The sequence below is a fragment of the Lynx rufus genome, unplaced genomic scaffold, assembly GCF_022079265.1.
Source record: "Lynx rufus isolate CCGP_SWC_20201006 ecotype Redwood Valley unplaced genomic scaffold, mLynRuf1.p SCAF_4, whole genome shotgun sequence".
In the NCBI taxonomy this organism is placed as follows: domain Eukaryota; kingdom Metazoa; phylum Chordata; class Mammalia; order Carnivora; family Felidae; genus Lynx; species Lynx rufus.
Genome location: NW_025814856.1, coordinates 122,196,511 through 122,268,001, shown reverse-complemented (window position 1 = coordinate 122,268,001; position 71,491 = coordinate 122,196,511). Strand labels below are relative to the sequence as shown.

Below are 71,491 nucleotides of genomic sequence, written 5' to 3'. Positions count from 1 at the left end.
CAAATCTCAGTGGTTTAACACACACAAAAAAGTTTAAATTTTCACTCACTTCATAGTCTGGGAAAGAGGGGGGTGTGGTATGAGACACTGCTCCATGCCATCATTCAGCGCCCCAGGCTCCTTCCATCTTGTGGCCCTGTTATCACCTAGGGTTCTAGAATCCTCTACTGGGTCCTCTACATTCAGCCAGCAGCTCAGTGAAGAGAGAGGGGGTCGAGGATCTCACAGAAAGATTGAAGAAGCCAGTGATTTCCTCAGAGTGGCTTCCATCCCTCCACTAGTCTCTGGACAGGACTAGTTACACGGTCCCTACAGTGCAAGGTGGCGGGGAGATGCCCGGTGCCCACGGGAGGAGCAGCGCACACAGGTATGGGTGGGCACCGGCAGCTTCTAGCTCAAGGGAGCTGGCTTATTCTTTTTAACGTTTTAGTTTACTCTCCCTGGGTAGCAGAGAATGGCCCACTCATAAATCCACACCAGGTTCTCGGCCAGCCTCTGGTCGTTTATCACAGCCTTCTGTTCTCGAAGCTGCCAGGTCTCATGGGGCCAGACAGGGGCTGAATTTTCTGCAGCAGTGGGGAAAGTGGCCCTTTCCCGGTTCTGCAACAGATCATCACGTGGTACAGTGGCGACACAGCTTAGCAGCTTTGTTTGGGCACCCCGCCTTCACCCTCCACCTTACAATCTCACCCCAATATCATAGATCACTGTACAAGAACAGCTTCTCCAGCTTTTGTTGTGAACCTTTCTCTCTTAGAAGGGCCTCCAAACTGTCCACAGAACCACGGAGAGGCACAGCCACCTACACCCTGTCCCCTGGCCAGGAAACATCCAACACTAGGTACCACCTCTCCCTTGTAGCCAACTGCAAGGATTCCAAGCCGCTGAAATAAACCAAAGAGTTGGATCCCATCTGCCTCTGCAGGGCACCAAACAAACCAGGACAAGTCTGAAGTGCCTGGTTGAGGCTCAATTAGCCATCTAACCAATTATCTGTTATTTCCTCAGTTACAGATGGAGGGAAAAAAATGAACGACGGGGTGCATGTGGGAAAATCAGATAAGGTGGATTATAACTCAGAGGCAGCATACACAGCAGCCGGACTGAGCTTCACGGCCACGCAATGATGGTTACAGCGTTGGGAGAACAAGATGGGCTCTGGCACAGAGGACGAGAGGGAAAGGGCTGATCTTAGGGACATCCCTTAGGAAATGGTGGCCAGTCTGCTGATGGATGAAATGTGTCAGAGTCCTTGGCAAAAGGACTTCTATTGAATCTGAAGCTGTGCGGGCATCTTTGAAAATACTGGTGTTATGTCACGATCTCGCGGTCCGTGGGTTCGAGCCCCGCGTCGGGCTCTGGGCTGATGGCTCAGAGCCTGGAGCCTGTTTCCGATTCTGTGTCTCCCTCTCTCTCTACCCCTCCCCCGTTCATGCTCTGTCTCTCTCTGTCCCAAAAATAAAAAAATAAAAACGTTGAAAAAAAAAATTAAAAAAAAAAAAAAAAAGAAAATACTGGTGTTAATCCAAGCCTATTAGTGCCACTGCATTTTTATTTCCTTTTCTCTCTTCTGTTTATTATTTCTTATTGCCCACACTAGTCCTGAATGGGTTACCCGCCATTTTACATTCAAGCAACGCAAATATTTTTTAAAATTATTTTTCCACGTTTTTTTTTTAATTTTTTTTAACCTTTATTTATTTTTGAGACAGAGAGAGACAGAGCATGAACGGGGGAGGGGCAGAGAGAGAGGGAGACACAGAATCGGAAGCAGGCTCCGGGCTCTGAGCCGTCAGCCCAGAGCCCGACGCGGGGCTCGAACTCACGGACCGCGAGATCGTGACCTGAGCTGAAGTCGGCTGCTTAACCGACTGAGCCACCCAGGCGCCCCAATTTTTCCATGTTTATTTATTCTTGAAAGACAGAGAGAGGCAGAGCGTGAGCGGGGGAGGGGCAGAGAGAGAGGGAGACACAGAATCTGAAGCAGGCTCCAGGCTCTGAGCTGTCAGCACGGAGCCCAGTGCGGGGCTCGAACCCACGAACTGTGAGATCATGCCCTGAGCCGAAGTCAGGCGTTTAACCAACTGAGCCACCCAGGCGTCCCACAACATAAATATTTTTAACCACAGTGAGGTCACATCCTAACATTATTAATTGGCCTTTTGTTCATTTTGGGTGAGAGGAGAAATTATCCAGGTCTTCATGTAGATCTTAATTGGGCTTGAATAGAAAAATCATTTTATTTTCCCCTTTAAAATTTGTTAAGCATCATACCATGCTAACATTTCCCTGGGGGGCTCAAATGATGCTTGAGGGAGTAGTGGATGGAGGGAACATTTTCCATTTACGGTCCTCCTTCCACACCACTTCCTCCAAAAGTAAGTCATCTCGTGGGTCAGTCAGAGTTCACAATTTCTGAAACACCGCATGGGGTCTGCCCTCTTGCTCCACGGCAAATCTGTCATGCAGCAGCTGGTCCCTTTTCCTCACCTGTATAATGAAGCGTACGATCTATTACAACCTTGGTCCAAGGCCGAATTTCTGTTCACAAGACCCTGTCGTCTTTGGATGAACTGTACTGTTTAAGAGCCAAGATTATAATGAAACACTGGCTTGGCAGTCCACAACGGTGGGAATTAGGAAACATAGAAAAACTTTCTTCGACAGTGAACAAAGACATTTAGAATACCCAGCGTTACTGCTTCTGAGCTGTCAGTGGAGGTGGCCTCCTTTCGTTCACAATACTGACTTTCCAAGCCTGGATCCTCATACATTTATTGAACGACTCGTCTTGAGATCGGTCCAATGCTCTTCTTTCAGATCTGTCAAAACACCACCTCTTCCAAGAAGTTCACTAAAATTAAGTGGAAGTGAAGTAATGATCTTCCTTCCTTATTCTGCTGCCTTGGAACAGCCTCTCATCTCACAGCACCAAAACTGGAACCAGCTATTTACTTCATCTCCAGATGGGTTCCTTTATCTATAAATGCATTACTGTAACATTTTTCTAGAACATAAGAGGCTGGCACAGGAGATATTTAAGAATAGAGGCTTTACCTTAGTCAACCTTGCACGTTCTGTAGGGCCTAATACATAGGAGGTGCTAACCAGTACTTGGATGAATGAATTTCATAAGAAATAGGCCACGGACTCATCACCCGAAAAGACTCTTGAGATGCTTTGTGTGATCCTTGCTGTGTTTCAGGGTTATTCGAGACCGTGCTTGTGTCTCAGAAAAGAAAGTATAAAGAAGAGAAACAACTTGGACCTCGGACACGTAGAAACAAAGCCAGACAAGCCCGGCCCTGGAATGGGCAGTGGCAATGATCCAGCCATTGATTTCTTGGTATCTGGACATTTACAGGAATGATGAGATGCTGCTTTGATAGTAACTCCAAATTGCTGCTTCTTAGTCACTTAGCGTCTACAAAATAATATTTTCTTCTAACCCCAAGCCACGATGGTCAGGACCACAGGGCAATATCCTGTAACAAGAGACGTGTGCGCTGTCACAGCAGTTCTCAAAGTGTGTCCTGCCCAGCCACGGTCCCAGGAGCTATCTGTGCCAGAAAGTCCACAAGGGCCACGTGAGTGGGTCAACATCACACATTGCACCACCATCTTTCATCGTCAACAGACTCTTCAACTTCAACAGAAGGTGATGTGCTAAATAGATCTGATCATACAATCCCATTTTCCTATAGTGTCTGACACGTTGCACAGAACACACTTTAAGAGAGACACCTCTGGGGCCCCTGGATGGCTCCGTCCGTTGGGCGTCCGACTCCGGCTCGGGTCGTGATCTCACGGTTTGTGAGTCCGAGCCCCGCATCGGGCTCTGTGCTGACAGCTCGGAGCCTGGAGCCTGCTTCGGATTCTGTGTCTCCCTCTCTCTCTTCCCGTCTCCCACGTGCACTCTCTCTCTCTCTCAAAAATAAATGAACGTTAAAAAAAAGAAAAAAAGAAAAAAGAAAGACATCTCTGTCTGTAGTCCATTGACGGCATTTTTACGCAGGTAGAGCAGGGATTTGCAACCTGCAATATGTTTGTGCCAGAAATGGCGTGCAGGTCCTTGGCTGCCATTTTCCCTTATTTTACTGAAAGGTGACCTGACCATCTGCCACAGGAGTTACATTTAGCTTCATACCCTGCAAGTGAGGCTTGGCGGGTAGACCAGAAAGACCTGAAAGCGGGAAACTTGGTTCATAGCCTTGCAAAGGCTGGCGCCGTGGGGGTAGAGCTGGCAATCACCAGCTTGGGTCTCATTCCTAGAGACACAACAATGTGTTTTTTTTTTGTTTTTTTTTTTTGTTTTTTTTGTCAGGGATAGACTCTTGGCTGGTCACAGGGACGGGTGGCTGCCATGGAAACATATTTGACTTATACGTCAGTGGCAGATCAGAGCCTGGCATATTTCCGATGAATATTGGATTTGAGGGCACAGTCACGGTATTTGCTGTTACTTTGAAATTGGGCCACAACCTAGCAGCCTCGTTAGGGAAATATGCATGATTTTCTTCGCAAAATTAAAATATTCTCAGGGGTTATTCGGGCTTCCAGGACAAAAAAAATGTACCAGACACGAGTGTGCGAGCCAGGTTTCCAAGTCTTGGTAGCAGGAAGCTACAGTGTCCTATTCAGTCACAGCCTTGTGGTTTTCCTGGTGCTCAGGTGCTAGACTGATGTGTTCTCTGATGTGTTTCCCCTCCCTCTGTCCTTCTACACTGTCCTTTCCCCATCAGTCAGCCTGACACCCAAGTTGCCTCAGAGATGAGGAGACGGTGCTAAAAGCTGAGAAATACATTAAGAAGTCAGTTCTTTGCCTTTGATTTCAAAAGCTTAAGTCTCAGGGACAGCAAGGAAAACCCAGAGCATGAAAAAATACATTTGGAAGAAAAACCTGATGAAGGGACATAGCTATCCTGATCCCCTTTCTCTCACCCAAACTGGAGTTTTCCCAGTGGGAGAAGGAGAGCAGATTGAAGAAGCAGGAGGCCACTGACGGGTCCTGAAGGCATGCCCCGCCCTGCTCTCCACTCCACACTGAGATTTAGAGGAGGCAGGGGATGATGGAAGGACCTGGAAGGTGGGAGGGATTGGAGTGTGTCGATTTATGGAAGTGGCAAGATGGCAGCCAAGATGTCTTCCGCCTTTCCCAAGTTCTCTGCGAGAGCCACCAGGTCACCAGGTGCCTATGGGTGGCACTAAAAAGTGGTCATAGGAGGGAACAAGGGGTCACTCGGCAGTGAATCAACAAGCAAAACAACAGACACGTGGACATAGGCACAGCTGGGACCCCTTAGGACCAGGTCAGCACCCTACGAATGAGAAGAAAATATGGAAGGAGCTTGAAGCCCTGACAACTTCACCGGACCAGGCTGCTATTCCGTGAAGAAGAAATCAACTCTCTCATTTAAGATATTGTTACTCAGTCTGTCCCGTGCTGGGGCCAAGCACATTCCTCCAGGCAGACAGACACGCTCGGGTACTAAGGAGGAAGCTGATGACGGTATGGAAAGGGCCCCCGAAGCCACAGGAGATGTCCACGGTAGGCCAAGGAGATAGGCAGGGCACCAACAGCATCTGCCGCACAGCCACTCACCCACGCCTCCCTTCTTCTGTCTATTATAATGGCATTCGTCACGTCACTGTGAAGTAGATTTTCTGCCCGTCTGCTCTATGAATCAAGGCTCATGTTTGTAAGTGAAGAAAACCCCAATTTCAATGAACTTAAACAAAAAAGAGAGCCTGTTGGTTTGTGGGACTGCAAAGTGAGATATCCAGCCATTTCAGATGACATCCAGGGGCTCAAGTCCCATAATCACACCCTTGCTCTGAGTCTCTCTCACCTGTCTCAAGAGTTTGTGTGGAGTTCACTCTCCAGCAACCCGTCCTCCCACCCATGGCGGACGGGGCTGAAACCTCGAACCTTCCAAACGTTGGGTCTTTCTGAGGCGACCGCCAGACCAGCGGCTGGCACAGTGGGCAAGCAGTCAACATTTGCTCAGTGAGTGAGTGAGCTGATGCATGAACGAATACGTATTTCCTCCGGAGTGCGGGAGAAGCTCCCCCAAGTGCCGGGGTGCCAGAGTTGAGCGCTGGCCTTGGAGCCACTTGGATACTCAACAAGGGCGTGTGCCAGTTTTCCAGGAGAGCCGTGGGTGGATTTGGAAGTATGTCTCTCCCCACCACAGGAGAAGTAGGCTTTTGGTTGGCTCCCTGAGTGGCTGGCTGGTCCCGAGGCACCCCTGGAGAAGCGGCCGTCTATGGGACAAAAGGGGCTAAGGCCACCTCGTTTCTAGTTTCCAGGCCAGCCCAGCAGCCCCTTCCTGCTCCTCCTGGGCAAGACAACCGCAGATGGGCTTCAAGGAACTTGGTGCTGGCAGCTGCAGGAACCTCCGAGAAGCAGCCTCCTAGTAATTAGTCACTGGAAAAAGAGACCCGAACCCTCCAGAAAGCAGTCACATGGGATTGTGTAGCCCTAATCCTGAAGAGAACTTTTCTCCCCCCCTAAGAAATAGATTCCCAGAAATATTGAGGTAACAGGTAATGCATGTAACTGAGAATTCCTTTCAGGCGGTTGGGGGATGGGGAAAAATAACCATGTTAATGATTCCATTCAGTCGCTTTCCCATCTGTTGTCTTAAAGAAAAAAAAAAATCAAAGATAGGCATATCATTTCTGCTATTGCCAAAACCAAAGAAGAGTGACTACCATCATAAATAAGAAACCCGGGTCTTATTTCATTGACATTAATGCTCAAAGGACTATAAAAATAAGTCAAAAGAGTATTCAGAGTATATGAAATCTGCATATATTTTCATCAAATAATGCAAATTAAAATAAAGGTGAAAAAATTAACCATTTTCAATGTTCATGTTCCCAAAGATGTCTTCTAAAAATTAGAAATTTGTCCTTAAAATTGAAAGGCAAAACACAACGCACAGTATGCGAATGCCAAAAGTTTAAATCAAAATTATTTAGGGGGCGCCTGGGTGGCTCAGTCGGTTGAGAGTCTGACCTCGGCTCAGGTCACGATCTCACAGCTCGTGAGTTCGAGCCCCGCGTCGGGCTCTGTGCTGACCGCTCAGAGCCTGGAGCCTGCTTCAGCTTCTGCGTCTCCCTCTCTCTCTCCGCCCCTAACCCACTCGCATTCTGTCTCTGTCTCTCTCAAAAATAAATAAACATCAAAAATTTTTTAAAATGATTTAGATAAAATCATTTTCGAAAAATAAAACCACTCGTGGTTCTAGTGTTCAACATCTGTCAAGCTGCCAGTTGAATCTCATCTTGAGATCCCCATAAAAAAATTTTTAAATGTAATATGCGCTAATACTGCAAACCGTTCCCCAGTTACCGTGTGCATCTGTTGTAAATACCACGCCAGTCTCTGAGCACCCCTAGAACCAGAACCAGGAATCGAAACTCAAAGAGAAGCAAGGATGCCTGACTCCATTGGGAACCGATACTTGGTTATGCAACAATCCAGTCCCGTTATGCTGGCCGAGAGGAAGGGTTTGACAAATTAATCGATGTGTCCTTTCTGATCCAAGTAACACAAGTCTAAGTGCACCTCAAATCCTCCTCGTACCCCAAAGCCATCTGTACCCACCAGAGTCAGGAACAGTGGAAGCCCTAAACCCTATCGGCATCCAGAGGTGGTCTCTTTTGTGGACACGATGCGGACGTGGAGGTCTGGGTAACGACAGTGGCTGTTTGGGGGCATGGGTCACACTCTGCCAAGTGCTGATCAGATCCCCAGGGAGAGAGTGCCCGTGTGCTCTTCGATACACTTATTTGTGTGTGGTTGGCGATACTGGGGCCCTCGAACCCAGGAGTGGGTACACTTCGTGGGTCCTGGGCCAGAGAGTAAATAGTTTTGGCTTTGGTCACGACTGCCATTGCTCAACTGCACCACTATAATACAAAAGCAGCCGCAGACAATTCGTAAATGAATGAGCGCAACTGTGTTCTAATAAAACGTTACTTACCCAAACAGGCTGGATCTGGTCCAGTTTGCAGGCCCTTCTAACTAACACACGGGGCCCTCTTGCCTGGATCCGAAGGCAGTCTGGCTGTTCCAGTCCCACAACCCCATGAGTTTAAGCATTTCTTAAAGCAAAGCATTCAAAAGAAATAGGAACCTTCTGTGTCCATCGGCTAACGCCCGCCCAGTGTTTCGTAGCGCCATCACAGAGCTGGCAGCCCATGACCTTGGGCAAGTCATGGAACCCCGCCCTCTCAGCTTCGTCCCTTCATCTGTAAAACGGTCAGCTGTGCTGTTCCCCCTCTCGGAGCATTACCGAGAAAGTCAAAACAACAGTGGCAATGATCACACTTCCCGTCTGCAAAGTGCATTACAGTTTTCCAAATTGTTTTCTACTTGACCCTTGTGAGAATCTTATGAGGCAGTCAGTCCCAACCCCATTTTTACACGTGTGGAAACTGTGGGGCACAGAGCATGTAAATAACTAGCTGAAGGGCCCCAAACTGGCAACCAGCGGAAACCAGGTCTCATCCATACATGGTATCCAGGAAGGCACTGTGTCTCTTCATTCCCAAGGTAAAGCCACTTTTACCCCAACTATGCGGGATCTCTGTGTAAATATGTCTTGCTCTGTAAATAAAACCAGTGCTGTTTGAGCCTTTTTTTTCATCTTAGACCCCTGACCCTCTGGATTATAATTCTTTTAATATGGAAACTTATTGTAGACCCTAGACATTCTGTCACAATATCAGTGACACATTTGAGTTATTACTGAACAAACACCATTTATACCTGTATCTTGGGTTGTGCCGGTAGGAACAGAAAACATGCCAACTTTATTTTCTCCCCATCTGGGCTTTTCCATCAGGCTGCCAAAGAGCGAGCTCGTTGCCAATTCAGCGGTGATCACGTAAACATTGCTTCCTCTATTATCTTTCCCCCAAAATGATTCTCACCTGTCCAAGTTCAACGTGCACCGTGAGAAGGGCATTCAGGAAACTCCTCTCTGCCTGATGGGATTCACGATTAGGTCTGATGCTGCCTCATTTATTCATCAGGGCTGTTGACCAAGTGGTGCACGTTTTGCGACTCTAAATTCCAAGTCAAAGTTCAATCTCTTGCATTTCAGTGGAATTAGAATTTGTCAAACAGCTCTTGAAACTGGACTGTTTGACTTCTAATGTTTACAGATGTTTCATATTTTACTGGTGTTTGTGCTAAGGGGCTGTAATCAGAATCATGTCCATCACTCATTAAACATTTGATTCTTTCTGATGTTTTCAATCCTCTGAGCTCTACGCTTCCTTCAACTCACATTTAACTTTTCCCTCACAATGTCTGCCCTTTCTCGTGCAGATTTGACAACTTTAATCTTATGAAGTTCTGCTGACCAACGTGGTAGTCACAGATCACCTATGGCTACTTACGGTTAAGTTAATTACATTTGAAAATCGACTTTCTCTAGTCAGATTTCACGTGCTCAGTAGCTCATGTGCCAATGGCTAAACTATACTGGGCAGCCCAGATATAGGGCTTTTTAATTTTTGTAGAATGTTCTTTAGAAGGCACTGTATAATGGATTTAGAGACTAATTTGGACCAACTTCATAGCTGGTACAAATTCATCTGAGAACTGCTCTTGACCCACCTACTTTATTCTTTTAAACCACCCATACAAATACTAAGACCAAGACTCCAGTAACCACAGGGATCATTTGCTGATTATATATCATGTGCCATGCAATGCACTAAACCCTGAGTGTATACTATCTCACTGAATCTCTGTAATGAGTCAACGTTATTATCAAGACTTATCAGGAACCTGAGGCCCGGGGCCACATAGTAAGAGGCAGATTTGAGATCAAAACCTATGTTTTTCTGGCTCTAGAGCCTGAGCTCTTAAACACTCAGTGATACCCAACTCCTCACCCTCGTCTTCCCCTGTCCCCTATTCTGCTGTGGCCCTGGCTAGACAAGGATAGGACCTAGGCTGAATGTCATGCTGGAGGGGCACTCTGCCCAAATCAAGGGCAGAGTAGGCAGCATGAGGGTATCTAGGTGGGCACAAGAGCCCAGGCTAATGTTGTGTCAAAATGAAAATAGTGTCCTTCGTAACACAACTACTGAAGCTTTTTACCGACTGGATACTTTTCCACTGAAAACGCCCCAGTAAGAATAATCACGAGTGGGTCTGTTGGGATTGGTTAGTAAAATCTGACGTTAACCCAAAGTTAATGTCAATGTTAACGTACGTTCATGAACATTAATGTGTGGGCTGCTGTTTCTTTGTATTGTTTTTCATTGTTTCCTTTTTTGGAAGCACTGACTTCATTCCACAGGTCCCATGTGCCAGCTATCATTATAGTCTGGGTTTCAAACTCTTTCTCTGGGACAACTCTCGGAGATGACTGGTCACTGCCGCTTGTTCACAACAAACAGTCCCTCTGTCTGCCCTGAATGCTGACTTCTTACTTTGAAGTTTAAGTTGAGCTTTGTTTTTAATGCAAACCCATCTACAGATTAGAGAGCCAGAAATTGGGTCTCTGGGAGGCAGCCTGGAGGGTTCCTTGAGCTCATGGTAAAAACTCCATATTTCACATCAGTCACAGATCTCTCACTAGCCTTTCTTTCCTAGCCTTCCTTTCTTCCCTTTTAATTTTCTTTCTTTCACAGGATTCTTTAAAACTTGACGTGCTAGCTGTCAAGACTACTAAATTAATACTTTTTTTTTTTTATAGGTCATAACCTTGCTGGAGTGAGCAAATCCAAATCGGAACAAGTAACACAGAGCGTTCATCCAAATAAGTTTTCACACATAGCAGGCGAGGTCCAGGATGCAGGGGACCTTTCCTTGCAATCGAACAGTGCTATACGATCTCTAGAATCTGACGTGGCCGCCTCAAACCCACTCTAACAGGAAAGGTGCTAGGGGGCAGAATGAAGAACCACATGAACCTGCCTCCCAGGACCATGATATCTTGGATCTGAATATGGTGTTCCAGCTCGTCATTAGACCAGTCATTAGGCATCCACCTGGCATATCCAACACACTGGGTAATTAGCAGTAATGAGTAAGAATACAAGAACAGACCAATTAAACACCATCTACCTATTAGTCATATTTGAAAGCTACCAGTCATCAAAGACCAGCCAAATCCTGTCCGTAATCAAGAATTTGAAAAAGATCTATTGAGAAGACAGACTTTTGAGATGATGATGTCAGACGGGGTTGAACTGCATGAGTCAGAATGGAAATTCACTAGGTCAACAGACAGCGCGGATACTATAAGATAATACGATTTGGAAGAGCCAGAACCAGCCGGCTGGGGCACAAAAGAATCCTGTGGCCAAAGCTGAATTTCAAGATATCAAGACTCGGGCAAAATTGTTACCAGACTTAATAATGTTGAGTGTACTGTAGGGCCTGAGAATCACGGACCATGCCTATTTTTACTTCCCATTGTATTCCCAGCACCAAACAGCACCCAGCATATTCGGTAGGTTCGTTCAGTAAGTTTTTGCAAATGAACGAAGTAATAAATCAATGAAGTGCCATTTTGTTTTCTATCCTTTGTCACAAGGACCGCCCCTTCTTGGTCAAATGTCTCCAGGGTATCCTGAGAAGTCGTGTGGCTTCCCAGGTGTTCCAAATGGGCACACCTCGGTAAGCACAGTTCTTCAAGCATTGCTGTTGCGTCTGGTTTTCCGGCTCTCCGTTAAACCTCAACTGGGCTGGAACCCTCTCTCTCGGAGCCAGTTCATTTCATTAACTTGTTTGCCCTGGGTCAGTGAATGAAAGTAAGTATAGGGCAATAAGTGTGCCCATCCCCTCCTTCCAAAATGTTTTAATTTGAACGTTACGGTGCAGCGTGGGGACTGGACTGGAATCTTCCACTCAGTAGCTGTAAGACCTTGAGCAAGTTATCTGACTCTCTCAGCCTTCGTTTCCTCATCTGCAAATAAGGGTTATAAATAGCACAATCCCTCCCTCAAAGCGCACTTGTGCGCATGAAATAAAACAACCCAGGTGAAGAGTCCAGCACAGTGCCCGTCACACGGAAAGCACACGTGAAATCGGCAGCTGTCACAGGGTTCCCAGACGCCAGCAGCAGCAGCCCTACGAATTAGTTAGAAGTGCAAATTCTCGGGGCACCTGGGTGGCTCAGTCGGTTAAGCGGCCGACTTCGGCTCAGGTCATGATCTCGCGGTCCGTGAGTTCGAGCCCCGTGTCGGGCTCTGTGCTGACAGCTCAGAGCCTGGAGCCTGTTTCAGATTTTGTGTCTCCCTCTCTCTCTGCCCCTCCCCTGTTCATGCTCTGTCTCTCTGTCTCAAAAATAAATAAACGTTAAAAAAAATTAAAAAAAAAAAAAAGAAGTGCAAATTCTCTCTCAGTCCCTCCCCAAAACAATGGAATCAGAAACTCTGGGTGTGGAGCCCAATAACCTGTGTTTTAACAAGAGGTCCAGGTGATTCTGACGCAGGCTGAAGTCTGAGAACCAGTGCTGTAAATGTCAGCAATAAATAATAATAATGCATTATAATAACATGTTGATACGACTCTTACTCTGACAGCGGCCATGTAAAATACTTTAGTTGGGTCGTTTTCAAACCAAGTTCCGGGAAGCCCTGGGGCCCAGGGGGATACGTGGGAGGCCACCTCAGAAGGTCGAGGGGCAGGTCACAGGTCCCCGGCTCTGCTCTGATGAGTGGAGACTCCACTGGCTTCATACACTTCGGTTCCAATCCCATGTCAAGTTTTGGATGGAACTTAGACAAAACGATACAAACGAGTTCTGTTCTGAAATCAGTCTTGAAAATCACCACCGGGCCCCGCGTGCCAGAGGGAATCAGGCCAGCCACGAGGGAGATTCAGGGGACCGGGAGATTTCCTGGGCCTGTCACCACAGGGGATGATGAATGCCGGCCCTGCATTCGGATCCCATTCCACAAGCTTGCTCTAGCAACTGTGCTGGGTACCTTCTGTCACGCATCGTATCATTAAATCCTTACCAGGTGCTACTTTGCCTCCCTTTCAGAGGAGAAAATGAAAATACAGGGACATTAAGTAAACGTGTCCAAGGTCACCCAGCTAGTGCAGCTGGACTAGAAGCCAGATCACCCGACACTGAGATTTGTTCTTGATCTCCAAGAATGGCCGCTGGTCACGCTTGAGCGGATAGGCTCGCCATGCAGGAAAATGACCCACGGGGGTACCGGATGAAGTCTGCAGAGACCTTCGGATCACACCCTTGGACCGACAAGAACAAGGCAGCTGGCTTTCCCTCTGCCACTTGCTCAGCACCACGCCTGGGATAACTGAATGGTTTCTTTCAAAATGAGTCACGGTCACCACAAATCAGAAAGTCCCTATCGGAGGGGCTTTTCCCTACTTGCCACATCAGTCAGGCTGGGAAGATGATGTCAGCATACTGGGTATGCTGGACGCAGTGAGCTGAGAGTCTGAATCCTGAGTCCCAGCCTACGCCATCAGACCCTGGTCAACTGTTTAACTGGGTGGCCGAACTTGCCACTTACCACCCAAGGCGGACTTTGAATTAGATGATATTCAGAGGCCTCCGCGCTCCCTGGAAAGCGGAACTAGGTAAGTATTTTGTCTCTCACGGCAGTATTATTTATTTATTTATAAGCCCTTTCCACAAAGGTCTAGGGAGCCCTTACCGCGTGCCAGGCATTGTGCCAGGTACTGAGGCCGCAGCCGCAAAGGCGAGAGATGTGGTCCCAGCCTCCACGGAGCCTACGGTCTGGTGGGGACGGGAAATTGCTGCTAAGGGTCTGTCCTGTGCTGATCACTGTTCAGTACTGTCAAGTGCTTCGTGTGTGGTAGGCATAGTCCTAAGTGCTGCACAAGTATGATTTCACTTAATTCTCACAACAGTCCTACAAGGTAGGACTACTGATCTCCACGTTACAGAAGAGGAAACCGGGGCTCAGAAAGTTTAAGGAACTTGCCAAGTAGAGTCGACTGCCACTAAACAGCAGGATCTATCTGACTTCTTTTTTTTAAAGCTTTTATTTAAAAAAAAAAAATTTTTTTTTTTTTTTTTACATTTATTTGTTTTTGAGAGACAGAGCACGAATAGGGGAAGGGCAGAGAGAGAGGGAGACACAGAATCCGAAGCAGGCTCCAGGCTCCGAGCTGTCAGCACAGAGCCCGACGCGGGGCTTGAACCCGCGAACCGTGAGATCATGACCTGAGCCGAAGTCGGACGCTTAACCGACTGAGCCACCCAGGCGCCCCTTTAAAGCTTTTATTTAGAAAAAATTATTTTATTTTTAAGTAATCTCTATACCCAGTGTGGGGCTCGAAATCATAACTCCGAGATTAAGAGTCACATGCTTTACCGACTGAGCCAGCCAGGAGCAGCAGGATTTATCTGACTTCTAAGCTATGCCCTTAACCTTAACCTCTACGTCATAGGTATCTGTGTATGTATGTCCACATACAAGGAATCTCTCTTTTTCAGTGCCTGGAAGAACATCTACCTATAGTGAATTGTTTTTCCTCCCTCTTTCTTTTCCTTCCTTCCTTCCTTCCTTCCTTCCTTCCTTCCTTTTCTTTCTTTCTCTTTCTTTCTTCTTTCTTTCTCTTTCTTTCTTTTTCTTTCTTTCTTTCTTTCTTTCTTTCTTTCTTTCTTTCTTTCTTTCTTTCTTTCTTTCTTTCTTTCTTTCTTTCTTTCTTTCTTTCTTTCTTTCTTATCTCTACACCCAATGTGGGGCTTGAACTCACAACTCTGAGATCAAGAGTTACATGCTGTACTGACTAAGCCAGCCAGATGTCCCTATGGTGAGTTCTTAATAAATAGTTACTAATTAAATATACCCATCGGGGTCAAGCTAGCGACAGAAGGTCCCAGATGATGAGATGAATGGGAATCATGGAAACCGAGTGACCATTCTGGTGAGTGGGGGCAGGAAGGGGAGAGCCCAACCCAGCAGTGGTCTGAAAAACAGACGTGGGAGCAGAGGGATGTCAGATTGTCATACAGGTTGCCAAGAAGCCACCGTGCTGGCAACTGTCCCTGTCAGAAGTTTTCAGGGGGAGTTTTGGTGGGGGACATGGGCCGAGAGGGCAGACACTAACCATCTCTCCCAGCTGTCACCACAGAAGGACATTCTGTCAGTCAGGGGTTGGTTCATCACCCAGACTGAAATCTGTGTCCACCCGAGTGGCCTGGAGGAAGACGGCTCACAGAGAAGCCTGAGGTGATAATGTCATGCCTGGCTTTCTTTCTCCTGCTCCGCTGACCCACCTCTCTCTCCAGAGTGGCGGCATTCAATGAAAGGCCAATTTGCTGGGTTGGGCATACGGAGATTCTTTACCAGTGGTCTGCGGGTTCAAGACTGGTTTGGAAAGGGCCAACAGTTGTATCAGCTGCCTTTATAACACGGTACCATGTGCTGTCCTCTGCATCACTTAAGCTACTCAGCTTTAAATAATCCTTTGTTGGGGCGCCTGGGTGGCTCAGTCGGTTGAGCGTCCAACTTCAGCTCAGGTCGTGATCTCGCTGTTTGTGAGTTCGAGCCCCGCGTCGGGCTCTGTGCTGACGGTTCAGAGCCTGGAGCCTGCTTCCGGTTCTGTGTCTCCTTCTCTCTCTGCTCCTCCCCAGTCATACTCTGTCTCTCTTTCTCTCTCAAAAATAAAGAAACATTAAAAACATTAAAATAAATAACACTTTGTTTTGGATTTTGAAACTCCCATTTCTTGCTTATTAAAATCAGGCTACTCAATATCACTGGCTAAGAGTTTTCAACTGGTGGAGTCACATAGGGAAAGTGATGTTACTGTTATCTTTCTGTTCAGACTGTAGCAGGGAACAACCATGAGGATCCAGGCGTGCAGAGAAAGAAGATCTCAAAGACGGGAGGCTCACATAACTGAGTTAACACCTCAGCTGTTACTTTCTGTGGCAGCCTGACTCCAATGTCCCCCAGTGATCCCCCTCCTAGTATGGTCCCTCCCCTTGAGCGTGGGCTGGCCTGGCAACTTCCTTCTAGCCAACAGAATATAGCAAAGGCGACAGGACGGCACTTCCGAGATTAGGTTAGAAGAGATGATGGGCTCTGTCTTGCCAGCAGACTCCATTGCTCTCTCAGCTCACACACGGATGAAGCAAGCGGCCGTCTCTCCCAGCTGTCACCACAGAAGGACATTCTGTCAGTCAGGGGTTGGTTCATCACCCAGACTGAAATCTGGGCCCCCACAGCAAGCTGCAGAGAGTGGCCTCCGGTTCAACAGTTGGCAAGGATGTGAGGCCCTCAGACCAACAGCTCAAAGGAACTGAATTCTGTCAACAACCACTGAGAACCTTGGAAGCGGATCCTTGCCCCGTTGAGCTTTCGGATGAAACCCCAGCCCTGGCTGACACTCTGCCGGCAGCCCGTGACAGACTCAGAAGCAGAGCGCCCGGCTAAGCTACCCCCAGGCTCCTGAAGCACGGGGGCCGTGAAACAATCCATGTGTGCTGTTTTAAGGTGCTGAGTTTGTAGCAATTTATCACGCGGCAATAGAATGTTAAGACACTTCCCATCTGGGTGGGTTTGGCAGGTTATTCCCCGCCTGCCCTTGAAACCTCCATTTTCTCATCTGTCAACGTGGCCTGGATAATAATAGAAATGATGATATTAATGGCTGTCTTTGGGGATTTACGTGAGAAACTGCAAACACACACACACACACACACACACACAAAAGTGTGCGATTGTTGACATCTGAGTGAGCAAGCGGTCTGGGCTCTGCCTAGGCTGGGTCTTGAAGACAGCGGGGGAGAGCAGTGGGCAGAGGTACTCAGTGGGAAGAGCAGGAAGGGCTTCCCTGAATCAGCTACGAAGCTTGGAGTTTGGGGAGCTAAAGACGGGATGTCGAGTGAAGGCAAAGCTGGGAACTCCAGAAACCACCAAAAGAGTTCAGCCAGACAGGGCTGTAGGTTCAAAGGAAAAGTAGGAAACAGTGCTAACAATGAGATGGAGGGAGACTTTTATAAGGTGCCAATGATGCCAATAGGTGGGAAGGATTGATTAAGACACTACGAGTGTTTAAATGCATAGTGGAAGTCAATTCGTGCCAAAGGCACTGGAATCCAGGGCTTGGGTGCCCACTATGGTTGGCTCTGGGTACCCACCCTCTCTTTTTGACGGAACTTCTCTCCACACCACCCATAAACCCTAGGGGACTCCTCATCAAATGCGATTCCCAACCCCCACATCAGACTCCTCTAACATCGCCACTGGGATGTCTAAGGGGCATCTGAGATTTCAGGTGCCCAGATCCGAACTTCTGATTTCACACTCTCCCTCTAAGCTCTGCTGCGGCTGCAGCCTTCACATCTCAGTGTTGCCCTGACGGCTCGATATGGAACAGGGATGACCTTACAGGGCATACTGTTGAAGATGAGAAACGATAGTTCTTTGGAGAGGAGTTAAGATGGCGGAGGAGCATGGAGACCCTGAGTTTGTCTCATCCCTGAAACGCAGCTAGATCAGCCCCAAGCCATGTTTGAACACCTAGGGAATCGATCTGGGGATTACCACAACAATCTGCGTAACTTGAGCCACGGAACTCGGCAGGTATGCGGTGCAGAGAGGTGAACTGGGACAGAAAAGATGCAAAAGCATAGATTTAAGTAAAAAGAGTAAAGCGTGAACATCTTCCTTCCTCCCTCCTGCTGTCGTCACCCCTCTCCCGCCACATTATGTTCCAATTGCTGGTATCAGAAACTATAGGGCCACCTGCAGTCACCCGCCTGGGACTTACTACCTCTCTGCTGAGAAACAGATCATCTCCATTCCTTTTGGAAAAAAAAGAATACTCCAAGCAATACCATAATGAACACCCATATCCATATGCACAATTATTTCTTTGGGATAGGTTCCTAGCAGCGGGACTGTGAAGTCAAAGGACTTGCACAGAAAACGTATGGTAAGAGACTGACAAATGATCCTTTAAGGTGGTTGAACCAATTCACTTTCCCACCAACGGGCGTGACGTCCGTGCCAATGCTGGACGTTATCGATCTTTCTAAGAATTTCCAAGAATGAGGTCCCGTCTTAATTTACAGTTTCCCGACAACCAGGGCTTGAATACATTTTCATGTATTTATTGGCCATTTGCATTTGTTCCTCAGTGGGTCGCCTCTCTGTTTTCTTGGTTTGTTTTTCTATTGGGTTATCTATCCCAAATTACCAACGGAAAATCTGAGGACTGGGGAAATTGACTGGCTTCAAGTCCCAGCACGAGTAAGTGGCCGGGCTGGACTGGAGCGTGACTGTATTTCTCAAAAGCGCCCAGTCTCAACCACAAGGCCGGTTACTCTGCATCCCAGGTACGGTCCAGGTGAACCGATGAATGAAAACGTGAAGGCTGCATAAGGACACGGATAGCGCTCACTTGCAGAGGTGTGGTCCTTTCTGCTTTTACCTGAAACAGCCCGGCTGTCTACCGCAGTTCCCTCCAGGACGGCCACCCGGCTGACCACCGTGACTCTTGCCCTGCGCCGGCCCTGGCTGCCCGTTCGACTGCATTTAGCAATTACATTGCCCCTGAAGACACAGGCAGCCAGAACTAAATAACAACCTATGGCTTATGGCCATTTCCTTAGTTAAGCCAACTGGAGCTAGACCATCCCTGGCTTCCGGTGTGATTCATTCTCCAAAACCCAAATCCAAGACTGCTCTGGACCTGGCAGGGCTCAGCTGTCAACGCAGAGAGGGAACGCATAACCAGCTGCCATCGACTCATCTGACATCGTGCCAGGGCCACCCTACCATTGTTTGTGGCAGAACAACGCCTTTCTGCGGCAGAGGAGGTTTGCAGCCTTGCCCTTTGGGAAGGGCAGCCGACTTCTCAGCAGGCCGGAGAGCGCCTGAGCGCCAGAGGAATGCCTTCTCTAAAAATAGAAGTCCTTTGCAGGGCTTCCTGACTAGCAGTCTTAGCGGCATCCACACCACGTCTATGCGTTCTGCGCAGGACCAGCTGCAGGCGCGGTGGGGAAAGATAATCTGGGCAGAGGAGCCGCTGCTGGGCAGAGAACCCCATAGCCTGGGGCCGTCACCAACCAGCACTGGGGCGGACCCCTCCTGAAGGCGGCTGCGGTTAGTGTTACGGGGAAACCAGGCAGCTTGGAGGTTTTGTTTGACTGGCAGGTAAATGAACCCGACTCTCGAATCACTCCAGACTCACCGATCCTCTTGAACAGTGATTCGTGTCTTTTGTGAACATGTTAATTAGCACGACTTGGTGCTCCCTGAGGTCAACACAGACACGACTGGAAGATACTGCAGGGCGACCCGGTCCCAATCAGAACTCAGTTCTACCCCCTAGTGGCCCGGCTTCGAGAAGGTGTCAGAGCCCTCATGCAGCTCTCTCAAGTCAAAAATCCCAGTTCCTATCTTTGGAAATAGCGGGGAAACGCCACTCCGTCTTCTGTGGGGTCCGAAGCAGAAGGGTCAAGGCTATCGTTTGGTTACCACACCTGGGAGTCAAAGCCTGCTCGAAGGTCACCAGGGAGAAAGGCGGGCCCGTAATGGGAAATATGTGAGTGCAGTAATGAGAAGGGAGGTGGAAGAGGGGTAGGAAAGGAACAACCAGTTGGAATGAAGTGACCAGAAAAGAAAAGAGGAAGCAAGACAAAAACAGGGTTCTGAGGACACTGAGTCTCAAAGGCCAGCTGTGCCAACAGCTTTCACAGAATCGGTGGCCCAGCACTGGTGGACCGGGCCTGTGAGGCCTTCAGGGACCCACCCCACTTCCTTCCTTGGTGATCATGAAATTCTGGGGCCTGACGGGGGGTGGGGGGGGGTGGTGAGTATTTCGGAAGATTTTTTTTAAAGAGAGAATTGGGAAAAAGAAGCCCGAGAGTTCCTGTGACTGAGCACAGGTGATGAGGGGGCCCATGGACACTATTCTAGATGCAGAAACCTAGGTGACTTTATGCTATAAACTGAACGTGTTCCCCCAAGACTCATACGTAGAAACCTAATCTCCAACGTGATGGTATTTGGAGGTAAGACTTTTGGAAGGTGATGAGGTCACAGGAGCAGTGCCCTCGTGAATGGGATCCGTGCCCTTACAGAAGGAGCTCCAGAAAGCTCCCTCAACCCATCCTGCCATGTGAGGACACATGAACCAAGAGGAAGATCCTCATTAGACACTGAATCTGCTGGTGCCTTGATCTTGGACGTCCAGAACTGTTAAGAAATAAATTGCTGTTTTTTATAAGCCACTCAGTCTGTGGTGTTCTATTATAGCAGCCCAAGCTGATTAAGACATTATGTTCTTTCCAGATTTTTTTCTTCTGATTGATTTGGAGTTTCATACCATGGCGGCTGGAAAAGAGGCACCAAAAGATTCCATCTTCTTGAAGGTAACGATTAAGACAGTTTGATAGAGCAAATGTCATACTGATTTCTCACCATGCCTAGAAGGCATCTAGGGCATTTTTCTGCTCCTGGGCTGTCCTGCTGGGATGGGGCAGTTTCTGAGTCTTCTCCGAGATGGTGTAGACGCAGGCAGCCTTGGAGAGCAGCAGAAAGTGGGTGTCTTGTGTCTCGGGCAGCCTCTATCCTAGGTCAGCTATCGCGCAGAAAGCAGGAAGGGCCACGGCACATTTCTTGCTTTCCCACCAGGGAAAGGATGTGTCTTTCCCACCAGGGAAAGGATGTGTCCCAGGATGCGTCTAGAGCTGCATCTGGCTTTATGACTTTCCTATCTCCTGCTGGCACGTCCTTCACGGTCACTCAGGGATCACGAGGTCACGGGCACAGAGACCTGGGACATCCACCCGCTGCTGTTCCCATTCCCTGGTAAAACGCAAAAGTCTTGGAGACTTGCCAACAACATTACCAACTCTTGGACACAGTTTCTCTGAGATGTAGGGATAAAGGCAGGTCCCTGAAGGTTGTGTCTCGGGGTCTGTGTGCTTCCATGCATGAGTAAGCGACAGCAGGTGAATCTCAGAGCAAAGCAGTCTCCCCACGTTCCTGAGAGAAAGAGGAACATTTCTTTCTTCTCCCCATACCTCACTCATTCATTCACTCATTCATTCCACAAAGGTTTCGTGACCGCCTACCCCATGCCAGGACTGTGCTAAGCACAGGGGATACGTGGAGAGCGGAAGAGACAGCACCTCTACCCGCGTGTAGCTTATTATCTGGCGGGAAATGTCATCTTCAGTTGGCCCGCTGGATGGTACATTTATATTGTGGAGAGTGTAGTGAATTTCAGGGGGTCCTCGGTTCTTTAGCCTTCCGGTCTCTTTACGATCTTCTCATTTCTTTGCCGTGTACTGAGGGTGGTGTTAATAGTTTTTAGCCGTAAAAAAGCACCGCCGACAAATACAACTTGGCCTCTGCCCATTATTGTTCCCCAAATGCCGCAAGAGCAGCGTGACGTCTTGTGACAAGAGACTAAGGCTTTGCAATTAGACAAAACTGGCTTTTATTCCCGGTTCTGCCACCACGTGAGCTTAGAGGAGTGGCTTTTTTTTTTTTTTTTCTCCAAGTCATGAGATTTTAATGGAGACAAAACTGTGGCATCTCTATAAGGATTTTCTCTTTGTGGAAAAAGATGCGTTAGGACCATGAAGGCATTTTGCCCAGCGCCTGGCACACAGGGACTTCCTGGTGAGTCCTTGGCTCCCTCCCAACACAGTGAATGATTCCTAGCCTGGAGGCCAGCTCAACCGCAGGGTTTCTCCGAGTGTGGACCACCTGAGGCAGCACCGCCTGGAATATCTGTAAGCACACAGCTGCCCGTGTTCACCAGGCCCTGGGGGCACCAGAACCTGCCCGTTTCACAGGCTCCCCACTTAAAAGCCTGATTGGTGGCCTAGGCTTTTGTTAGTCTGAGGATCTAGAAATCACTTTTTTTTTTAAATGTGTATTTCTTATTTTGAGAGAGAGAGAGAGAGAGAGAGAGAGACAGAGCGTGAGCGGGGGAGGGGGAGAGAGAAAGGGAGACACAGAATCTGAAGCAGGCACCAGGCTCTGAGCTGTCAGCACACAGCCCAACGAGGGGGCTTGAACTCATGGACCAGGAGATCATGACCTGAGCAGAAGTCAGACACGTAACTGACTGAGCCACCCAGGCGCCCCCAAGAAATCACTTTTTAATGGTCAACTCTATGCATAATAGCTTTTACAGTGTGGAGTCACCTGACTCATGTCTTTACTAAAGTACTTCCTGTATGGCACAGGATACTTCGAATCACGGGACCTTGAGCCTTCCAGTCCTGGCTAAACCCTGCCCCCCCCCACTCAGCATGGTGGGGGTCACCCGAGGCACCTACCCACCCTAATACAGGAGGATGGCGAGTTCCAGCTTCTGCCATTTCTGGACAGATTGACCAGGTCTAGGACAGGTAGACCTTTCAAGAGCCTGTTCCAGGAGGGGCTGATGAGCCTCCGTGGGCAGAACTCACAAGAAACATGCCAGGCTCACTAACGTTGGAAGGTGACCTTGGGAAAGGCTGGATAAAAGCTTTTTCTGAGCCCGTCATGCAGAAGCACGTTGAACTTTCGGGACTCAGACTCCTCTGGTGAGTGGCTGGATTAACAGATAAATACAAACTGAGAGCAGACTGTCACCAGGGCAGCACCTGCATGGTTGCCAGCACCCTGGGCCACACGGCCAGGGCCTGAAGGCCTTGGACCTGTGGCCGCGGGGCCCACACTGGCAGGCAGTGGCACAAGGAGGGTACCTTTGGTGGACAGTGACTGAGCCTGTCCCAGCCCAGCTACGCTTTGGAGCTGTGCAGCATTAGCAGAAAAGGCCGTGAGTTAAAGCCAGAAAGGAGAACACCGGGTACCAGTGAAGGCGAGCCTGTGAAACATACAAGAGACATCTCAAGGAACAGCCCGGGCCATTTGGGAGGAACGGGAGAGAGAAGGGCTGGGAATCCCCAGAGTAAGTTTCAGAGCCACAGACATGAGAATCTGCCTTTCGTTGTGATTCTCTCCACCCCCCGAGGCCGCTGTGGTTTGGGGGAAATGGGTGACATCAGTAAATGTGCGGAGATCGGGAAACAGTGTCAGTCACCCTGCCTAGGAGGATGAATCCCCTAGTCTCTGCCTTCTTGTGACATCACTGCTCCAGAATGTAGCACGCTGTGGTGCCAGATGAAAAGTTCTATTTCTAGAGGATGCACAAAAGTGCCATTGTCTTGATGACAGACCAAGAGACCGAGGTCATTGTGTTTCCCAGCAGCCGCTGCGCCCCGCTCCACATCTGTAGCCCTCTCCCTCAGCAGCAGGCAGGGCCGTCCCTAGGCGGGGGTGGACTCCAAGCGGCAAGTAGAATACCCGATCCCGCGTCCGTTGGGTCAAAATCCCATCCAGACTCACCAACACGAGCTTCCAAATGAGATCTTCCAGAGCGCGTGGCCAATTTTGTCGGCACTCTTCCAGAGCTGAACAGTTGCGGGGTCAGAGCAAGGTTTGAAGTGCACTTTGGGGAATACTCTCTCACGCATGACGCAGAGGGCTGGCCCCAGTTCTGAAGAGAACACACCATGTGGGTGGGTTTGATGAGTTCATGAGCACGGAGTTAGATGACATTTTTGGCCTGCTTCCGGATGAGAGATCTTTTCCAAAAGCTCGCGAGCTGCATGGGGAGACGCTTCCCACCCACCTCTCTCATGAGGAGGGCACCGGATTATGTTTCCAGCCCGGCAAGAGCTTCACCCCAGGGGTGCTTGGGTGGCTCAGTTGGCTAAGTGTCTGACTCTCAGTTTCGGCTCAGGTCCTGACCTCACTTTTCGTGAGTTCGAGCCCTGTGTCAGGCTCTGTGCTGATGGTGCGGAGCCTGCTTGAGATTGACTCTCTCTGTCTCTCTCTCTCTGCCCCTCCCCTACTCATGTTGGCTCAGTCTCTCTCAAAATAAATAAATAAACTTAAAAAATTAAAAAAAAAAAAAAGAGCTTCACCCCAAATCAGTCCTATCATCCCACTTAGCCCTTCTTGTAACCAGTTACAGGAGCCATTTGGGAGCTGGCAAGAGTCAGAAATAGTCTTCGAAGGAAGGGGGAATCAAAAGAGATCAGGACAGTCCAGCTCTATCACGAAGTATGACCCAACTCCTCCGCCAAAGCACGGGTTTTAGTGACACCGCACAAGCCAGCTCACAAGTGGCCTGGGTTACCCAACAGTTGTTTTGCATCCTGGGACTTTCCTCTGAGTACACTTTGGAAGCTAAGGCCACTCGCAAATACAAAGCACCTGCTTCTGAAGACATAGCGTTGTCTAGTAAAGGACGTAATTATATCCCCGTTTTAAACGCAGATGAACTGGGGCGCCTGGGTGGCGCAGTCAGTTAAGCGTCCGACTTCAGCCAGGTCACGATCTCGCGGTCCGGGAGTTCGAGCCCCGCGTCAGGCTCTGGGCTGATGGCTCAGAGCCTGGAGCCTGTTTCTGATTCTGTGTCTCCCTCTCTCTCTGCCCCTCCCCCGTTCATGCTCTGTCTCTCTCTGTCCCAAAAATAAATAAACGTTGAAAAAAAAAAATTAAAAAAAAAGAAATAAACGCAGATGAACTGTAACGTACAGAGTGCTCGATGTCAGGCAAGGTTGGGGAGGAGAGAAAGGAGGGGTGCGGTCAGGGGAGAGGCAGACCCTGACACAGCCCTCAAGGGTGCATGCGACTTGAAATCCTATCGCAGAGTGAGATTTGGGGTGAGACTGTAGCTGAAGTCCTCTCTAGCTATGAGATTTCTATTTCTGATGACAGGGAATATTGCAGTCAGAAACTGTTAAACCCTGACACTCCCCAGACCCATGTTAAAGTTGATCCTCCACAACGGTTTGTATTTTTACTGCCCCTTGCCGCCTAAGGCTCCAAGTGGCCCTTCACACATCTAAGCAGAAGAAACTACAGATTTAAAAGACCAAGGCCCTATGGGAAGGAAGAGCCGGATCCAGAAAACCAACTTTGTCTTCGTTACCACGTAACACTGTGCCCTTCTCTTTCCAAACCTGCGCAGCCTCGTGATCCCTGGAGAACTGCCGTTTTCAAAGGAGTGTTTTTGACTCACCTTTTCTGCTTTTCTTCCCTTCAGCTGCACATCATTTGGCAAACGGGAAAGCGCTGCTCCCGGGGTGCCGCACACTCTCCCTGCAGCCACGAGCCCACGAGCCCACGCCGGCGTGCCAAGACCACAAGGTCCCAATCACGGAGGATCTGCGTGAGGCCACCTGAGACCTCAGAACCCAGGAAGGCCGGGTTGGGACGCCAACATTTCTTACGGGCTATGACCTGGCCGGCTCTTTTGTCCCCTGCATTTGCAGAGGAAACAACGGTGGAGGTCATCCAAACAAGAACACGAGCTCCAAATCAAACTTGACTCTGTCTTTGCAACGCGTCCTTCGATTTCCAGGCAGTCTGCACAAAGCCGTGCTAAGACAAGCAGCATTGCTGGGGGCATTGACGGGGTGCACGCTGCTGTCTTGGCACAGAGGCGGAAGGCAAGGGCTGGAGGGCGGGGGGGGGGGCTGGAAGCGTGTTGGGACGACCCAGGGAGATACACGGAGACAGAAGTCTCCAGTGTGTGGTGGTGACTGGTATGAGGGATAAGCGGACAAGGAGAGATTTCTCCCTGCTCTCAGGTCCTGGCCTGACCACAGAGCGAATTACGCGCCTGGCTACTTCAGGGCAAACTTGGGTAAAAGCCGCTTCATGACCAGGTGTCTGTAATAGCCTCTTCTGTTATTAGAAGAGTCTGTAACAGCCCCGGAAAGGGCCGTTCAGGGGGCGAGGCCTAGAAAGAAGGGAACAGAAAGGACAGCGTACTGGTTGTCCCCACAGCCTCACACCTGCCTAGAGATCCTCTTGTCTTACCAATTTACTAAATTATTTCAACAAACCTGTTGTTCCAATTCTTCCAATCACTTTTAAATCTTTGCCACTACATGGATATTAGAAAAAAAAAAAAAAAGAATGTCTCAGTTAGCACCCTAATCCACCAGGCATGGCCAACCTGGTCCTGGGCAAGGCAAAGACTTAAAGTAACGTTCCCTTTAGTCCATCCTGTGCACAGCAACCAAGCAGACTAATAGTGTTTAGCGTTCTCTGCGTGAAGCTTACGGGCAGGGCCTCCGCGGTGCTGAGCAAAGAGCCAGAGGTTTCATTAAACGTTAAGACCAACCCCGATGACCCTATTCAGAGCAGAGCAGTTAAAAGGGCTCTGAAGGCAAACTGCCTTGGTTCGAATCCCAGCTCCAGAACTTACTAGCTGTGTGATTTTGTGAGATTTGCTTAACTTCTGTGTGCCTCAGTTTCCTTATCTGTCAAAGGGGGCTAGCAAATGACATCTACCTTATGCTGGAAGGATACGAGGAGTTAAAAGGAGCTTTGTGCTTGCTTGCTACTTAATCTGGTACTCAGAAGGAGCTTTATAAAAGTTTGTTAAAATAGAGTTTTGTATGTAATGCCGTACACAGCTTGGATTTATTCACTCAGCACTGCCGGCTTCACGACAAGAAGAGTCAGACGCCGAAGAGTCAGTTGCACGGAATACAACCAACACTGGGGAGCAGGGAACCTTGGGCCTTGTCCGCACTCACCCGGATGATTCTGAAACCTAATGGTAGCAGTGCGACTGCCGTTAAGTCGCTGACCGGTAAGATGTTTTTCCGGGGAGTCTGGGCTTCTGTTGTGCGTGCAGCTTGTTAGTTGTCCTTTCCACCAATATCCCTTTTCCGTCAGTGGGTCCCAGGCCCAGTGAAATCACCCAGCAAAGGACAGCTGTCAACACCACTTGTGGGCTAGGTTAGGCCTAACTCAGGAGACAGGAACACGAAAAACCCTGGACAAGAGAGAGAGAAGAGAGAAAGGGCTTTTCTGGTCCTTCTTGGGCTAAAAAGAAACTCCGAGGCACCACTGGGAGCTACGGGGAGCTCCCAACGCTGCCTCCGGGTTTGGATTTGGCCTGCGGCGGGCTGTGAAGCCTGAGCCACCAGCCCGAGAATATTCCAACTGCATCTCGTGCCCTGGAGTCTCCCCTCCCCACCCCAGGAGTGTCAACCCGTTTTGGGGGACTCCCAACCACTTCCGTTCTGGTCAGATCTAAGGGTCCTAAAACCCTTCCCCACCCACTCCTGATCTGGGAGCATCAGGGAGCCTGATGGGGTTCCAAGTGGAAACCTGTGGTCCCAGCACTGCCCATGGCACCCTGAAGTTTGACTGCAAGTTGCAGGGCTGAGCAAAGCCTGCCGCCTAATAACGAGAAAGGCTCTGGGCCGCCGGGGCCCACAGGGGCCCCTCCCCTCGCTCAAAGCAAAGTGCACTGTGCCGTCCATCTCCTCTTTGGCGTCTCCCCAGCCCTTCTCCGAATGAGCTAAATGCCACGCTTCATCGATCGGTCAATAAGTCGTGTTTATTGAGCTGACAGTGTGTGCCCACCAGGGTGTGGGAGCTGTAGGGAAAGATGGATGAGAAGTGGGGGGGGGGGGGGAGAAAAACAACCCAGGACAAATGTTAGGGTTTGTATAAGGGAAAGGACCCTTTGCCTTGCTCCCACACACAGCCCGGCTCTTCACCTCTCTCCTCGTGCCGGGGGTCTGCTGGCCCTTCTCTCCCAAACGCTCCACCAAGACCCGGGCGCCGGCTTGACCCAGAACTAGAAATCCCTTTTTTATGCAGTGCTGACCTCTAGAGGCTTCCAATTAAAAAGCATCCCAAAGGACCAGCTTCGTTCTACAGCCGGTTTCTCCATCTGTGGTGTTGCCGTATTTTCCTCGAAAATAAGGAGGAGGAAATGTCTCTGCTCCTTTCAACGTTACCTAATAGGAAATGCCTACCTCATTCTTAGGCTGCCTAACTACGGCTGGCCCAGATTTTCATAAATGTCAATGTTTTCTGCTCCAAAAGGAAAAAAAGGCAGGTCAGAGATAGAGCGTTTCAGAGCTACTTTTCTACTACGGATCTAAGAGGAAAAGTACAGTGCCAGCTTATCTCAGGACGCGTTTCTGGGGTTTCCAAAGTAACAGATGGCCAGGCCTGCCAAAGGGAAAGAATGTTCGCTCACCCCGATTCAGCAGGGCACCGGGCAAAACGCTGTGCCACACCCCCCTGCATTAAGGCGTCAAGCCCGTACGTGGTCCAAACCCCGGCACAGGGTCCAGATACTGGGTGGTGGGTTTAGTTCGGTTTACCTTGTTTGACTTCAACCCATTCATGTCCACAATGAACACTGGGGGAAAAAAAAAAAAAAAGCGTCCCGCCGGACCTGACTTTCCTATGGAAGCGAGATTCGTTTCTAAAGGCAATGAGACTGCGAGTTACAGTCCAAAGCAAAATACCCCAAATCTTCCTCTTTTGTTGTGGCTCTTTATTCCACAGTATTGATCGCAAAGAGAAGTGTAGGAAGGCAGGAGAAAGTACCCTGGGACATGAGCATCTGGGCTGACGTGCACCCACTATTTTGGCCCCTAGAAGGGATTCTAGGAAGGTGGGCTCAAAATCAGAGAAACACAGTTCTGCCAATGTCACCACCCAGTCCTGGTTTCATGAGACAGCAGTTTCATTATAAACGTTGCTTCCCACCCTCCCTAGCCCCACTAGCCAAGACGAGACACATTGCCACAATGCTAGTGCCTGGAGGGAACTTGGAAATGAGTCCACAGTCTTATTTTTACAGATGAGGAGACAAAGATGGGGGACGGGGAGAGGTGACACGGCCACATCGCTGGTCAGGGGGGAGCCCGGGCTAGAACCTTTACCCCCAGCCAATGGATTTCAGAACGATTCACCACAAAGGGGGAAATGTGGGTCTTTCTAACACCGGTCTCTGCAATTACATAAAGGAGTCGAGCTACATTTTAACAAGTTTGCCTGTGGGGGCACCTGGGTGGCTCCGTCGGTTAAGCGTCCAACTTCAGCTCAGATCATGATCTCTCGGTTCATGAGTTCAAGCCCCGCATCGGGTGGGCTTTCTGCTCTCAGGGCAGAGCCTGCTTCAGACCCTCTGTCTCCCTCTCTCTCTGCCCCTCCCCCACACTCTCTCTCTTTCTCAAAAAGAATGAACATTTTTTTTTTTTAAAGTTTATCTGTGAAAAGTGATCAAATAACAGTCACAAAGAAATTCCCCCAGAAGAAAGGCTTTGGCTGGGGAAGATCATGCCAGCACCGTGCTGAGGTCAGCATCGTTGACTGGGGGAGCCTGGGTGGTTCAGTCCGTTAAGTGTCTGATTCTTGGTTTCGGCTCAGGTCGTGATCTCGCGGTTCCACGAGTTCAAGTCCTACATCGGGCGTCATGCAGATGGTGAGGAGGCTGCTTGGAATTGTCTCTCTCCCTCTCTCTCTCTCTCAAAATAAATTAAAAAGAAGAAAGAAAGAAAGAAAGAGAGAGAGAGAGAGAGAGAAAGAAAGAAAGAAATTAAGAAAGAAAGAAAGAAAGAAAGAAAGAAAGAAAGAAAGAAAGAAAGAAAGAATCGTTGACTGAGTGAGGCTGGGAATGCCTGCACACAGCCCACTACTCACGTCCAATCTCTGACAACAGCCGTGCCAAACACAAAGAACTGCAAATGAAATTATCTAAGACACACACACCAACCTCTACGCTGTTGTCTACTGAGGCAATCTCAAATCTCATTTAACAATCTATGGAGACCTATTCATTTGGGTAAAGAAACCTGCTCTTAATCAAAGAATGGGACTTCACCACGAACTTCGGACGGATCCTTTAAATGTCACTGCTTATGAAATAGTCATAACTGGGAAGAGAGTAGTGGGGAAACAGGGTCATTCATCACAGAGTGACCACAGGTTTCCAGCCGGTGCCACAAAGGATTCCTCACTATGATGGGGGAAAATAGGGTTGTCATACCCGTCGTATACACACCTAAAGTACTAGGTCTGAAGGAAGACTGGGAAAGCACTAAACACCAGCCACGACATCAGCACAGATATATTAATGTCACAAAATTCCACAGCATTTGAATCATGTCAGTGGTTCACGTAACTAACTGCCTTCTCCCTCTCTTCCCCCACCGCCGGCCACCTCCCACCCAGCCCCGACACTGGCAACCACAAGCTAGCTGACGGTCCTCATTCTTTGTCCCTTTGTTTGTGTCACATGAGGTGTCCTCTCAGACCAGACATTGTGGAGGGAGTAAAAAAGAGGCAAACACCACCATAGTTTGGAAGGCTCTTTAATAGCAAGCGTATGGTAATTACATGGGTGGATGAGATCCTCTCTGGCAGGGGAGAGAGGCAGGTGCAGATGCAGACAGGGATCGGTTTAGGATTTACACTGCCGGAGGCATCTAAAACAAAGGGCAACAATTTTTTGGCAACCCATTTCACAGTTTTGTAATGTACAAGAGATTCCGCGGAAAGGAAATATAAAGGCAAAGAAAGCATACACACCTTGCATGAAACGTTTCTGCCTAAGGAAAAAGAAACCCAAAACTGTTCCTTGATTTTGCTTCTCAAGTAGATGACTCAACCCTGCTCTCACACACCAATTAAGACTGGCCCACAGATAGTGTTGGATTTTCCCCAGGGTGGACGATTTGCTTTCTCCTCTAAAAAGCCGACAGGGGTGCACGGTACTGCTCTGTGTCTTTATCCATCTGGCTCTCAGAAGGTACTTAAAGAATGACTCTTCAGCAACAAAAACGAAACAAAAGAAAAAAACAGGGAAAGGCAGTTTTACAAAGAACAGACTATCCGCCTTCTCTGCAGTACCGAAGAATTCGAATCCAGTTCTCAGTAAATTAAATGTTTATTTTCGTGTGGCCCGGCGCACGCTCTCAACGGCTCGTGCCCATTCGGCCACACAGTGCTTTACATGAGGCTTCTAACATGTAATGCTCACGGGCCCTCTATTTTTATAATACGCATTTAAATAAAAATATCGACGACAACATATTATTTAACAATTTGTCCGGGGAACACGAGCTATAGATATTTTGCCATGGACACGACGTTGCCATGGACACCAGAGGCTCCCGGCATTCTGGCAAGTTTTAGATATGCTGTAGAGAATCTAAGCAACTTCAGCCTTTCGTGTCATACCTGGTGTCACAAAACCAAGATAACTAATTGGGTCTTTGTGGAAGAGGCTGAGTTTTTAATTAAAAACACCAAACAAAACAAAAAACTCTCAGGCTTCTCTGGTCATCTGAAGCAATAGGCAGGGGCACCTCTTCGGGGTTAACACTCATTATGGGGAAGAGGGATCTGTGAGCCCCTTGAGATTTCATTGTGCTCTTTCTACCACCCTCAAGCACCTTGGAGTCAGTGGGCGGGCTCTGCCCTCCAGCCCCTGGCCGCCTCCACACTGAGGGCAAGATCCAGTCTGGTTCACGTTCCGCCTGCCAGGTGATGAGAGCCCTCAGATCCGTTGGCACTTTGGGAAGACAGGCTTCTCTGGCTGACGGCTGGCTTATTGAGGAAAACTCCACCGTATTTGCAGGACGCGCCCGCGGTCTCCTTGGCTGGGGGGCATCTGTAAAGCCACAAAGCCACCCCCGACACAGGCCTCGCCTCTCAACATTCAGGCCATCCCTTTGAGGAAAGCGGGCTCCTAGCGTGAATGCCATGAAGACAGTTTTCCTATACCTTACGTGATAACTGCCTTCGGGCTTTTTCTCTTCTTTTAAGAATCGGACTCCCTAACTCTCCCATTCTCCCTCTCTCATCTCCTCCCGCCCCAGATTAAGTCCCGCCTGTTCCCATGTGCCTCTCGAACCGTGGGAAATCAGATGTGTTCATACCGGTTTCCCAACCTGTGAATTTTCACGTGCAAGGTAGATTTCTAAAATATGAATTCCGACGATGCTCTGCAAGCACAGCCCCCCTAGGTCCATCCACTTTGTGCTCTTAGGGGACAGACACAACAGTTAGAGACGTAGTTGTGCTGGAGGAAAGGTTTCCGTTTGTATGTGAAAAATGACAGTAGCTACGAGAGGAGAGAGATTTTTCACTGAAGGACACGAAACCTAGTTCTGACAACCAGGACACAAGGAGAATTCCTAAATCAAAGACTTTTCATGTTCTAGTCACATTAAAAAAAAAAAAAAAAAAAAAGTCCTACGTGCTGCTATGAGCCTGGGAGACTTGAGGGGACGTCTCCGTGTACTTGAATCTGGGGTGCTGGCAGGCATCGTGTGGGGTCCCACCTCCCTCCCTGGCTCCCTAACTCATTCTCCGGTTCCCCGAAGGGCGCTCAGTAGGACCATCAGGCAGAGACAGGGACCAGTTGCCATACGGAAAATGTCTCTCAAACCCAGGATCAAGGTTTTTTCATGTCGCCAGAGGCCTGACTTCACAGCTGGCCCACAATGACCAACAAGCCACCGATCGCCACCCCCCCACACGTGTGCCACCACCATTCGCACATCTACACGCACTCACACACATTCTCTCTCGCGCTTTTCTTTCTACTGGATGACACGGCAAAAAAGCAAAAGTATTCCTCTTCCACTCTCTTCCAGCTACTCTTCAGGGAACTTATTCCACTTCCGAAGCCACCGTCTATCAGGGCACAAGGAAAAGCTATGCCTTCCAATGACGAAGCCTGCCTATCCGGGACAAGTGTGTTTCTAGATCTTCAGAAGCCTTACTTTATCCTCTTGTCTAAGGGACAGGAAGTCAGCCCCTCGGGATCACGCTTGAGGGGGTTTCAACACTCACAGACCAACAGAAACATACTCCAAGGTGGTCCTGTGGCCAGGATCCTCAGGTTAGCATCTTGGCGTGATTCAAAATGTATTTCTTTCTCATTTCCCTAAAGCTTTCCTTGACGGTTGCTCTCCACACACACACACGTCATAAGGCAGTTATGGGGCGACCGTGGTGGGAGCAGGAAGGGAAAACACCCCTTGTTTCAGGCAAGTTAGGTGATTTGCCCAAGGTCACACGGTCACTGGCAGAGCCAGGACTAGAACCCAGGTCTCTGTCCTAACTCCTGGGCCAGCGCTCCTTCCGCTGCACCACACTGCCTCTTCGTAAGTGTTCTATGTTCGGGAAAGTCAGGAATGTGTCTAACTATGGAACCTCTTCCGTGACAACCACCGCAGGCGGCCTGCCTCGCTGACCCATCCGGGTGGAGCTCTGCACCAGGCGAGCTCTGACGCCGCACACACAACGCACAGCCAGGTGGGCGTGAGCATGTGCACGGGCGCGGGTGTGCACAATCAGAGGAAAGGAAGTTGGAGAGGAAACAGTCCGATGTGCTGATGCCTTCAGTGGTCTGGCCTTGGAAATAAGTAACATGCAGCAATGGCATCCTCAACCCCGGGGGGCAGAACAAACGAGATTTCTCCTCAGCCCAGTGACCGGCTGAGCTGACCTCGGGGCGGTTTTTATAAACAGAGACATTAACATAATAATACCAGAGCGCATTTGGTCAAAGCCTAAACGCTTTCTCATAAAATACATTTTTCTATTAGCGTCCACGTTCGAACATATGGAAACTCAGATTTTGAGCCTCTCCGTGTAAAATTCCAGTGTCCCTCGTCAAGCTTCTTCATTTCAGTGGCAGAAGTCATTCTTACTCTTTCAGCCCGTGGAGTCAACACGGTGTCAACACAGAGGCCACCACACTTGAGTGGCATCTACAGAACACAATCACCTGCGCTCGGGTACGGGGCCGGCCGGAACACGGGGAGCAAAGCACGGGATACGCTCACCCCGCTGGATGAAACACCAAGGTGTGTCGGGTGACCAGGCGACTCGGAGGGACATCATTCCACTGGAGGCTAACCTTCGATATGGTTTTTCCAAGCAAGGAAAAACACGCGGGTACCGAAGCACGGATGGAAACCACCGCATTGTTTTACCCGATGACTTAAAACCGCAGCGCGCGGTTCTGCCACAAGCAGCCGTGCTCGTCACGGCACCAATCAATTAAACAGAAAATGTTAGCTAAGCAGGTTGACACTGACATGCCTGGAAGATACACAAGACTCCCCTAAGCTCTGTGCTCTCCGCTGCTGCTGCTTTTATTTCTAATCCCAAACTATGACCACCTCGCAGGCATGTGTGTGCATGTTAAAATTCCCACCCCAGATGCTACGTTTAGTTAAGGGTTGTGGAAGAGGCATTCTGCGTCCTAAGTTACCGGCACGAGAGATGCAGAGAGGTCCAAGAAAATGAATTACTTTAAATAACTCCACCTTAGCGTTCCAAAGGACTTCCCTTGGAAACGTATTTGTTGGCTGAATACTGACAGCAGTGTTTCCAATTATTAAGTAGTTGTTTCTGTGAGTTGTCTTAGTAGTTTGATCATTAGAACTTCCCCCCTTTGAACCAAGCTAACCCACGACTGAAAGATTCTCATGTTCCTATCGCTTTAAAAAGTCACGGCAGTTAGGTTCCTCGAAGCACCTGATGACATTTGTTTTTTTTTTTAATAAATTATACAGTGGGATCCTTTTCTTGACTTTTCTTTTTTAAAGAATAAGAGACAAATTAAGAAAGTAAAGAAGGATTCCATCACATTAAAAAAAAAATTATCCTGGTTTATTTCCCCGTTAAATCTATCTATGGCTTCAAAGTTTAAGTGGCACTTGGATTCTGAATGTTTTCATGATTTAACAAGTTGCCATCTGGTTAAAAAGAGAGAACGTAAATGTTTCATTTCATATGTGGGACGGTTTATAAACATTTTAAGGAAATCAATAATTTATGTCACCCCATCTATATTTTCCGCTATTAGATTTTAAAAGTGGCTTTGGAATTAGCATGTTTTGAAATAATTGAACATGCAAGTCATGTTTGCACCTAACCATGAACCAGCTGCAATCTATCCAGGTAACTTAGTGATGGCGGAACACTTAAGCAAAGGCTTCTTTGCCTCTCTTACCCTCTTCATCCAAAGCTAAGTGATTATCCTTTTCTGCCCTTGTATTTGCACTTGTGCAGTTTAATGACTAGGTATTAAAACTCATGCCTTATAAGCAAATTCCTTCACTCATGGACACTTAAAAAGTACGTAAAAAGTGCAGACTGCATTTCTTCTCTGCCATGCTTTCCCCCTCAATAATGTCACCTGTGAGGACTCAAAACATAATCCTTAATACATTCCGAGTTCTCTACGTTCGAGTCAGTGAAAGTGAGTTCTTCAACACAAACTCAGGAGAGAACGGTCAGCCACAAAATGGACTCTAACTTCAAAATGGCAAAGGCTACCGAGACAACTCCATAGAAACCCACGGAAACGGAAGTAAACTTCAGGTCACTTCTGAGCAAAGCTCATTCCAGAAATTTTGTGGTCAATAAAAAGGTACTTGGTTTGAATTTGGATGCTGGGAGCCAGACGTCCTGTTTCGAAGTGCTAACGCAAAATGCTAACCCAGGAGCACGCAACCCCACCTCAGGTACCGGGGGTTTACTCTCCTCGGTGGGAGCCCTCGGAAGTTTACTGCTGACTGACCCCCATTTGGGGGTGGTCCGCCTCTGGCTCCTCCTCTTCCACGTCTGCACTGTACTCTTCAAATGCATCATCGTCTGCATCCGGAAGCCCCAGTAACTACAGGAGAGAGAAGAGAACCAGCCGTGAGTACCAAGTGGCCCGCGGGCAGGAAGGTAACCAAAGACGTCTGATCCCAATTCAAGAGCACCTGACAGGACTTAGCACAGCACCGATGGATTCCCCTCCCCACTGGTGTCAACTGTGCCCACGATTATTTTTATAACCGTATTGGGTGGAAATGTCAAAGCTTTAACGGGCTGGTGCCCAAAAGGCTAAGTTTTCTTGGGGAGCCTGGAGATTTCTCTACTTTTAAGTATCAAGGCATGGCACCACACCCCCATGTACAATAATAGAGTGTCTGTGCACACACACACACACACACATCTGGGATGTCAGATGTCAGCAGAAGTACAATGGACAGTGCTGACGGTTCCATCAAGACGACCAAAATCTATCCCCCTCTATTTTCCGACCTAAACACATGGGCTGCCAGCATTTGTCACACACAGAAAAACGTGAAAACCACTAAAAGATGTAACAAAATAACAAAATCTATTTAACGAAATATTTAACAAATCACAGTGGATCTGTAAGATGGGATCTCATATACCCACTTAAAAGAGCATTCTGGCTAACTTAACGATACAAGAATATGCTCCTAAATGTAAAAAGACATGATAAAAATTGCATTTTCAGTGCAATACAGATTTTCTTCAAATTTATACACAAATGCCCAGAAAAAAAGACTTTGACAAAATACATCCACATTTCAGAAGCGTTGTTTTTAGACAATGAGGTAATGGGTACGTTTTTATTTCCTTTTTATCTTTTTGTATTTTCCAGAGGCTCTGTAATTATCATCAGGGAAATTCACAATAAATACACAGTAAACGTTTTCTTAAAGCACTGACTGGTCTTCGGTTAGAAGCTTGAGTGCCATTTGCCGGGTCTGATCAGTATGAACGAAAAACTCTGGTGCCGGCAGGAAGCCATGGCCTTGGGTCCTCCTCGGCCCCGACCGTGATCACGGTGCTTCCAATCCCACAGCTTCTCGGTGAGACTTACGGTCACTGCATGTGACTGCCCTGACGTTCCCACGTGGTGGCCCTCTTGGCTGATCACTTTCAGGCAACTTCACTGAATGGCCCTATGAGCCAAACTAACTGCCTTAAGCCACTCGAATAAGTTAGATCATTCTGTTCACTTTGCATGACCCCCCAGTGCCCTGCAACCCGTGCTCCCTTCCCCTGTCTTCCCAGCCTCTCCCCCAAATGCTTAAACGAGTCAAGGACAAAGCAGAATCCCAATCAAAAGGATGCCTTTACCCTGAAGTTCTCCAACGGCAACCCTCGCCGGTCTCGCAGAGCCCTACGAACACACTCAGGACCAGATCATCTGCCAGGCCCTGGGTCATGTTATACATGTGGCCTGGTGAGGCAGGCATGGCCAGCTGCAGCCACAAGCTTTCCCCTCAGAGCCCAGAGTGCTGCGGATGTCTCAAAGAGCCACTGTTGGCTTGGAGGGGTGAGGCAGGAGGAGTGCATCCCCGCTGGCCTGGACAGTGTGGAGCGATCTCGCGTATGCTTGGGGGAAGCAAGAAGCCCCTTTCTCCCACTGCTGTCTCCCTCTCACATCTTAGGAGAGTGAGCAAAGGATCATCTTTTCCCCTAAAGAGAGAGAAAAGATGGCCACAATGGACACAGATGACGAGTATTTTGATGTTCGATTTTTATTTGAAGAGATGCTTGGTGACACGGCAAAACGTGAAAGCATCAAATGAGTGGTGATAATGTAGGTCACTGGTAAAACAGAAGTATTGTTGCCCCTACGGAGAACCCCAGCATCGCCAAAATGCCAACTGCAGATGCGTTAATTCGGCAATAAATGTGACTCCTCACTGCCCCGAAGGGATACCCCCTTAAAAGAGGAGTGGCCAAGGAGTTCTCTCTCACTTAAAGAATCTGACTGGTAGTGGCTGCCTGGAGCCCTGGGTTGAGGATTCCAAGGGGCTCAGTGGGAAAGATGGTGGTCCATTAGCAATGGCGGCCACGGGTAAAGAGGGTGTGGTGGAGGTATGCATCTACACGTTTGCCATCTTGTCCTGAAGACACGTGCCCACCATTATTCTTTCTCACGACACACGTAGGTAATTCACACGGACCCAAACCATAGGTAGCCCTCAACACCCTTCTTCTCCTCAGCTTAGGGTGGTTTGTAGAAGAGGTCCCAGCGAGCCATGAAACCATTACCACAACTCTTCCCCTCTCTCCTCTTCCTAGCTCCCTATCTTACCTTTAGGTGAATCCAAAGGACATAGTTTTAGGTCTAGAGCATCAGCCACACGTGAGGCCCTTCCCTTCCGTGGGAAATACGTGCATGCTACATCTAGAACTGCTCACCCCCTGCCCTGAGAGGAGGGAGAAAGAACAGAAGCAGTTCTCAGTGGACCTTCCCGACTTCCCAGGCAACTTTAGTGCAGCGTCTGCAGATTCACGAGAGGCTGTGTGAAAAAGGCACTGGACCTGGCATCCAGAAGGGACGGCTCTAGCTGGGGACCTCTGCCACGCCACTACCCTGGTTGAGCCTCGGCGTCCTTCTCTGGAAAGTGGGAACCATGACACCTGCTCTGCGTCCAGAGAAACTCTGGAGATTAAACGAGAAAGTGAGTGTGGCCACGGTCAGCAAACCGTAGAGCCCCGTGTGAATTATTCAGTGGCTTCTCGTTGTGAGGCACAGCAGTGCAGGTCGCCTGGGTAAGCATCTGACTCTTGATTTCGGCTCAGGTCATGATCTCACGGTTCGTGAGATGGAGCCCTGCGTGGGGCTCTGCGCTGACAGCGCGGAGCCTGCTTGGGAGTCTCCGTCTCCCTCTCTCTCTCTCTCTCCCCCTCCCCTGCTCACATGCACGCACCACGCATGTGCTTTCTCTAAACAAACACACACACAAAAACACTTTAAAAAAAAAATAATAAAGCACAGCAGTTCAGTTATTCAAGGGGGAGTGCCGGCTGCATCTGGATGGCCTCCAGCCCCCGCTCCTCCCTTGCCCCTCGGCTGTGCTCGCTTCTGGGTCACCTCACTGGTAATCAGTACTCTAAGAAGTGTAAAGAGAAGGAAGGAAGAAACTCAATTCTGTTAGCCTCTTCGTCTGATTCTCAGACTTACAGTCACAGCCTTCCATCCAACCCACCAATTTGATCACACTTCAGATGTAATAATAATAATAGTCAATACTGGTCATGTTACTATCTTCTAGGCATGGGAGTTAAGCAGCTTTACATATACTAATTCCATTGGTTCCTCGGAATAGCCCTAGGCCCTATGATTATCACCCTATTACAGATAAGACCTAGAGAGGTTGAGTCACTCGCAAGTGCGTGGAGTTACCCAGTTAGTGTCAGAGCCAGAATTCAAACCCAGGCCATTAGACTGCAGACTACAACCTGACCACCAGGTACCCAGGAGGTTCCCTTCCAGCTGGCAATGCTGTTCCTTCAGCGGGAGGCCTCAATGTTTTCTACTGAGTAATACACCTTTTAAAGCATTCGATGTGCAATGGTAATGTCTACACTTACGAGTACATACGATTGGGAAACACACAGAGCAGAGCAGAAAAAGCACCAGAACTATAATTTGCCTGGGACTGCAAAGAATACCATACAGACATGCAATAATCTAGCATTCCCACCTCTGCCTCTACTCCCATCTACGGCAGGTACATCTACATTTAACTTCTGGATCCAAATTTTTAACAGTCAGGAAGACATGTCAGAGACAGGAATACAGACAGACTGGTAAGAATCCTGGGCTCCTTGCTTACACTGTATCCGCTTGTTCTCCTAAAGAAAAGGAGACAGACTCAGAAATCCTATCTGGTATGTTTCAACTACTTCTGATAGGTATAATCATTAAGTCTGTTGAGCGGAATTTTTTCAACTGACTAGGAAAAAAAATCTTTATGCTCACTCTGGACAGTGGTGTTGGCATTTCTAGAGTTTTGCTGTGCACAAAGCTTCCTTTGGGCAACATATCATCTTACATAAAAACCTCTGGGGCCCAGGGGCACCTGGCTGGCTCAGTCGGTTAAGCATCTGACTTCGGCTCAGGTCATGATCTCATGGTTAGTGGGTTCGAGCCCCATGTCGGGCTCTGTGCTGCCAGCTCAGAGCCGGGAGCCTGCTTCGGATTCTGTGTCTCCCTCACTCTCAGCCCCTCCCCCACTCACTCTCTGTCTCAAAAACAAATAAACATTAAAAAAAATTAAAAAAAAAAAACAAAAACTCTGGGGCCCACCCACCCACACAGGGTTGTACTTGAAAGGTAGAAATGCCAACCCTTAAGAATTCAAGTTCTTTAGACCCAGAAGAGGATCAATTATCTGTAGGACTAACTCCAGGTCTTTTAGAAAGTTACGGAAATTAGTTGAGGACACATTTAGTTGGCACTTAGCATCTGCTGTCTCCAAAGGTGGCCCTCACTTAGCACAGTAGCCTACAGTGTCTTTATGGAAGAAAGGGAGACGGATGTCTAAGCCTTGGAGAGCACAGCCAATTAGCGAGGGAGCTTTCAGTAAGTGTCTTGTGGCTTCAGAGGTCCCTGTGAGCTCCTTCCAGAGGACGCCTTGAAGCACTTTACTGTGTATACGATTCACCCAGAGATGCCCTTAGAATGTAGATTCTGACTCAGCTGGTCTCAGGTGAAACCTGGGATTCTGTATTTCTAACAAGCTCCCAGGTGATAGGGATACGACCGGTCCAAAAACCACACTCTGAGCATTAAGCATTACTCTAAAGCTTTGGGGAGTTTGTCACTATTTATCTCAATGATCAATGATGCCAGTGGTACCAAGAAACCTACAATGAGATCCTGGTCAGTCTGTGTTTTTTTTTTTTTTTTTTTTTTAATTTTTTTGTTTTTTTTTGTAACGTTTATTTATTTTTGAGACAGAGAGAGACAGAGCATGAATGGGGGAGGGGCAGAGAGAGAGGGAGACACAGAATCTGAAACAGGCTCCAGGCTCTGAGCGGTCGGCCCAGAGCCCGACGCGAGGCTCGAACTCACAGACGGCGAGATCGTGACCTGAGCTGAAGTCGGACGCTGAACCGACTGAGCCACCCAGGCGCCCCGGTCAGTCTGTGTTCTTGATACTAGGAGAAAAAAAGGGGCAGGTGACAAGGTGGATAGAAGACCCAAATGGGCAAGACTGGTAGGTACTTTCTCACTTTCAGGGGCCATGATATTTCCTAAAAAAATACACGGGTTTGAAAGCTCATACCTGAGCAAAAAACAAAAGCTATGATAAACTTAAATTATCAACATTCAATGTCTTTTAGTAAAACCCACAGGAGTGCATAGTCTTCTCTTACCAGACTTTCCGACCTACTGGGGGGTGGATTCTTTCTCTTCTCCCTGGCTCTTAACCAGACTATAGGAGTAGAAGCAAGAATTGGACTTTTTCTGGGTCACAAAAGGTCTTCCCGTGGGGTTTAATTCCCGGCTCCTCAGCTCTTAGTGGCAAACTGAAAATATTAATCCTTCTTGGGCCAGCAAGCTAGAACGAGGGGGATTTTTCTGCTAGAAGTGTCTGCTTCTTGACAGAAAAAAACATGGAGTCAGAACAGTAACCCCAGAGCGGGGGACCAGGGTCAAAGACAGCAAGAAACCATGGGGAACCACAGGCTATAACTCCAGGTAGGGCTATCAAAGCAACATCAGCCAAACAGCACACAAAGTTGTCATAACAACAGATGCCTCATGACCCTAATGTCCACAGTGCTAGAAGAGAAGGAGGAGTAACGGTCCAGGATAAAATAAAATAAAATAAAGCTTTGAGCGAAATTGAAAGGGCAAAGATAAGGTTTGATTTTGCAGCTAAATTGGAAACCATAAGCTCTTCTCTTGTGAACTGTTTTTTAACCAGGGGACGCCTGTCGGCTGGCACTAAATAAAAGCTACGAAAACACCGAGGGAAAAAAATAAATAGCGCGATCACCGTTATTTAGATCTATAACCGCTATTTTATTATCTAGCTCAATCAGGTGATGACCAGCAACCGTCAACCGAGGGCCACTTAAACAAGAAACACGTAAGACTCTGACGATTCTCCAATTCACATTTATCAAGGCTATCGATGGGTGTCTCCGAAGCCGTGACGGGTTGCACGACAGGGATAAACCCGCCTGCTCCCCGGACGGCAATGACGGCCCGCTCGGCACGGTCATCTGCACATACGTACCGTTTGGATATGTCGTTCAGCCAGGAAGGGAAAAAACACCGGGTCCAAGCTAGGAGGCCCCCGGAGTAGAGCCGAACGCGTGACCCTCTGGGAGGGACGCTGCCCTTGCATCCAGCCTGGATCTACCCAACGAACCAGAAACTGAGACGGACCTCAACAGTGTGGAAGGGCTTGGACGGTCCTCTGTGCTCTTAGTCTGATTTTGAAGCTCGCCATGGATCCACAAGACCTCAAAACATGTACGATGCCCATTTAAAAAAATTTTTTTTTTTCAACGTTTATTTATTTTTGGGACAGAGAGAGACAGAGCATGAACAGGGGAGGGGCAGAGAGAGAGGGAGACACAGAATCGGAAACAGGCTCCAGGCTCTGAATGGTCAGCACAGAGCCCGACGCGGGGCTCGAACTCACGGACCGCGAGATCGTGACCTGGCTGAAGTCGGACGCTTAACCGACTGCGCCACCCAGGCGCCCCTACGACGCCCATTTTAAAGAGGGGGACACTGAGGTCCAGTGACCTGCTGGAGGCCATGACGGCATGGGAGCCAGACAGGGAGCCAAGGCAGGGCTGAGCCGAGCCACCTTCCCCCACCCACGGGGCATCTCTGAGACTCTGAGCCGAGAGGCCACAATGGGCCCTCCTTCTCGGCCAGCTCTCCCTCGCTCCGAGCCCATCTGGATCCCGCCACGTCTTCAGGTCTCAACTTCCAAGGAAGTCACCGCCTGGCACTTGATTCCTCAGTGAGCCCACTCATACCTGGAATTCCCAGCCCTCCTCACACACTACAGGCAATGAAAAAAAAACATACAACATCGTCTCTCGTTATGTTTTTTTGTGGTAAACTCATTATGTTTATGTGGGTAAACTTCTGACTAGAATACCCCAACAACACCTCTTAAAAAAATCCCTTACCTTAGTCGGATGCTTCTGTTAAGCAATGTGTTGAAATCACTTAGCACCTGTTTTCTCTCTCCACCCAAAATCTAAGAGTCCCACAGAAGGTCTCACGGAGTCCTACTCCCTTCTCAACAGCATTTCGCCGCGTGTGCTCAGCCGGGCCGTATCACCGCCCGCATTTATTCCGTGCTTATCACGCGTGACGTGTCGGACCCAGTTCCCAGTGAGAATTGCATCATTTAATCTTTACAGATGCCTGAGGTAGCTATCGTCAGTTGTTTCCTAATTTTACAAATGGAGACACTGAGAGGTCAAGTAACTTGGCTAATGTCACACAGCCACGAAGTGCCAGAGCTGGGATGTGAATACAGGCAGCCTGCCCACAAAGCCTGGGTTCCTCAACGTGTAGTATCCTGAGTCCACATAACTGGGTAAAGAGACCACAAACAGCCTAACTAATGTCCTCCCAGGAAATACTTCCCCAGAGAACAGCAAAGCAATGTAAGAACAGCAGATTCTTCAGCAGAATCAATGAGATTCCTCTGCTCATTCTATACGGTATCTGGGAGGGTGTCCGGACCAAAAGAAATGTTCTGCCTTGTAACATGGATTTCTCTGCACGTTTTCGGGGCTGCCTCTCCCATCAGAAAGCTCCTTGAGGGCAAGAACCGGGCACTATGTCCTGCCCCTCGCTCTCGAAAGCAGTGCTTTGGCAAACAGCAAACAATCAATACGCTTTGTTGAAAATGTGGTGAAGAAATGTGGGAAAAAAGAGGACGAGTGAGATAGAGAGAAACACTTTTTTGCTTTTCAAGTCCGACAACAGGTTTTTTTCTACCCCCCCCACCCTCATTTTAAGTTTATTTATTCACTCTGAGAGAGACAGTGCAAGTAGGGGAGGGACAGCGAACCCCAAGCAGGCTCCCTATTGTCAGCGCAAAGCCCGATGTGGGAATCGAACTCACAAACTGTAAGATCATGACCTGAGCTGAAGTCGGACACCGAACCGACCGAGCCAGCCAGGCACCCCCTCTCTCGTTGTTTTAAAATTTAAATTCTAGTTAGTAGCATACAGTGCAATATTGGTTTCAGGAGTAGAATTCAGCGATTCATCACATACAACACCCAGAGCTCGTCACAAGTGCCCTCCTTAGTACCCACCACCCCATCTAGCCCATCTCCCACCCACCTCCCTCCATCAACCCATTTGTTCTCTATCATTAAGAGTCTCTTGTGGTTTAGGGGCGCCTGGGTGGCTCAGTCGGTTGAGCGTCCAACTTCAGCTCAGGTCTCGATCTCACGGTCCGTGAGTTCGAGCCCCACATCGGGCTCTGTGCTGACTGCTCAGAGCCTGGAGCCTGCTTCGGATTCTGTGTCTCCCTCTCTCTCTGCCCCTTCCCTGCTCGTGCTCGGTTTCTCTTTCTCTCTCTCTCAAAAATAAAACATTGAAAAAAAAGTCTCTTGTGGTTTGTTTCCCTCTCTTCTTTTTCTTCCCCCTTCCTGTATGTCCATCTGTTTCTTAAATTCCACATATGAGTGAAATCTTACGGTTTTTGTCTTTCTCTTTTTCACTTAGCATAAAAACATTCCAGTTCCATCCACGTGGTTGCAAATGGTGAGACTTCATTCTCGTTGATGGCTGAGTAATAGTCCAATGTGTGTGTGTGTGTGTGTACATACATATAAACCACATCTTCTTTATCCATTCATTAGTCGACGGACATTTGGGCTCTCTCCATAGTTTGGTTATCAACAACAGGTTTCTTCGCTGTGGGGGTGGGGGAAACTTTCATTATGATATTGCCTCCTTCAGTGTGGGGGGCGGGGGAGGCAAAAAAGAGAGGGGGAGGGGGGCAAGCAGAGTCTACAAAGTTGTTAGGCAGGAAGGTCCAGGGTGCCAAGGGGCACGTTTAGCCTTTTGGGCAGGACGGCTGAGGAAGGACCAGATGACCCCGCTCCTTTGGACCGTGCGTTCAGGGGTGTCCACGGACAGTCAAACGGACTGTGCTCAAGTAAAGCCCCAAGGGGCGGCAGAAGGCTGCCCATCTCTTGGTGCTCGTCTTTCCGGAGAGACGACACAGGGCAGGGGCTGGTGATAGGTTGGCCAAGGGGAAACGACTCAAAGCCACGGATGAGGCTCTTCTAAGATGAAGGCGGAAAGACCGCCCCGTGGTTTTCCCGACTACAAACAGAAAGCAGCCGCAGGAGTTGATCAGCTTACCACCTGTTTTCAGGGAGATGACGTGGAAGTTTACCTACTTGACGACCCTGTGGCCTCTGGGTACGTGTTACTTCGACCAGTACTTCCATGAGCAACGAGGCCTTTTCCTGTGTCTTACTTCTAAACGCAAAGGTCCCTTACGTAAAGCTGACAGATATATAGCAGCAGTGGGAGGAACCACACTCCTGAGTGGAGGAGGAGAGGGTGGAACTTTCCCACTGAAGTCCACAGTCCTTCCTTGTGGTCTGGAACAGTCCTGGACTCATCGAACTTGGGGCACGTCGGGGCTGAGGGAAAGGCAACCGCGTGCTCTTCACCTTCACTAACCCTGACAAGGTGCCTCCCACCCGCCTCTCCCCAGGGTCAAAGAGACCCACACAGAAACCTCCCCACCAGCCGGTGCCCTACCAGTCCAGGCTTCCTCTCCTTGGGAGCACATCCCTGCCTAAGATGTAGGCTGTGCTCTAGAAAGGAACCCTGCAGATCCAACGGCGACGGCAGATCAAGTCTGCGTGTCTCTGTGACAAGCAGCAGCTAACTCTGAAAGAAAATGTTCAAACAGTCCAGTTGTCTTCAGCTACGCGTCTGGATTTTTCTGGACTGCGATTCCCCCCCACCGCCCCCCACCCCGTTTACATGTGGCTGCCTGGTTGCCAAAATCCAGCCCTGGCTTCTTGGTAGAGAAAAACAGCAAAACAAGTCCTGGTGGGAGAGACCACCTTCTCGAACAGTTAGGCCAATTCTGCCCGTATTGTGCTCGCCATCAAAGAGAACACGCACAGAAAGAAAAGCAGGTGGAAGGCTAATGAATGGAACCCCTGTGAGGAAACTAGCCGCAAAGTGAGTATCATCTGCTAATAGATGTTGTTGTTGTTGTTGTTGTTTTCTGGTTAAGACTTGGGGCGGGGGGGGGGGGGGTGTCAAGTTTTACAAAAATTTTGCCTACGTTGAGACCTCTGCTTAGATGCCGAACAGGCATGTTCAAATACTGCTATGCCCCAAATTGAGCTCCTGGTCGCATGGCCCCCCAGCCTTCCCTTCTGCATCCTCCCCAATCTCAGTAAATGACAGCGCCACTCCCTTCCCTGCGCGGGCAAGGACCTGTGGGTCACCCTTGCCCTCTCTTTTTCCCACACACACTTCTGTTCCGCCAGCAAGTCCCATCGGGTCTACTTTCAAGGTCACCTCTAGAGTCTGGGCCCTTCATTCCGCCTTTGCTGTGATCACCCCGGTCCAACCCCTTATCCTGTCACCGCACGACAGCAATGGCCTCCTCGCCCGTCCCCCCTGTTCCCACCTGCCCCTTGCAGCCTATTCTCAGCTGGTCAGAGGGGCAGAGGGGGCTTTTCAAAATGCAAAGTCGGGTCCCTCTTGCGCTCAAACTCCTCCAATGGCTCCCCACGACACTGGAGTAAAACCCGAACCCTCTGTGACCTGCAAACCCCTGAAATTCCTCAGGCTCCTCTCCGACTCCTCCCCACCCTTCCCACATGGGCCACACCACCTCCCCCTCTCCTTGTCCCCCGAACACTGATATTCACCCCATCCACCACGGCCTCCCGGCCTTCGTGCTTGTTGTTCTGTCTACCTGGAAAGCTTTCCTCTGGATTTCCTCCTGTTCACACTTCAAGTTTTACTCAAATGTGAACGTCTTTGCAAAGCCTTCCCTGCTCCCCTGATTTAAAAAAAAAAAAAAAAATCCGAGTACCTCTGATGCTTCTTACCTCCTTTCCCTGACTTACCTACTTTTTCTCCTTGGCACTTATCACTAATACATTATGTGCTGGACTTCTTTATCTTTCCCCCCACCGCTGCTAGAATATAAGGATAAGATTTTCATCTGTTTGAGTCGAGTGTTAGGAACAGAGCAGTCAGGTACTCAGTAAATATATACTGCACGATTGAGGGCTACATCAGTACTTTTCAGTCACGCGTCTATCCTGAGCGAGCCAAACAGGCTTAGAAAATGAAGAACCAAAAAATGGACTGCCTGGGCAAATGGTACAAATCAGACACAGTGACCGAAGCCACTGAAATTCTAGTTCTTGGAATGGTGGATGAGTGGTTGGGGCCCAACTCTTCCTCAGAGAAAAAAGCTGGAATAAAGACGAAAAATGCCTTCTTGAATACACGGAAGAATTAGAACCTAGAGAGACAAACATAAAAGCTGCTTTTGTCCCGAGGGCATCTGTGGACCTGTAAGAAACAGCTAGCAACTTTACTGCATTCCTGGCCTGCTATAACAGCTAGGGAGGCCGAAGTCAAACCCTGGGTCTTCCAAAGGAGCAGGCTATGACCAACCATCCCCACTTTAAGCTGAGGTCTCAAAGACCTGTTATGGTCAGAATGCCTGTGTCCCTGCAAAGGTCAGGTGTTGAAATCCTAACCCTTGAGGTGACAGATTAGGAGGTGGGGACTTTGGGAGGTGATGAGGTCATGAATGCGGAGCCCTCGTGAATGGGATCAGTGCCCTGATAAATAGGCCCTAGAGAGATCTCCCTCTCCTTCCACCATGTGAGGTTACAGCCAAAAGCAGCTGTCTGTCTAGGAAGTGGGCCCTTACCAGACACCAAGTCTGCTGGCACCTTGACCTTGGACTTCCCGGCCTCCACACCTGTGAGAAATACATGTCTGTTGTCTACAAGCCACCCAGGTTCGGGTATTTTGTTCCCGCGGTCTACATGGACTCCAACAGCCCTTGAACTAGAAACAACCAGAGTTGCTGGCCTTTCATCACCTGGAGACTTCCAAGAACTACAAATCTCACATTGCTTGAAGGTGGTCTCACGTGATAGGACCCCCAAGCCCTGGCAGAAACAGATCAAAATCCTCTCTGGAGGAAGGTGCCATCACCTCAGGCCTCAATGTATTCCTTTTTTTTTCCCCCCCTAACATTTATTTATTGTTCAGAGACAGAGACAGAGCATGAGCAGGGGAGGGGCAGAGAGAGAGGGAGACACAGAATCCGAAGCAGGCTCCAGGCTCTGCGCAGTCCACACAGAGCCTGACGCGGGGCTCGAACCCACGAACCGCGAGATCATGACCTGAGCCGAAGTCGGATGCTCAACCGACTGAGCCACCCAGGCGCCCCAGGCCTCAATGTATTCCTATATACAAGTTTTCAAATACGATAACCAGCACACAGAGAGAATCCAACACACTAGGAAACCAGATACCAAGAGTGACAGCCAGTTGACCAAAGATGGCCAAACTGACTCACAAGCCTTGAGATGCTGGAATGTCAGACGTGGTCTATGACGCAGCCATGCGATCGGGCCCGCTACGTTCAGGGAACTGAAAGGCAAGCTTGAAAACTGCAGCCGAGGAGTAGACACTATTTTAAAAGAATTGAAAAAAAAAAAATCCAGAGCAAATACCATGGAAGGTGTAGCATATTCACAGTGGGCTGAGATGCAGAACTCAGAGGACTTGTCATCACAACAGTAATCTGACTTTATCTTCCAATCAAGATAAAGGGAAATAGGTAATCTTCAAAACAGGGGTGAGAATTCACTTCACATGTTTTCAGTGGGAACAAAACCAAACTGTCAGCTAGCAGGAATAGACAGATTCCTAAATCCTGTGTTGGAGCTCGGGGGAGGAAGTAAGCTCTCTACAAGAGAGTTTATCAGAAGAGAAAAGACCAGAGCCAGTATCCAATGTCCTCCTTCTCCAACCCTACAGATATGGAGGCACACACATCCTGTATACAGCCTTCTGGCAGCCCCCCAAATCTAGACCCCCACCACGGACGAGAACCTCCATAGCTTCCACAAATTGTGACCTTAAGTCTACTGGACAAGAGCAGGAATACTCAGAAGTCTCATAGAGGCTCTGTCTGCTTCCCACCCTATCAGAGACTCTTCACTCAAGTGATGCTAGAAATAACCATCATTCCTGCAACCAACAGCTGTGTCACATCCCGTTCCCCCCTCCCTCTCCGCCCTCACCCTCCCTCCCCGAGCTGCTATCTTTAAGCCACAAAGCAGACAAGAGAAAAACAATTAGTCACCCCCAGGCCTTGCCCACTTTCCCCACCACCCGTGTGATTCCCAGCACAATCACTGCAGAAAAGAAGCCGGCTCTGGAAGCCAAGCAGGCACCTACAGGTCTGAAAGACTTGAAGACTTTTTCCAAGACTTCGTGGAGCGTCTTCTTGCCGCAGGAGGAGATGTAGTCCTGTGCTAGCTGCAAGAAGGGCAGGCAGTCCTCGCTCTCACTCCACACGTGCTGCGCGCCCACAGGCGAGGGAGAGGAGAGAACAAAGACACACAGTCATTATTACACTCGGTGTGAAATACAGACAGCCAAAAAGATTTTTTTTTTTTTTTTTTTTTTGCATTCCATAAATTGGAAGGCCTCTGTTCCAGGGTAAAATTCCCACATTCGTTCTCGATTTGCTCGCATTGAAGGGGACGAGAAAATGCCTACCCTACGGGAAACCTCCATGCTTTCAGTCCATAGTCTCACCTGCTCAATTCGCCATCAGATCCGCTGGGGCGAAGCAAAAAAAGCAGTGGGATCCATATCCACTCCCCCACCCCTGCCCCACCCAACCATTTCCATAGCCCTTCTCGGGCTGGGGAAGGAGGGTTTTAAAGCAGCAGGGAGGAGAAACCAAGGGTTTGCATGATCCTTGGCTTTGCCTTCAGCTGTGGCTGAAGGATTAATTAAGCATAATCTGTAACCATTGACTTGCAATGAAACATTCTTTACCCAGAGCAGCCTGCAGAGTGGGGGTGATGGTAAATTTACTTCAAAATGAAATGAATTTAAAATCAACAACAACAAAACAGAATGAAACAAAATGACTTTAAAGGAACACACAGAGGGGCGCCTGGGTGGCTCAGTCAGTTGAGCGTCCCGCTCCGGCTCAGGGCACGATCTCACGGTTCGTGAGTTCGAGCCCCGCGTCAGGCTCTGTGCTGACAGCTCGGAGCCTGGAGCCTGCTTCGAATTCTGTGTCTCATTCTCTCTCTGCCCCTCCCCTGCTCACGCTCTGTCTCTGTCTCTCTCAAAAATAAACAAACATTAAAAAAAAAAAATTAAAGGAACACACAGAAAAGCCACCACTCCATCACTGGGAAGCAAAGGCTTTCGGAAAGCTCACCTTCTCTTAGGATGCATTAAGGCGGCATTGCTTCACAATGTCAACATGCACCAAGGACCTGGTTTTAGGTTTTACTTCTTCTTAAGGCTAGACATGGTATATTGGTTTTGTTTGTTTGTTTGTTTGTTTTCCCATGTGAGGACACTTGTTTTAGCACCTCTTTAAGACGAGATAAGTCTCTCCCATAAACGTTCAAGGATCTGGAATGAGCCCAAGAAACAGGCTGAGAGATCTGGGGGCAGAAGCCCCCCTGCTCTGCACATCTGAGCTGGGGAGAGGCACCGGGCCACTAGGGTAACATCAGGGTGTCTAACCAAGAGTCACTGTTTAGAGGGGCCCGATCAATGACAGTGCAGAGGCATGGGAGAGAGGAAGACATCCAGAAGTTAAAGCAAGAAGCAGAAACGAGGCAGCAGGAGACAAGATCTGTTTGGAGAAATGGTCCACGTCTAGCACACACTGGCTCCCTTCCATTAATATAATGATTAGGGCATCACCCCAGAGAGTTCCATGTCAATCACTCAAGAAACATTTTCCCTCCTTCCTTCTCATTGGAGCATTTCTAAGGACTGGACCTATAGACTTAACTGCTCAGATCCAAGAGACTAACTAGACGCTAATGTGCCCTTTCCACTCCAATTATCTGTGTTTCATAGATGGAAAGGTCCATTTCTGACACATGCTGCTTGAATTCCAGCAGACGTCTAGAGGAGCTTCTGGCTCAACCTAGCGAAGACAACTTCTGGCTTCTCTAACTTTAGAGCACAGCTCAAACATGAGTCCCTATGAATTAGAGACCCTTAAGAGTTGCTGAGCAGCTGAAATGCCATTTATGTAATGGTAGTTTCTTACATTGTATGAAAGGATGAGTACAAAGTGCTTTTATAGCCATTGTCACACTTGATTCTTAATCAGTAGGGATTCAGCAAGAACAGTAAAGTCCTGCTTTAATGTAAGTTCTGCTCAGCAACCATTTTCATACTCAAATTTTTAAAAGTTCCAGCATATTTAAAATTCTTATCCAAGTTAAAGATGGGATTAACATCTAGGGGAAGATTAGAAAAAAAAGTAAGAAGTTTCTTAAATCCCTGGCTGGCACGCAGTGGGCGTTCAATAAACGGTGGCTGGGAGTGTCCTCTTTCCCCTTCTGTGTCGGCAGGAGAATGGGGAGGAAGGGGTAGGGCTGGGCTTTCCATGTGCCACAAGTCTAAGGGCCCCCACTGCGCAAATGAGACACCCAGTGTGACCTCACTGAGAACACTCCCCAAAGCAACCTGGGTTATTGTTAATTCAGAAATAGTGTATCTATGAAAACCTTGTATACCTATTTTCTAAAATACATTTGGACCTTAAATTACAAAGTAAACTAAGGAAAGTGTGATCACTCAAGCAACAGAATCGCACCGTATCCACTACTGCTTGGAAATCAGACAGATTCTTTAAGTGTTTCTAGGGCATTTTTTAACATATAACGTTTATTTATTTTTGAGAGAGAGAGCTTATGTGCTTACGAGTGGCGGAGGGGCAGGGAGAGATGGGGACAGAGGATCTGGAGCTGTCTGGGCTACTAGCACAGAGCCCCATGCGAGGCTCGAACTCATGAACTGTGAGATCATGACCTGAGCTGAAGTCGGACACTTAACTGACTGAGCCACCCAGGCGCCCCTGAGTGTTTCTAGGGCATTTCTAACCTCGTGAGGTGAGTGTTCGTGCCACAATTTTCATGACTCCACTTTTGGAGCTATTGACTTATGAGTATATTTTGGGGAAGGAAGACCTAACATCTGCCGGAAGAGCCTTCTGTCCAGGCGGCCTAAATTTACTTCATTTGGCTGTCTAATTCACCCTGGATTCTCAGTCATGTTGGTTTTGGGGCCTTAAACAAGTTTTAACCGAATCTCCGCCCATACGATAACGTGAGGCTGCACGGGGTTTGAAATCGGATAGACCCACGTGTACATGGGTGCTCAGAGGACATCGTTTATTAAATGCTAATTGGTTCAGACCCGTGGTATCTCATAACAAAAAGTATTGTTGTATTTATTGCAACTGTTTCCTTCCACATTTAATCACGCCAGTTCTCAAAGATCCATAAAAAACAAGGTAAGATGAACTAAAAAATGAGTCCGTAGTTGGGAAAACGACGGGAGGAAAAGTATATAAAACCAAGTGAGATTAGGACAAACAGGGCCAGGTCAACGGACCTGGCCACCTGTTGCGGATGGGACACAGTTGTCGCTGTAGCTTACTACAGGCCTGTGCAATCAGTGTCCCATGGCAGTGTCCCCAGATAAAATAGATGTGCTGTCCAGAGCTATCAGGCAACAGGTTGAGGGTACGATGGTAATCTCTGAGGAAGAAGAGAAGGGCCCGTTCTAAAACCAGGAGACAGCAGAGAGACTGGTGGCTGGGCAGACGCTCCTGAAAACAGATTCTGGGGTCTAGTCTTAAACAAAGATAAGTGGATGACTGGAGACCCAGAATCCCGCACCCCAGGGTGTGACCAACAATGACTTCAACTTGGATATTGAACCAAACGGCCACTTTGGCCATGAAAAAAACCAAAGCAGGGGTCAGAGAACATGTGGCTTTGAACAATATAACTCCCTGGCAGATATGAATCTGGATACAGAATGTACTGACTTTCTAACCGTGTAGTGAGAGCCAGGGTGCCTGTTAGAATAGGAGGAATGCCAAGAGAAGGCTTCCAAAAGAGAGGCCAGCGGTGGTCCTGTGGCTTCAGCCAAGTATCACGACACCCCCCCACCCGCACCCCCCGACTTATTAAAACACGAGTGTGGGGGCGGGGGGGGTGGCACCAAGAACCTGCAGTTCCAGCAAGTTCCCAGGTGAAGCTCATACTGCTGGTTCTAAGAACACACTTTGAGAACTAGAACTCTGACTCATCACATTTGGGGATAGAGGGGCAAAGGTGGAAATCCCTGGTGAGAACTTTGATTTTAAAACAAGCCATCCGTGGCCCTTCTTTCTGTCATTAAGTTGGACCAGACGTTCTCATCAAAGCTTGTCCAGCATAAGACAATACAACCAGGCCATGTGCACAAAGGGGAACGAGCACCTTCTGTGTTCTATAGTGTAGATGAGAATATCCAGCTCATCCAAAAATGGTATCCGATCACTTCGGCAATTCAATCCGACAGGTATCTTTTGGGGCACAGCCTGTCCTCCTATTGTTCTAACACCTGGGGAGATGGCATGTGGCTTCCTGGGGCTGTGGCACAGTAGGGGATCCCGGCGGGGGGGGGGGCAAAGAACGCACCTGTTTCTCCTCCCTGGACTCAGTTATCTGAGTCAAAGGGCCATTTGAGGGCCGAAGGGCCTCACTCTTGCTGCGTGGGTTTTCCGCCATCATTAGGACCGGGGAGTCCATTCTGAGTTGGGGCGTCCTAACCCAAAACTCCACGCTGTCCATCGAAGAGATGGTGGGAGAGAGGAGGTACAAGCTGTCTCATGCCCCCGATAGGGTTCTGCCCAGGGTAAGAAGAGTGCGCGGCCAGGCCTACGACCTGCTCCGTGTGCCAAGCACTGAGATGTGTCGCTGGGGAGGAAACTGAGGCTCAGAGAGGTTAAGCAACGTGTCTGTGGTCACATGGGGAGCAAGGGGCAAAGCCAAGACGTCAACAGCAGTGTGCACGCCTTCAACCTGAGCCTCAGCTCCCTCCTTTGTAAGTCACAGAAAATACCACTCCTCACAGGACAGTCACAAAGATGACAGGAGATCCCCCGTAGACTGCCTCTCATTTAGCAGGAGTCCACAGTGCTTATTCCCATCTGTTTAAACTCATGGGAGCGTGACTTTACCCTCCTCAGGATTACCGCTCCATGAATATGCTAAGGACATGCATACTTTTTCCCTGAAAAAAAAAAAAAATCCCTCTATGTGAATAATGCACAGCCACTGTGGAAGGCTTTACAGTTGGTTACCACTCTTCCTCATTGGCTCCTCACAATAATGTAATACACATAGGATTATCCCCATTTGACACAGGAGGAAACGGAGGGTGAGTCTAACTTAGACATGAAGGTGCTTTTTTCCCCCCCTATGAAATGATGCAATCTCATTTAGAAAAGTTATATATTTTTGCTCCAAAGTGAAAAGGTTGTTCTTCGGTCACACAGGTAAGGAGAGGGACAGGCCCAGGACAAAAATCGGGGAGGAATATATATAAATAACAAGCATAGACATACGTATAAAATTAAATCTCGTGGTCCTTCTATAAATAAAGCTTCCCTTCTTTAATAGAATGACAACCGCTGTCTTTGTTTTTATACTGAGGAGAGATTAAACTATACAAAATTTTAAATCCAAGCATGTTTTTGATGGGTTGGCAGAAAAAAAAACAACAGGACAATAAGGCAGCTCATCCCTTCTCCAGGCACCGGGGAGGGGCAGGGCTGTGCTCTTGTTTAGAGTTCTTGCTCCTGGCCTAGGACAAGGGGGGAGAGCCGCTGGGGCTGCCAGGGCCAGGAGAGAGTGCACACACGTCCCTCTGTCCGGCTGCTACGTGAGCGGCTGCCAACACCCCACTCCTCGAACCTGACGAAGCCCTCGGGTCCTTCTGGGTGGGCAGAAGGTAGCACACCACGCTCTCGGCCCCCTCCCTGTCACACCTGTAGAGCCAGGCAGGGTTGGCTCTGTCCCTGAAGGCCCAACACAGAGGGCAAAGGCAGCTGCATTTTATCCCAGGATCTGACCTTGTGTGCTGTCCACAGAGAGAAGCCTGAATCGGGGCAGCAGTTTGGAAAGGGACAGTGTGAACAGAATGGCCTGTGAGCTGAGAAGAGGGAACAGTGCACAAGGGACCCAGGAGCTGCCAAAGTGGAGGGAAAACAAAAGGAAGTCCTTGTTCCCAAGGCCTCTGGAGATCCTGGCTTGATCCTGCCCGTGGGACATGCCTCATGGTGCAAATGACAAGCCTCTGGACTTGAGCTTCAGTCCTGCCTGTCGCTTCTTAGTGCTATAGTCCTGGACAGATTCCTTAAACGGAGCCTCGGTTTCCCAGCCTATAAAATGGGGATAATACCTAAGTCAGAGACTTTTTGTGAGGCCCAATAGGAAGCTGCCCTTGAACCCACAGTCTGAATGTCACTCCTGGGATGCTGTGTCTTCAGGACAGGGCCGTGGATTCAAGTTGCTCTACCATTTATTAGTTATTATTCAGTGGAAAAGTTAGTACACCTTGCTGGGTATCAGTTTCTCCATCTGCAAGATGGAGAAAATTACAGCGAGGGCCTCGTGAAATTACCAAGATTAACTAAGTACATACACACAAAGTACACAGAACTGTGTCTGCTATATAGTAAATTACACACGTGGCAGTTACTGTTCTTTGAAGCTGTCGTTCTAGCTTAACACCTGTCTTCTTCAATATCATTCACTCATTCATTCTTACGAACGTGGACTGAGCACCTGCCACATAACCGATGCTGCTCCAAGTTCTGGGACACAGTGCTAAAGACAGAAAATGCCACTGCTCTTCTGAAGCTTATTTTCTCCCTCCTCATGGGGGGCGGGCAGAAAATACACAAGAGGGCATCAAGTACTAATGAATGCTACGATTTGAATAAAAGAGGGTGAGGTGAAGGAACGTGTGGCCAGGAAGTCATCTCTCAGGCCTGAACAGCATAAAGGAGCTACCCATGTAAAGAGGTGGGGGCAGAATGTTCTAGGCAGAGGGGACAGCAAATGCAAAGGCCCTGAGGCAGAAATGAGCTTGGGATGTCTGAGGACCAGAAAAGCCATTGTGGCAGGAACACAGTAATCAAGGAGGAAGAGTGGTCCAAGAGGAGGTCAGAGGGGTGGCAGGAGACACATCACGTAGGCGCTTGAAGCCAGGGCAAGGCTCAAGTTTTACCGTGAAAGTTATAGGAAGTCAGTTTAGGTGAGGTGGGGAGTCATAGATCATGACCTGGATTATATATGAAATCCAGAGTGATTGCTGTGTGGAGACTGCCAGAGAGGTATTAATATCACCACCCCTATTTTAGGCACTGGGAAGGTACTAATGTTATCATCCCTCATTTCCAGATGTGGAAATCATGGCATAGAGGGATTAAATAACTTTCCCCAATGCACACAGTTAGACATGGGGGGCTGGGGTGAGAACCCAAGTAGCCTGACCCGAGACCTTTGCACCCCTGACCACTATGCTACACTGCTTCTCAGATGGGTACAACGGCCCCAGGAAAGTGAGGGCAGACATCCTATTCTAGGAGGCCCTGGCCTGGTGAGCAAAGTGAGCCCTCAATAAATGTTTGATGAATGAACGAATGAATGAATCATGTGAAAACACTTGTAAATTGAGAAATGCTATGTAAATATTCTTAATGTTAATCTTTCGGATTAGAGGAGTTCCATTTATCTCAAATTTCTTCTAATGCTTATCAGATTTTCCTGGGAAAAGGAAAAGGACAGAGGTAGGACATTTACTTCATGCCTCAGTCCCTTTAACTAGAGGCAAACAGCAGCCTGACCAACATGGTCTGGGGCAAATGTGAGGAGAGATCTGGGCTAAGAAAAATCTGGTGGTTGGCACCCTGTCTGTTACGGCCCCCAGAAACTTTACGAATGTTCCAGTATTGAGGTGCCTGGGTGGCTCAGTCAGTTAAGCATCCAATTCTTTTCTGCTCAGGTCATGATCTCACAGTCATGAGATTGAGCCCGGAGTCAGGCTCAGTGCTGGGCACGGAGCTGGTTTGAGGTTCTCTCTCTCCTTCCTCCTCTGCCCCTCCCCCACTTGCACACCAGTATTCTCTCTCTCCTCCACCCCGCAAAAAAGAAAAAAAAAAAAAAAGAATGTTCCAGTCTACCCAAGGTATTACTTTTTCCTCCTATCTTCTTTCTTATCTATTTCATTTAATTATGAAGAAGCAAATGAAGACGTTCAAGCATTTTACTCAAACAGGTGAGAAAACATTTAAAATATATTATGAGTGGCCTTGAGAAAGGTGTGATATGCATAATGTTTTGCGATGATGGTTCTCTTTGGAGTAATTTCTTTGGGTAGGTCTACTGCAGTTCCAGCAGGAAGGCCATGTGGAACTCTCCCCTATAAAATCCAGAACCTTGAGTGATTCTTGCTCTGTCTCACACAGTAAGGGGGGGGGGGGAGGGAAGACCACTGGCAGACTAGGCTTAGAAGGAACTCCTAATCAAACCCTAACATGGTAGCTAGTTGGTCACTGGTGCCCTTTCCAGCGTATCCCTGGGGCTTTCTCACACGTTCCCAACGGAGTAAATCCCTTTCGAATGATCTCCCATTTTTCTCAATAACAAGTAACACTTATTTGAACCACAGTTAACCGTGTTCTTGCCTATAGTTATAGCTTAGCTGTTCTTCACAAGTAACGGTGATGCAGGTGTTCCGAGGAACCTCATGTTACAGGCGAGAAAACTGAGGCTTTAAAAAAAAGAGACAAGCTCTAAACTCTGGGGAAGCCCAGATCTTAGGAGATGGTCACGTGTTTCATCTGTCGGATCATCACCCGGGTGCTGGTATCATGCCCATTGTTTTGATGTGTACACTGGGCTGGGGGGAAGGCATCTGACCGGTCACACAGGCAGGGAACTCAAATCTGGCTGTCACCCAAGGCCATCTCTCTTCTAGTGTCACACTTTTGGGGCCCAGGTGGCTTCTTCTCGTCCCGCGGGGTTGGGTGCCGGTGGTGGGAAGGGCGTGTCTTACTGTCATGTCGTACACAAGCCCTCACCTCTCTGGGGGCCGAGGAAGGCGGTCTCGCTGTCTCTCTAACTCCTTCGCGAACTTCCCGTGGGTGGCAGGGGCGCGCGGCCGCCGGGGCCTGGGCCCCGCTTTGTCTCACCCCACCTGAGGAGCCGGCGCCAGGCCGCGCCTCGGCGCCGCCCCACCTCGGTCCGCAGGGGCGGCAGCAGCGCCAGCTCTAGGCTCCAGCCGGCGACCACACGGTAACCCGAGCCCACGGCCGCCTCCATCTTACATTTGGGGACCATTATTTTTTTCCCCGTCCTTACAAACCGTTAAAGGAGCGCCATCCTCGCCCGTTCCCCGCACCTCCCACCCCAACTCCTCTGCCCGCCGCATCCCCTTCCTAAACTGCCAGCGCCAAGATCCCAAGTGGGCGCAGGATACAAAGTCGAAGATCTGGACATCACAGTTCCAGGTCCCGGTCCCTGCTAGCACAGGACCCGAGTGGGGTGGGGGAGGGGGGATTCCTCCCGTCTGGCAAAACCGGGGGCCTTCGCCGGGGCCGCAGCCGCCGCCTCCGCCGGACGGAACCAGCTCGGGCCCCGCACACCTCGCTGGAAGCTCACAGAGGAGCAATGGACGCACAGGAGGAGAGGGGGATAGGCGTGCCCGCGAGCGTGTGTGTGTGTGCGTGTGTGTGTGTGCGTGTGTGTGTGTGTGTGTGTGCCCGCGCGCGCGCACGCGCGTGTGCGTTTTCTAAGATCCGAGGTGTAATTCCGCAAAGAAGGTCCTGGAGATGGGGCATCGCTAGTGTGGACAGAGGCTTTGTGTCCAAACCCGCGGCGCAGAGGATAGCACGGGGGCGGGGGAATCTCCCGGGCGGGGACGACTGGAGGAGTTGCGTCTGCGCATCGGGAGGGGGACGGGATTCCTCGCCCCGACGGGACGCCCGGCCGTAGGAAGCTCGGGACTCCGGGCCCTGCGGGACGGTCCGTGCTCCCCGGCCCGGGCGGGCGAGCGGCGGGGACCCTCGCCAGAAGCTCCCAGCCGAACACAGCGCGCGGGCCGCAGGGTCGCGTCTTCGAAACAGCCCGCCCCAGCCCGGCTTCCCGGTCCTAAGGGCGCCCCTGCCCGCCGCTCCCCGCCCCCCGCCCCCGCCAACGCTGACACGGCCGAGCCGGGCGGGTTACGCCCCCACCCCGCGCCCACAGCCTCCCGGGCGTGCGGGAGCTCGGGCGCAGGGAGGCGGCCGCGCGTCCACTCCCGCGCGCTGCAGCCGTCCCTCCCCCCCGGCACTCACAAAATTGTCCCCGCAGCCGTTGTCCGGACACAGCACGTAGAAGGAGACGCCGGGGTCGGCGTAGAAATCCATCCTGCGCTCGGTCTCTTCGGTGGCGATGAGCTCGAAGGGCGTGTTGGAGCACCATTTCTCCGCAACGTCAGCCAGCTGCTGGAAATCCATCCTGGCCCGCCGCGCCCGCCGCTCGCTCAGCCTCCTCGCGCGCCGCCCGCCTCCCGCTCCCTCCGCCGCCCGCCCGCCCTCCTCTCTCCTCGGGCGCCCTCCTCCCGGGCGGGCAGCGCGCGGCTCCGCGGGCTCTCGGGCAGGCGGCGGGGCCGGGCGGCGCGGCTCCCTCCGGTCCCGGGGCTCCTCCCGGCGGGGACTGTTTACATGCTGTGTGTACGGGGTGGGCGGCGGCCTGGACGGCGCGCCGCCGCGCCCGGCTCCGCCCCGCCCCGCCTCCCCGCCCGCCCCTCTCGACCGGCGCGGCTTGCGGCGGGCGGGGCGGGGCGGGGCGGACTCCTCGGTACGCCCCCACCACTTTTTTTTCCTTTTTCTTTTTTTACAAGCCAACACGGAGCATCCCGGAGTTCTCCGGAGCCCGGCACCGCCCCCTACCCGTGACGTCATGCGCCCCAGCCAACCAGCGGAGTCTGACGCCAGCCCGGTGACGTCACAGCGCGGGCCCGAAATCCGCGGCTCGACCGTGTACAGTGAAGTGGGGAGGGCTTGTAGTCCCCGCCTGCGTTTATCCGGAGTTGGAAGGCCTTGTCGGGAAAAGTATTTTCCCGAAAGCGTTTTAAGCGCAGAGGACGCCCACAGAATTGCAGATAACTTGTACCTTGTCTGAGGCTAGCGATGGAGGAGCTGAGAGAATCCAAGGGAAACGGAGCTTTTCTTGTTCAGAAATCCAAGCTCTGTCCCCTTGATGTAAGGAGAAAAAAAAATGTTTGTCCTAAATACATTTACCAGACACTGCTATGAGTATCCATTTGATAGGAAGAGGACAGGTTTTGGGTGGGGTTTTTTTGTTTTTTGTTGTTTGTTGTTTTTTTTGTTTTGGTTTTTTTTTTTTTTTTTGCGTTCACATAAAGCTGAGTATTTCTTAGAAATAAGCCTCATAAGACTAGCTTGAATATTATTCAGCCTCAATTCATATTGCATAACATAAAATGACCAACTACTAGTTTGGAGAGGAGAAAGTACGTTTTAAAACAAGCGTACGCAGCCCAACAATTGCACCTGTTGAATGCTCACTGACTGCCAGGAATGGGGCAGGCATTGCTGGATTGCAAAAAATGCGTCAGAAGGGCCCTCGCCCAGAGGAATTGAATGACGACTAGCAGAGACACGTTGAATAGCATTCATTCTACAAATGTTCAATCAGCTTTTGTCTTTAAAGTTGGTCCTCTGAACCAGACACAGTGCTAGCCCTAGGGATATAAATAAGAATAATGTGTTGTTCCACCCTCAAAGGGCTGGCAGACCAGCTAAGGGAAGCTCATGACACCATCATCCCTCTGAATACAGCCTTACCCAACAGAATAAGTGTGATTCTGGAAAATTGTTCTCTGGCATAGTTCTGGGATAGGGATTCTTTTTCCCTTGACTTCCCTTACTGAATCAGAGCTGTATTCCCATACAGAAAGTAGAAACTCCACTTAATCTTTCGGTAAGGGAAGAGGTTAGGATGGTGATCGGCCCAAAGGCATCCCGGGCACTGATCTTTTTCCTGATGGGAGTTGTCTTAACCTTGAAGTTAATGCTCCTGTGTAACAACCTCCTGACTTCAGAATTTCCCAATTCCTTTAAAACATTTTGGTTTAGTGACCTTTGATGGAGCATCTATTGGGTACCAGACACACAAGGCCCAGTTTTTGCCCTCAAGGAATTTGCAGACTGTAAACTAGGCAGGCGATTCCCAAGCTCCATGCCAACTTCGTATACTCACACCTTCTCCCGGTGATTCAAACACTAATGTAGGTATTGCTGTGAGGGATTTTACAGATGTAATTAAGATTTCAAATCAACTGACCTTAAGATAGGGAGATTGCCCTTTGCTGGGCCTGGTTTAATCAGGTGACACTTTAAAAAGGACTAGGCTTTTCCCAGAGAGAGAGTCAAAGCATGAGATAGATTCATCATCAGGGAGATTCTCCACTAAATGACATTGGAGATGGAAGGGGCCATCTGGCAAGGACCACACAGCGGAGTCTAGGAGCTGAGAGCAACCCCCGGCCAGCAGACAGAAAGGAAATGAGACTTCAGTCTGAACTGAATTCTGCCCATGTCCTCCATGAGTTTGAAAGCGGGTTTTCTGCAGAGCCTCCAGGCGAGAAGTCAGCCCTGACCGACGCCATGAGGGCAGCCTTGAAAGACCCTGAACAGAGAACTCAGTTAAGTAGTGGCTGTGCAGGAACTTCTGATTTATAGAACTGGGAGCTAATAAATGGGTGTTTTCTTAAGTTGCTAAGTTTGTTTTAGTCTGCTGTGTAGCAGTAGAAAACTAATATACAAGACAATGGAGGAGACACGCATATGAATAAAAACATTCAGTATGCTCTTGTAAATGTTACAAAATGTTTCTTTCTTTCTTTCTTTCTTTCTTTCTTTCTTTCTTTCTTTCTTTCTTTCTTTCTAATATGGGAAGCTCAAGATAGAGCAAACTTCTGGTTCTACCATTTAAAACATTATATGCATTAGTGTGGAAGTTCCAAAAATGAAAAGCTTCCTTAAATTTGAGACTAAACTATATAAAATACATAGCTTTTCTTGGAAAGCAGGGAGTTTAGAAAATACATGTGTTTTTAAATCCATCTATGAAGTCGGCTCTAAGTGACGGATGACCATAGTTACAAACATATTTATGTAACAAATACTTTTTGTCAGAAGATGAAAAATTCTCACTATGAAAAGTAGAATTCCGGGTATAAAACAATTGCTTAATGAATTGAATACTGTTGGTTTCCTTAGAAAGACATTGAGTTGGGGTGGCTGGCTGTCTTAGTCAGTAGAGCATGTGACTCTCTATCTTGGGGTCATGAGTTTGAGCCCCACATTAAGTGTAGAGATTATTTTAAAAAGGAAAGGAGGGAGGGAGGAAGGAAGGAAGGAAGGAAGGAAGGAAGGAAGGAAGGAGGGAAGGAAGGCAGGCATTGAGTTAAAAAGCAGAAACTTTGGAATTCTGGGTTGATTCCCACCTCTGGGATTTTAAGTTTTATGGACATTTGCAACTTACTTAACTGCCTGGAGCCTCAATGTTCTCTCCTGAAAAATGGGGACAATAGTGAGACGAATTATGTAAAGTCCTTGTCCCAGAACTTGGTACACAGTATATGCCATGATCACTCTTAATCTGCTTCTGGGAGATGATTTGTAGGAAGATCAGCAGATGAATTTTAAAAGTAAAATTCAGGAGTGACATGAGGGTGGGAGGCTGGTTAGTACTGGTCACAGATGAAGGAAAACCTCATTTTTCCCAAGCACTTAGAGCAGAGTTTCTCAATAGCAGCACTATTGATATTGGGATCTGGGTAATTCTCTCTTGTGGGGAGTTGGTCGTGAGTGTCGTAGGGTTAAGTTTAGCAACATCACTGGCCTCTACCCCATTAGATACCAGCAGCCTCCCCCCCACCCCCCAGCCCGAGTTGCCCCAGCCTGTGACAAACAAAATTGTCTCCAGATGTCACCAAATGTTCCCTGGAGAGCAAGCCTGCCCCTTTTTGAGAACTACAGATCTAGAGAGAAAAATCTTCCACAAGTTCTGCTTCGGCCATTCTTATTAACTAATGGAAGGGGTATGCCAATAATGCAATGGAAATTAATTCTGGAAAGTACGTCTACACAACTCACTCGAGCCTTGGCTTTCCTAATGCAACTGGGAAGGTCAGTTGCTTAGACAGAAAGATAATACATCGCTCTGCCTCTCTCCCATTTAGACAGAGTCCGGTGAGGCATCCTGTGTAGGGCTGTGTTCAGGCTCCACATACAGGACAGTGGTCTTTCCAGAACTGCACTGGGTCTTTTGTGGAGCCTGAGGGTGAAGAAACATTAGGGCCTCCTGAAGCCCCTTTCTTCTTCTGCCTCTGGAAGCAGAAGGAAGGTGAAAACATATCTCCATTGGTGGGCAGAGAGTTGTGTAGTCTTTGTTGTGTGTAGAGAAATGTCTCTCTCTCTCTTTTAAAAAAAATTTTTTTTTATGTTTATTTTTGAGAGAGAGAGAGAGAGAGAGAGCAGGGGAAGTGCAGAGAGAGAGGGAGACACAGAATCCGGAGCAGGCTCCAGGCTCTGAGCTGTCAGCACAGAGCTGGACATGAGGCTCGAACCCACGAAACAGTGAGATCATGACCTGAGCCGAAGTCGGATGCCCAGCCGACTGAGCCACTCAGGCACCCCGTTTCTCTTTTTTATACGAATCTAGACTTGGATCTCTCTGAACCACTGTTTGTCTTTGGGAGACGTGCGTTGGTGACAAGAGAAGGCGTATTCAAAGCCCATGGTGGCTGGGACGTCTCAGGAGCCCAATTTGGAACTGCTGAGCACAACCAAGATTCTCCTGCTCAAACCGACTCTTCCACCCCCCCCCCATTCTAAGTCCTCTGTGGCTTTTAGGAGTAAGACTGACACTAACACGTAATTTTACCTTTTAGTTACTCCCCCATTGTAAGTCCATTCAAGGAGCCCTCCCCTCTGGCAAATCTGCTTCAGATTCTGTGGTTATGTGGTAGGAGTCAGGCAGAAAGGGGAGCGAGTGGGGCTGGTTCCACATTCACCCTTTGAGCCCATGGCAGTCACATGGTATCTCGAGGCACAGTAGACCCCGAGGTCCAGGAGGTGGTGGCTGGTAGAGATGTGTGTGATATGTCACAGCGGTGATGGCAGAGGTAAACAGAGCCCGGGATCTGGAGAAGCAACACCCAAGAGGGCAACATGGGAGGGATGAGCACTACCCCCTCTCCTTCCCAAGACACTTAAGAAAGGGGACACCTTGGGGTGCCTGGGTGGCTCAGTTAAGTGTCTGACTTCGGCTCAGGTCATGATCTCGCGGTCCGTGAGTTCGAGCCCTGTGTCGGGTTCTGTGCTGGCAGCTCAGAGCCTGGAGCCCGCTTCGGATTCTGTGTCTCCCTCTCTCTCCATCCCTCCCCCATCATGCTCTGTCTCTCTCTCTCTGTGTCAAAAATAAATAAACATTTAAAAAAATTAAAAAATAGGGGCGCCTGGGTGGCACAGTCGGTTGAGCGTCCGACTTCAGCCAGGTCACGATCTCGCGGTCCGGGAGTTCGAGCCCCGCGTCAGGCTCTGGGCTGATGGCTCAGAGCCTGGAGCCTGTTTCCGATTCTGTGTCTCCCTCTCTCTCTGACCCTCCCCCGTTCATGCTCTGTCTCTCTCTGTCCCAAAAATAAATAAACGTTGAAAAATTAAAAAATAAATTAATTAAAATAAAGTTTGAGGAAGCTCTGGGTTACAGAGTTTGGGTGCATTTGTCTTCAAAACATGTCTATCTGATCCAACGCACCTGAAATATTTTCCTTTTATATACATCAAAGAAACCGAAATAGTTTGAGGTTATTTTAAGTTCTTTATTCAAACACTTCAAAATTCTATATGGTTCAATCATTCCCCTCCTTGCCCCGACTTTCATCTAAAATAGTTTCTCATAGGGGCACCTGGGTGGCTCAGTTGGTTAGGCGTCCGACTTCGGCTCAGGTCATGATCTCACAGTTCGTGAGTTCGAGCCCCGCGTCGGGCTCTGTGCTGATAGCTCAGAGCCTGGAGCCTGCTTCAGATTCTGTGTCTCCCTCTCTCTGCCCCTCCCCTGCTCATGCTCTGTCTCTCTCTGTCTCAAAAATAAATAAACATTAAAAAAAATTAAAAAGAGAGAGAGAGAGAGAGAGACGGAGCACGAGTGGGGGAGGGCTCGTGCATGAGCACAAGCCACCCAGGCACACCTCATACTCCCTATTTCTAAGTAAAACACATACAACTTCCTTTCAGCAACATCTCACTGGTGCTGTTGAGAGAGAAACACACAGACTTTAAGGTGGCAAAATGGCATTTTCCTCTTTTCCATTTCTGATCAAGGTTATAGTTCTGCCTCTATTTTATTTGTCTGTTGAGGCTTGTTAGGACCCCGTTGAAGTGGCTCATCCTCTAGAGAGGGGTCCTGAGAGCATTGCTCCAGAACTCCTACAAGGGTGTGGATTCCCTCTGGGAAGGGGCGTGTATCCAGGTAATTTGCTAAACCAGAAGCCGCTGTCATGCTAGCAGCAGACAGATCTCTTATGAGATACAATGATCCATGACCCATGATCGGGATGACATCACAGAGTGTGCTGTATCCCAGCCTTGCCTGGGAGAGCGTGCACGTCCTCAGTTACAATGCCAGGAAAGTAGCTGTTAGATCACAGCCAAGATTCGTGACGCGGTGGAAAGGTTTGGGCGATTTCACTTCCTCAGACACCGCTATTTCATCTGTAAAATGAATGCGGAATAGATGAGTCCACCTCTGAATATCTATAACCGTGTTTCATTAATTCAGAGAGAGTCAAGGTCTGTTCTTTTGTTTGGGGGCTCAAAACCAGGTGGAGAAGTGGGTTTTAGCAGTCTTAGTCAATGGTCTTCTGTTCATCAATTAACAGAAGCTCCTTCACGCTAGCTTAGGCAAAAGAATAAAATGGCAGGAGAATGTTTGTAAAAATCCCGAGTATCTCACAGAACCCAAGGGCAAGAGTAGAGCTCATGATAACCCGGAACTGGAAAACTAATTTCTCTCTCCCTCCTTCCCTCCTCCCTCCTCCGCCCTCCTTCTCCTTCTGTCTGCCTTCTCCCTTCCCTCCTCCTCCCTCCCTCTCCCTCTTCCCTTCCCCCTCCCTGCCTCCACCGCATTCTCTCTCTCTGGCCAGATGGCTTTCCCCCTCTAACCTTGCACATCTGTTCCCTTCTCTTTAAATGTCCACTTTCTCTCTAGTTAGATGTGGATGAGAATGGCTTTCCATGATGGCAGCCTCTGCTCATTGTTTTCCATAACCCCCAGTTCACCTGGAAGGGAGTCATTCATTCATCTCTGAATGCCAACTCCAATCTGATTGCTTCACCTCAGGTCAGGTGTCCATTCACGCCCAGCAACACAGGGTCATCAATTACAAGCGTAGCTGGCACATGAAGATGGAGATACCCTCAATGAAAGGTGGTTATTGAGCTGGCCAGATACCCCCCAAATGATCTGTTTCAACGGTCAGGGTAATTTTTCTATACAGACAAGTGCAAGGAACAACCACTGTAAGGAAGAACTTGACAAGAATAACAAGTATCGGCAAAGACGCGGAGAAAAGGGACGGGCACTTTTGGTGGGAATGTAAATTGGTGCCGCCACCGCGGAAAGCAGTATGGAGGTTCCTTAAAAAATGAAAGATGGAACCACCGTATGATCCAGCAATTCCACTTCGGGATATTTATTGGAAAGGAAAAAGCCCCACTAACTTGAAAAGCTTCTGCACCTCCGCGTTCTTTGCAACATTATTTATAATAGCCAAGACATGAAAGGAACCTACGTGTCCCCTGACGGATGAATAGACAAAGAAGACACGGTATATTATTCAGCCACAAAAAAGAAGAAAATCTTGCCATTCGTGATGACGTGCATGGGCCCTGAGAGCATTACGCTAAGTGAAATAAGTCAGATAGAAAACGACAAATTCCAGTATGATCTTGGTTATGTGTGGGATCAACCTCCTTCCCCAAAGCAACTCGTAGACAGAGAGTACAGATTGGTGGCTGCCAGAGGCAGGGGGTAGAGGAATGAGCAAAAAGGTGATCAGAAGTACAAACTTGCCGTCTTAAGATAAGTAAGTCCTGGAGATGTACTGTAGAGCATGGTGACTGCAGTTAATAATATTATACTGTACATTTGAAAGCTGTTAAGAGACTAGATTTTTTTTAAGTTTCTTCATTTGTTTTAAGAAAGAGAGAGAGAAAGAAAAAGCATGAGTGGGGGAGGGGCAGAGAGCGAGGGGAGAGAGAGAGAGAGAGAGAGAGAGAGAGAGAGAGAGAGAGAATCCCAAGCAGGCTCTGTACTGTCAGCACAGAGCACGACCGGGGCTTGAACTTACAAACTATGAGATCATGACCTGAGCTGAAGTGGGATGCTCACCCCACTGAGCCACCCAGGCGCGGCGCGAGAGTAGATCTTAAAAGTTCTCATCACACACACACACACACACACACACAAATGTAACTGTGTGTGGTGATTGATGTTAGCTAGACTTACTGTGGTGATCATTTTGCCATGTATCCAAATATTAAATCATTATGTTTTACACCTGAAATGAACATCATGTGATACATCAATTATACTTCAATGATAAAAAAAGGAAAAAAGAACTCCCCGATTATAAGGCTCTTAGATAAATGAACATGATTCAAAAGTCTTCTTGGAAGGGGGTGGATTCATAGAGTACAGGAGACGGACCGTGAGTCGTAATAACACTATTTTAAAAAACACAATGGAAGTGTAGCCCAAAGTATAACACATAAATAGTTCTAGGGTCTTATGTATACATTTGGCAATGAAGTTACTGATATATCAATACACGGATCTGGTGGTATTTCTTTTCTGAACTCAATTAGAATAAGCAGATGGACCGATTTCCAACAGCAGCTCCAAGGCTAATGTGTCCTGATTCTCCCTCTCAGAAGAAAGGCCATCTGATGGAATACCCACGCAGAATGACAACGTGTGTGACATTGACATTCTCGTGTCTGGTCATAGCTTTTACAGTCTTTAAGCTTATATTTATATATATAAAGAAATCGATCTGGACATTGCATGGAAACGGAATCATGTAATATGTGGCCTTTTGCATATGGCTTTTTTCAGTTAGCACAGTGTTATTGTCCGTGTTGGAGCCTGTATGAGTATTACATTACTTTTTATGGCTGAATAATATTCCATAGTATAGATATACCACATTTTTAAAAGTTTACTTATTTGTTTTGAGAGAGAGGAAGAGAGGGACAGAGGGGGAGAGAGAGAGAGAGAGAGAGAGAGAGAGAGAGAGAGAGAATCCCAAGCAGGCTCCGTGTTGTCAGCACAGAGCCCGATGCGGGGCTCGATCTTATGAACTGTGAGATCATGACCTGAGGCGAAATCAAGAGTCTGATGCCCACCGACTGAGCCACCTAGATATACCACATTTTGTTTATCCATTCACAGCTGCTGAACATTTGGGTGGTTTCCACCTCTTGGCTGCAGCGAAGAGGGCTGTTGTGAATATTCGTGTGAGCTCTTGTTTGAACACCTGTTTTCAATTCTTTCGGGTGTATACCTGGGTAGGAGTAGACTTGTTGGGTCACTTGGTAATTCTGTGTTCAACTTATTAAGGAACTGCCAAATTGTTTTCCACAGTGACTGCCCCGTTCTACATTCTCACCAGCAATGTATGAGGGTTCCAATTCCTCCACATCCTTGACAACCCTTAATTCCACACCTCCTCCCCCTTTTTTTTTTCTCAGTATCGTTATCCCAGTGAGTATGAGGAGGTATTTCACTGTGGCTTTGATTTGCATTGCCCTACTAATTGGTTTCTTAGGTTTTTGATCGCGCAGAAAAGATTGTTTGCTCTGAGAGGCATGCATTGTTTTCTTAGAGGTTTAACATTCTCAGGGCTGAGAATACAGTAGGTGATTAATCATTACCCGTTGACAAACCTTTCATTCAGCAAACATTTATGTGGAGACTCTGAGCTCTGTGCATGGGCTCAGCACCAATCAAAAAGAGTTATATTTAGCTTCAGAAGGTCAGCAGATCAGAGCACATGGATACATTCTAAAGACTCTGTGAAAACAGGCCCGGAAGCTGGAAAATTCACACCTCAACAAGAAGCAGCGATGGCAGCTTCAGAAGCTCTTTAATCCATTGCACTGTTGCACCAAAAGGTGGCTGAACATCAATGACAGTCAAAACAGGTATCTGCTGCTGTTTTCATCTCTTTTCATTTTTAATCCAATGTGTCTTGGCAGAAGACCCTTAAGGCAGATGGGAGCCCACTTCCCACAAGTGTTTGGTAGATCAGTGTAAGCTGAACACGCCAGGGTGATACGACTTCTGCTGTAATTGAAGGATCAGGTGCTCTCATTCATGAGACTTCTAATTCTGAGCGGTTACTACGTGTAAGGTACTGTCCCATGCAATTTATCAATAGCTGGGAATGTAACGCACAGCTTCCAGGTGTCATCTCAGTCTTACAAAGAGCTCTTTCCCCCGCCTCCGCACTGGCTGTGCCTCGGTTTGCATCTGAGCTCTGCAAGTGACCAGCTATGAGATTTAGCCTCTGTGAGTATCAATTTCCTTCCCTATAAAGATGGGGGGGGGCGGGAAATGCCCGCCTCTTAGAGTTGTTTTCAGGAGCAGCTAAGATAACCTGGCTAACTTACTACAGTGGCTGGTACATGAAGAGAAGCCAGTACATGTTAGTTCCCTCTGCCTTCACTACAAGCAGGGGATATTATAGGTAGGATTCCTCTTGGTTTGTAGATGGGGAAAGTGAGGCATGTGCCTCACAGTGAATGAGAAGTCATCGTCTTTTGGAGCATCTTCCCAGCCCACAACCATCTCCAACTGCCTGAGGACTGAGCTCTGAACCGAGGTGATGGATCTCCCATCAGGTTTGTACCACTGGCCACTGCCCCTCCAGTCACTGTTGATTGAATTGAGGGAGACAGACAATGGAGCTAAAGGAGGCCATTTAGATTCTTGTGCAAGAATTCGGAATTGAGACCAAGAGACCGAAAGTTGGAATCTGTGTGTGGCTACACCTGTCGCATAACTTGGGCTCTAGATGCCGCCACATTCTGGCATATGGATGGGGAAGTGGAGAAAGCTGATCCTCGAAGAGAGAAGAGGGAAGTAGATATGCAGAGAGAAGTAGAACGGGAGCTGAGAAAGGGCCCTGATGAATTTCCAGTTTCCGTCTCTAGTCCTTTCTGAGCCCAGCTCCCATTTCCCCCCTTGGATTCCAAGAGACGCCCACCTGCAGGCTTATAATGAACTCCCTCATGTTGCTCCTTAAAGTTTGGTGGGCAAGTTCTGCCTAGGCCACGAACTCAAATGCACAAGCGATTGAACTTTATTTCCCTGTAGCACAATTAAATTTTGAGCCCTCGTTCTGCCTGATGGCAGAAAAGCAATCCAGTAAGCTCCAGATAAACTCGGGCATTTCGGCATTGTCCAGGATTTTAGGTTTCACTCAGTTCAGGATATCCTCATACACTCTGTCTCTCCATATTGTCACCTTCAGACATCTTGGGCACTCTGGCTTCAGGGGAGGCATTCAGTCAGTCCCATCCCCCTAGAGAGACGTGTAACTGAAGCGTGATGAATTCCATTGATCCCATCTCACCATGTCCTGCCAGGCCACCCTCCACCCACCGTCTTCTGCATGACTGCCCTTTGGCTGCTGACAGACATTATTGTGCCCCTTTTAGGAACTCACCAGGATCTGAATCTTTTTATATCTTTTTATTTAATTTATTTATTTAAAAAATTTTTAATGTTTATTTTTGAGACAGAGAGAGACAGAGCATGAGCAGGGAAGGGGCAGAGAGAGAGGGAGACACAGAATCGGAAGCAGGCTCCAGGCTCTGAGCCGTCGGCACAGAGCCCGACGCGGGGCTCGAACTCACGGACTGTGAGATCCTGACCTGAGCCGAAGTCGGACGCTCAACTGACTCAGCCACCCAGGCGTCCCAATATATCTTTTTATCTTAATAAAATGATTTTGACTAAAGTCTGGATGATCTTTAATCTGCGGGAAATAGAGCCATCCAATTATTGTTCTAATTTCTTTCTAATATCCTGTTGACTGCACAGACTTTTTGTTCTGGTCTTTTTAGGGGAGAGCCTTTTGAAACTTGAAATACTTTTTTTTGCCCTCTCATAAATCCTGGCTGTTAAAAATCAAAAGTGTTGGATTTCAAGACTATTGTTTCTACTGGAAATACCAAAGAATCTAACTTGGAACTAATTTGAGTTTCAAGAACCCAATCTGGAACTGAAATCCCTTTGGCTGAGACATAGCATAGCTCTGACTTGACTGGGAAGGGCCCAGGAAATGCACATGTCTTCATGCTGCATAGAGTGTGAGTCGATTTCTTGTCGGTTGTGGGGTGAAAACCATGGTCTCCCAAGAATGTTTTCTCTCCTTCCACCCTACCTGCCCCTTACAGTTTCCAGGATTATCTCCTCTGTAATGGGCAACCTGCCTTCCACAATCATGTCAACCGGGGCACGGATGCTGGGAAGGCAGATGGAAAGGCTATGCCAAAGTTAGACCTCCATTCATAAGACCAAGTGGAACACAGTGCCCATCCCCCTGAAGCTGAACTATTTTGGAAGGAGAGGAGGGGAATATGGCATTCTATCAAGCATACTTGGCCATATTCCCAACTTGGGTTTCAGACCGTCTTTATACCCTGCCCATGGAGAGTCTTGCTAGTAAGTTCCGTCCTCTCATAGAGAGCAACTGGGTTGAGGTGGGGGGGGGTGTCCACTAAAGACATCCCAACCTTCACTAAGAGAACAATTTCAACAAGAAACCTAGAGGGGGGAGCGTCTGAGATTTGACTGCCGCAAATTGGAGGCCAGACAAAATATT

The 71,491-nt window shown here is 48.7% G+C and overlaps 1 protein-coding gene across 1 annotated transcript; it reads right to left on the bottom strand.

The window, feature by feature from the left end:
* Window positions 1-30,127: 30,127 nt before the first annotated feature.
* On the bottom strand, window positions 30,128-59,092 carry MTURN (maturin, neural progenitor differentiation regulator homolog). Its single transcript, XM_047095270.1, has 3 exons — window positions 58,863-59,092; window positions 48,875-48,997; window positions 30,128-35,470 (listed from the first exon to the last, which is right to left on the bottom strand). Exons 1-3 carry the CDS (start codon window positions 59,022-59,024, stop codon window positions 35,360-35,362), a joined length of 396 nt encoding a protein of 131 aa, XP_046951226.1. The 5' UTR covers window positions 59,025-59,092; the 3' UTR covers window positions 30,128-35,359.
* Window positions 59,093-71,491: the final 12,399 nt, after the last annotated feature.

Bases quoted from the DNA above. Each gene is read 5' to 3' on its own strand.
- MTURN (XM_047095270.1), bottom strand. From the start codon at position 59,024: ATGGATTTCCAGCAGCTGGCTGACGTTGCGGAGAAATGGTGCTCCAAC. The intron at 48,998-58,862 runs GTGAGTGCCGGG...GTGGGCGCGCAG, and splicing joins ACGGCTGCGGGGACAATTTT to CACGTGTGGAGTGAGAGCGA. The intron at 35,471-48,874 runs GTAGGTGCCTGC...TCTCTCCTGTAG, and splicing joins TCTTCAAGTCTTTCAGACCT to TTACTGGGGCTTCCGGATGC.